The following is a 72,089-nucleotide window of genomic DNA, read 5'->3' as shown; positions in this document are numbered from 1 at the left end:
AGTGCAATTTTGTACTCAGTTGAGATCTTCTGTTATTTTTTTAGAGAATTTTAGATGATTAGACCTAAACCAGTAATCCCCAAATTGAGTGATTTTTCTTTTGCAACTCAATGGAAGCTGAATTTCTTGCTAACAGCATGCTAGTACACATAGAAGGTGAAATTGCAAGAGCCTACAGTTACAAAGATATAATTTCTGATTTTCAAGATTTAAAGAAAAGGAGAGTGGATTTTTGACAAGTGATAGTTCTATCTATATGTTACATGTATTTTGGGATGTGTGTATATATGTGATGGTCTTCATGAAAAAAATAGACCACACAGTCAACTGTATTTTGTTTAGTGTGGCCTGATTATATAAGTAGTAACTAGTAAGACTAATTTCTCCACTATCTATGTACTTATGGGTTTAATTGGCAAATTGCCCCCCCCATGCATTGTTTCTGGCTCCGCCACTGCATCAAGAGCATTGCATTTTGTGTAATGGACCTCTGGAGACAGGCTGCATCTATCTCTGCTATGCCCCTTTGCTAGAGCCATCTGGAGCCAGGTGTTAACCTGGGAAAACTTTGATGTGCAGCTGCCCCAACAAGATCCCATGTGCCTCGCCGATTGATGGGAGGAGGCGGCGACTAAGGTGCCAAAGCAACAATGCAGAACATTTAATGGAGTATTTATCTAAATTGTGTGGAACCTGTGGACGGAAACGAACAGGAGGATCTTTGAAAATGAGCACAAAACGTCAACACAAGTTGCCGCATTGGTCAAGGAAGATATTGTTCAAAGGCGTAGAGCTAGCCATGTGTATTGCGGGGTAAAACAAGCGTGTGAGTGGTGCCTGTTTGTGTTTGATCTTATGACCGTTGTTTTTGCCTGTTTGGCACTTTGGGTGCTTTTGTACATAAACCACTTTTCTTTCTTAATTGAGCGGCAGAGCTCCTGCCTTTAGTTTTTTAAAAAAGTGGGGTTCATTTCTTCCATACATAAAGAGGCTTGTTATTGCAGGAATCTGGTGGGCAATGTGATTCTGTTGCTGATCTAATTTTTCTGCCAGAGAAGTGTTTTACATCTAAATCGGCACCTCTAATAATGAAACTGGTTCATGGAGCCCTCAAGGTATGCCTGGTGCCACATTATCATTTTTTTATGTGTTCTACACATCTATCGTCAGTCTCACAGATGAGAACAACTACTGTTCTGTTCGTCATGTCATGTATTCTTACCATTAGTTGCATGTACTAGGCATTGTGTCATGCATTCACGATTGCATTTGAATGCACCGTTCCACTATTTAGTGTTCATGAGCTGTAAATTCCTATTGGATGGGGATCTGACGCACATCAGTTTTCTTGTTGAATAACCAGAGCAGGATGCATCTTTGTCATCAGCAATAGGCTAAGGAGTTTTGCTTTGCTGCTAGGGATGTCTTGCTCCTTTATAAGGCTATGGTGCCGGTTCAGGTTCGTGCATGTACAAAGTTCAAAGATAGTTTTAGGTTTCCACATTATACCATTGGTTGTACTTAAAGCAAATCACAGTGTATTCTAGTTTCAGTTCTATGTTTCAGGCACTATTATTTTTTCATAGTAACTGACCTTTGTCAAATATTTTTCTTCTGAAGTTAGAGAAGCAATTTGATAGCTTAAGTCAAGTGGCTGCTATTGTTCACAATGACTTCTACTATTTGTTCCAAGAAATTCTGGGGCTTGCATTTCAGGTGTGCATCCCCAACTTGTTGCTGCTTGTTATCAGTACTTTATTTTTGGGCTGACTTATCTCACAGGTCCTTGAATCTCTTAGCTTATTGTTCCTGTGTATCTGAATCTGTGATTTGCACATCTCTGTTAAGGGAACTTCAGTATTCCTAATTCAAGCTGCAGAGCATGATAATTTTATGGTCTTTTCAATGTTAATGCGCAGGTGCAAAATTTCATCAAAGCAATATTCGCTGACTCGCCTCTTAGGAAAGGAGTGCCTAGGATGGATCATTAGGACGCCAGCTTAGAATGCAGAAACAGCATACTTGTGTCTACGGGTCAATGTTTTTTCTTCCATATTCTTTTGTCCACCATATAGTGAAGTATTAATTGGTATGAGCTCAGTTTGCACTGAAGGAGACAGACTTGCAATCTCTGACTCCCCAGTTCAATACTCACCCCATTGCCTGGACCAGGACTGATCAGATAAGGCTAGCAAATGTGCATGTTAATATGTTATTAATTTCTCCATGGTCTTAAGGGACATTTCCAAAAGACCTTAAGCAAATGCAAGGAGGATGGCTTGACCTAAATATAGAAGGTGCATGGCCGCCGTTGTAAACAAAAAACTCGCCCAAGGTTATGAAGAAGATACTTGGCATGGAGAAGAAAATTGGCAAACAAAAACTTGAGTTGTATTTCAAGAATCTTGGAGTCATTTCAAAAATCTTGGAGACTCAAAAGCATCTCAAGTTTGACTAAATTTATATGGTAGGATAATAATATTTATAATATCAACTAAGTATCATTAGGTTCTTCATTAATTATATTTTCATACTATATCTATTTTATGCCACAAAACTTTATATTTTTTTCTATAATTTTGGTCAAACTTGAGATGCTTTGACTCTCCAAGATTCTTAGAATGACTTACAAGATTCTTAGAATGACTTACAATTTGGGATGAAGGGAGTATTTATCAACGCGAATGCTACTTTTCGATCGTGCACACTCTAGAGGTGCGACACACACACACACACCACATTTGCCTTCTCCAGATCGTCCGATCACACCCATATTCACCCACGCCCGTGCCCGTGCCAATGAAGAAGACGGTGGTGGCTTGGGTGCTCGCAGGGGCGGTAGGTTTCACTACAAGAAATCTGCCATAAACAAAGAATGTTTGCGATGACTGTTCATATGATGACAATTGTTGATGACCAAGCTGTGTTTCTGTTATAAACATCATCATCATATACATTGCATGGGCTTTGTGATAATTAAGTATGAACGTAAAACTCGAAGCTCGTTAGCTCGCTCGGCTCGTGGCTGGCTCGGCTCGTTATGATAACGAGCCGAGCCAAGCCGAGCCAAGATTTTAGCTCGTTAGCTATAACGAGCGGTGAGCCACTCGCGAGCCAAACGAGCTATAATTTTAGAGAAAAAGTCATCATAGCTTATATTAGTTTTGTATTACTTAATACCTTACACTTTACAAATGACTGATATGTTAGCTCATATGAATATTTTGTCAAACTTAAGGCTATTAGATATATTATTTTTGTATTATTAATATTATTAATCTTTAGATAAACACAAATATTATATTTTGAGTACTTTTTATACCTAGCTCGCGAGCTTAATGAACCAACTCGAGCTCCTAACGAGCCGAGCCGGTTTTTTGGCTCGTTAAGATAACGAGCTGAGCCGAGCTAGCTCGTTATCCTAACGAGCCAAAACAAACTGAGCCGAGCCGGCTCGTTATCCAGCCTTAGTGACAATAGATCTATAACATTGATCTTGATAAATTATAGAACTTTTATAATTTTTACTCAAACAAACTTCAATAAAGAAATGATAAAAACCAAAGATGTAATTATCGATGAGTTCTACCACTTTGTTTTTTATGACCTTTTTATTTGAAATCATTTACTCTCCCAAAATTATGTTTAAAATTCTCATACATTGAAATAAAAAATTTGAATTGTTCAAACAAATTCGGATATAAATGGACCAAAACAAAAGTTGTACATCTCAATGAGTTCTACAACTTTATTATTGTTGATTTTTCCGTTTGAAAAAACATACTATCCTAAAATTCTTTTCGAAGTTCTTATATTTTTAAATTATTTCGAATTATTCAAACAAAGACGGGTAGAGAAATGACCAAAACAAAAGTTATAGATATTGATTAGTTATACTATTTTATTGCTGATAACTTTTCATTTGATAAAATTTATTATCCCAAAATTCTGTTTGGAGTTCTCATATTTTGAAATTTGAATTTTGATTTATTCAAATAAAGTTTGATAGAGAAATGGCTAAAATAAAAGTTATAGATCTTGATGAGTTCTACAACTTTGTTGTTGACGACCTTTTCATTTGAAAGCGTTTACTATTTGGAGTTCTTATATTTTGAAGTTTAAATTTTAATTATTCAAACAATGTCGGATGAGGAAATGACCAAAATTAAAGTCGTGGAGCTCGATGGGGTCTACAAAGTTTTATTTGTGACATTTATTTTAAATTGCTGTTGCTCCTAAATCTAATATGAAGTTCTCGCATATTTAATTTTTTTAATTGTTGGGCTAAATTTTGGGCCTACTCCTATTCTTGGCCTATTCTAATTGTAGACCCACTGTAGTTTTTTCGTTGTCAATATTATGAATGTTCCAACATATTTGAATGAAAAATATGACCAAAACAAAATTTGTAGATGTCAATGAGTTCTAAATGCTTATAGTTAATGACTTTCCCATTTGAAATCAATTACTAATTCCAAAATTGAGCTTCAAATTCTCATAATTTGAAATTAAAAATTTTGTATTATTCAAATGAACTCGGATGAAAAATTTACCAATATTAAATTTATACATCTCGATGAGGTCTAAAAATTTTTAGTTTATGATTTTTCCATTTGAAACCATTTACTATCCCAAAATTTGGTTCGATGTTCTTAATCTTTAAATTCAAATTTGATTTGTTCAAACATAGTCGGTTGGAGAAATGACCAATACAAAAGTTACGGATATCAATGAGTCTACAACTTTGTAGTTGACAATAATGTTTTTTATTATCCGAATTTGATTTTAACTTCTCACTGAAATTCAAATTTTGAATTGTTCAAACAAAGTTAGATGGAGAAATGACCAATGGGTTCTACAACTTTTGTTTTGATGACTATTTATGTGAAATCATTTGCTACATGTTGTTCACAGATGGATAGATCTCACGTAGCTATGTGGCTAAGTGAGAGATATATCTATTTGCGGAGGATGCATAGTCCCACTTTATTAAAAAAGTGCTTCAAAATTTTATGCAGTGCTTACAGACCAAAAATATGTTGTTGTATAAATTTTAAAAATTTTCTGATGAAATTTACCTATTATTGTAATTATTTGTTGAATTGCTATAGAATAAATGTAATAGTATCCCAACTTGTTTATAAAAATCTATAAAGTTTCCTGACAACATGGATTTTGTGTATAATCATTGCATAAAAATTTCAAAAGATTTTGACAAAATTATACTATACATTGTTCAGAGATGGATACATGTCACACGTAGTTATGTGGCTAGACATGTTTCTTTTTGTGGAGGATGTATAGACTCACTTTGTTGAAATAAAGTTGGATGGAGAAATAACTAAAACAAGAGTTATAATGTCCTACAACTTTGTTGTGGATAAAACTTTTTCATTTAAAATAACTTACTACCACAAAATTATGTTTGAACTTCTCATATTTTGAAATTTAAATTTTGAATTGTTAAATAAAGTAGGATAGAAAAATGAATAGGACAAAAGTTATAGATCTTGATGAATTTTGCAACTTTGTTGTTGACGACCTCTTCATTTGAAATTATTTTCTATCCCAAAGTTCCGTTTGAAGTTGTCATATTTTGAAAGTTAGATTTTTGAATTGTTCAAAATGAACTCATATGTAGAATGGACCAAAACTAAACTTGTAGATCTTGATGAGGCCTTCAACTTTGTAGTTGATGACTTCTTCATTTGACAATTTATTATTTTTTGAAAGAAAGATTATGGTTTAATGACTTATTGTTGCAAATATTCATTGAATTACCATAAATTTGTGGTTACTTAAAAATGGCTTTAGTCAATAAACCATGACATTATTGTTCGAAATTTCTATACATGACCATTTGGCCAAAACCAAATTATACATGGTTATTATGATTCGCATTATAGTGAATTTATATTAATTTGTTGGAATTTGACATTGAATTATGCATTGCACAAGAGCAAAGCCACTAACGGGGCCTTGGGCCCATAAACTTGGGCTTATGTTGGGAATCTCCTTCCGCCATGTGGCAAACTTGGCCTGTTTTGGCTTTGGACGATTAGAGCCATTTGATCCATATTGACGGCTGAGATCACACAAGCTGAGGTTAAATACCCACCTAGCCGGTGCCCCCTTGAAACCCTAGTTATTTTTTCCTCCCCTTCTCCTTCCTGTCCGCAGCGGCTAGTGGTAGCACATAAGCCCCTGCACCAGGTGCCATCCATGACCTCGCGCTAGAGCATGCGTCTACGACACCCATCCCTCAGCAGCAGCCACAGTGCCGCAAGATGGTCGGCCTTGCTAGCAACCAAGGTACGCGCATGGGACCAGCGTGCATGTGGTGTGGACGACGAAGGTATGGCTAGATCTGGCATAGGGACGCATGGATCTAGCCAGGAGAAGGAGGTGTACAGAGGTCGAGGCTCACCAACCACTTGCTGCCCCATCCCTCTTCAATCCAAGGTGAGCCCTGACCTTAATCTGGCTTTAATGCATCGTGAGGATGCAGGCGACACACGAGGTGGCTAATGACAACACCATTAGAAGTAGCGCGAGTAGGGTGACCGCGTCGAGGACATCATCAGTGCCAAGGTGAGCATCCCCAAATGTAGTTGGCAGTTTGGCACATATATTGGACTTGAATGTGTAGGTATTTCCTTTTGCAGTAACAAATTCACCCTTGCGTACTGAGGCTTTGCACCGACAAAGAAGAAGACAGTGGTGGCTAGGGTTCAGCAGCGGTGATAGGTTCTTCATCTCTCTCTCTCTCTCTGACTCTCCCTCTCTTCTTCCCCAACTCCGGTAGCTTAATTAGAAGGGGCTTGGGGGAGCCAGGCCAACCGGACGGTGAGGATGAAGGGAGGGTGGCATTTGGATTCTGGTAGCATAGGAGGCAGTTGGGCTAGGTTGGATAGGGGGTGCCGATGGCCATGGCAGCTTTACGAGGGGAGGGGGATAAGGATGTCACCGCGAGTGGTCGGTAGTGGTAGGGCCAAGGACTAGGAGGAGGGTGGGGTCAAGGGGTAGGTCCAGGAGGTGGGCAACACAACCGGTGGCGAGGGAGTCGATGGCCGAGGGCGGCGGTCACGGAAGGTGGAGGCAAGGGTGAAGACGAGCTCGCCTCGGAGGAGGAAGGCGAGCGAGCGGAGTAGGGCTCGCTTGCACTTGCAAGCACCAGAGGTACACATTTATCAATATGTCTAGTCATCAATATTGGATTCAAGCCATACTTAATCTTGCACTTCTAGGCTTGTAAAAATCTTAATTGCAAACCAATTGTGCATATGCATTCCTAACTTTTGCCATGTTTATGCTTCGAGCAAATTAGAGTTATTTCATCTAGCAGGAATTTCTAGAATATTCCTTTCTTTCTCTCTTATTTTCATCCTTTTGACTTGTATATAACCATGGCATTCCAGTTTCCTAAAAAAGGAAAAAAAATATCTGCGACATAAGTTATATATATAAAATATATATATATATATATATATATATATATATATATATATATATATATATATATATATATATATATATATATATATATATATATATATATATATATATATATATATATATATATATATATATATATATATATATATATATGTTTTTAATCGGGTACAACTTTATATATTTGTATTTCTAGTGATGTACCAATCTGGCCACCACAGGTTGCTCCCAGCCTTGCAGACAAATAAAACTTGACTTAATGCATTTAGTTATGTTGCTAATGATGCAAAGAATAGCATGTAAATCCTTCATGCACATATTTAACAAGCCATGGACCAGCATGGGAATACTATGCAATGAGGAGGTTTTCAGTAGCATTTCTATCCATAATAAAATGATGAAATTTTTATTTTTTACCCTTTGTAAATAATATTTTGAAAACATTCTGGCCTAAAATTATCTTTAGATATGACCCGTTTGGCCACACTAGTCTACGTAGCGTGGAAAGACAACTGTAATACACCATATGCATTTTTTTAGACCTAACCCATACTCACTCAGGAACGAGGTGTGCTAGCTCTTTCTGCGCCAAAGGGTGTGTTGTGACAAATCCTGTTTGCCACACTAGAGGGACTGATGTGGCGGGCTGCTGCTAGTGTTTTCCAGATTGATTTTCTCCCATCTAAATTAGTTATTAGCAATAGAAAATAATTTTCCACAGAACTCAACACGTGCACAATATATAAAGTGCAATGTTCCAATTATTAATATAAATAAGGTCAAGTGTATCTTGAACTATCTAATTCCAAAGTAGGACATATGTGATTGGTACGAGGAGAGCACTGCTTGCTGTTCCATGTCTTGGCATAATAATTCAGTTTGCTTTTGTTCTTCACTCCAATTTAGCAAGTTAATGAGAATCAAATGTTTCTAGACTTTGGTAGCGTTGTGGCCAGATATGCAGGCTGGTGTTATACTTTAACTATAACTACATCATCAAATGTTATAAAATCAAAGTTATTCAAGTTTGAATTAGGGCTAAAAATATGGCTGACTTGGCTGAGTCAAGACCTCTCCTTGACCCATCCCCATTTCGTCATGCAAATCAAAATGACATTCAACACCATAGGGATAAAATTCTACTGATAAATTCATCTGATGATTTTCTACATCATATTCAAGTAGTGAATCAATTCTAATTACTAATAAAAAAATCACATGTTCGACATAGGAAGCTGAAAAGTTTGTTGCCTGGACAGCTGGGAGATTTAGTGGTAGTGCTGCCTGTCCACCATGCTTGCTTGAAGGCTCTTTTGAATGATCTTATATATGAAGTTGAAACTTTTGGTGATCCAATAGTTGATTCACAGGTATCAAAATCCAAATAGTCAAGAAAAAGGGACACTAATACTCTAGCAATAGAATTGATGAGTAATAAGCTAACTGCTAATAACGTGACTTGGCCATAGAGTTGGCTAGAAGGTATTAGAAGTGAGCATATCAATCTTTAATTCTCTTGCCAGAGTATCAGTGTCCCTTTTTCTTCACCGTAAAGATTTACTTCCTTTAAATCAATTCTTGGATCCACGAAAGTTGGAACTCTGGATATTGCGAAAAGAACTATGCAGAGGGAAAGGTGAACGTGAGGCAGGACTAACCACTACATCTCCCATTTTTCTTGGCTACTACCTTAGCAGCTCCCCATGTTGAAGTAGTTTAAATTGGAATAGATAGACATGTTTTCTTCATTAGTATTTAGACATGATTCACCATTCGAATATGACATGAAACACTAGCAGGTGATTTCATCTATGGTGGAGTGTGATTCCAGTAGTGTTCGATGTCATTTTGGTTTACATGAATTGGCTATGGTTTACTGACAAATTTTTAGTCACTCTACTTATAGATATTTTTTTGGCACAATTCAAATTGAAATTGAATAACTACAATTTTATAGTATTTAATTGTTTAAGTTAAAATGAAACCTGCATATCTAGCTCCACCCTTACTAAAGTTTTGAAATATTTGAGGTTCACTAAGTAAATAAATTTGAGTTAAGAAGAAACACAAATTGAATTATTTGCCAAGATTTTGCTACAAGTGCTATAGTTTTAGCAATAACATATGCCATACTTTGCAAGTGGATATTACTACAAATGTGCCCATGCTCCTGCACCCTTTGTAATTGGGAATATTTTGTGCCCATTTGCCCACACAGTAGCATCTCCTAATGGTTATTGCCTCATGTCTTCACTGTTCAGGTAAGTATATTGTTATTCCGATTTAATGTTGTGTTCTATTATTTTATATTTTTAGAAGATCTTTTTTTAGAGTTTGAGGGCAAATTGCCCCGGCCTTTCATCTACGACATAAGTTTTATATATATATATATATATATATAGGACTGCGCTAATGGGTACCCAGGGTACTGATTATTATTCAGTACCCGAGCACCCAGGCTAGCCCGACGCTTCCCACTGCCGCGCCAGCGCAATGACCGAGCTTTTTCAATTTTCTTACTGCAAATTTTTTTCCCCTCCATTTTTCTTACATTGAATTCCCAATTTTTTCCCCTAGTTGATTTGGGGTCGGTTTTTTCCTTTTTTCTGGGAGTAGCTGTCGGTTTTATTTGTCTGATGCTGTTTTTTCCTGTTTTTGTTGGGGTCGATTTTGTTTCCTTTTCTCTATGTCATGGAGTAGTGGTAGGTACATAGCTTGATTGTGTATTATTTACTTATAATTTTTTGGAAGGTAGATTTTATATTGAGATAGTTGAGGCAATAAAAAAAGTCTCCAACAACAAATGAATCATACAAAGCATATTTCAATCCATATAAATCTTTTTTCACCAAAAACATATCTTGTTCAAGTAAATGAACCGTGAAAGAATGCAATACTCTTTGCACTCTGAATACACATAGTTTTGTAGCTCTGTCTATGTTATTCCACAAGATCACAGTAGAAATTTATGACAGCTAAATAACCTTTCATTGGGATCATAAATATTGGAGTTCCAACAACTCACACCAAATTGTATTACTTTTTTATCTGAATGAAAGCAAAAAAAACTAATGCATCCCTTTCTTCTCACACCCCTCTCTAATGTGGGCCAATTGCTTCACCTGTCTAAAAGAGTGGAACAAAAGAAAACATTATAAATGAATGATTATAACAGAGTATGTGATGCATAGATGGAAAATAAGTATGGGGCCTTCAAGATGACATAAATGGGAAATAAGTTTGCAAAAATAATTCAGTAAGCCAAGAATACATTATAGATGCTCTAGAAAATGGTGAAAATAGATATAGTTACTGAATTAAGGTATTATACTTACATACTAATATAATAAACAGATCCACTGGAAGTCTGGAACCATGGTGAGTAACTTGCAAAATGCCAAAGTAAAACAAAAAAAGGCCAAGTATTATAAGGTGTCTAGGCGCACACGCAGCTCTTGCCTAGACGCCTAGCCCCCTTTGAAACCATGATTATTTGTAGAGGATCCACAAATAATTCCAAATCAATCTATTATAGCACATGTAATGGAGGATATCAGAATTCTAATAGTTTATTAGAGGTAGGCCATGGAGAGACCTATATATTTGTGGTAATCAATTGAAAGCATCCATCCACATAAGAAGGGTTCTTGTCTGTAAAAAGAAAAACATAAAATTAGATTGAAAGAGAAATTAGACTGCTAGATGCACTGATTTGTGCTTTCTTAAATAACTAGCAAAACATCAATGAATTAACATTTTTAATGGGAAAAGGGAAATGTGAAATCTAGCAAAGAAAAGCAACTAAAGCTGGGAGGCGACACCAATAGCCCATGGAATGAGCACTAGGATTTCCAAAACCAGATGTTACTGCATAATTATAATTTGAACTACAGCCAAATGTATTAAAAGACTAACCTAGCCATGAATTCCACATTATTTAGGATCACTTCTTTCGTTTAAGACAATGACGTGTGTGTTCAAGGAAAAAATAAACTGCAACTTGACGGAACTCATGCTGAAATATTTGTTGAATGCAAAAGCAAATGAATCATGCTCATTTTAGATCTACAACATATACACATTTCTATCTTTTCCCTTATCACCTCTCATTCACTCGCTCTCTCCATCGCATATCCCTCTCTTAGGCCTCCATCACTCTCTATGTTCCCCATCATTCCCTCCCGACAAACTTTAGAATAATATTTAGAATTTTCAAACAGGGATCCCAAAACCATTCAACATTCAAATATATGCCAAGCAAAGATGTCCAATGATATAATATACCATGGCAATAATAAAAAGAACTTCAATGTATAGCCATGTTAAGATGTCAATTTGTCAACCTTACAAAGCAAAGTCTTGGTCAATCTTACAACATTCTTAATTGCTCATATTGCATTAACATGGCATTGTTGTTCTAGGATGATGAAGTTTCATCTCCAAATGAATACATTTCCTATTCTACTCACAATCTTTACAAGCCTGACAAAGAAAGGATTCTATTTTCACATCAGATACATGGAGCAAAATTACAGACCTATAAGGCTAAATGCCAATGAACAATACTACTAGAATAAGAATGGTGAAAAAATAAGTTAGAATGATTATCCAACACTACATAGATAAATAACACCTACTGAACCCAAACTGGTTGGGTGAATTAAATGTCTTCATGCAAATCACATTATTAGAGCAGTGTTGCTTCATTTCATATTTGTTTGAAGCCTTTGCTGAAGCCGAACAAACAAACTAGCTCTGAATCTGAACTAATGAGGTAGGATTTTATTCACCTTTGAGGCTTGGAGGTGCACACCACACTTAATATATACCAACTAGGAAGGGCAGTTTGGAACTCGAGCTTCTGCTTCATGACCATCTGCTTCATCCCTGCTGTTGCGCGAACTACTCACAGCCCAAAAAATCAATAAAAAATATCATTGGATCAGTTATCGATACACTAATTGATTCCATTAACTTACTAGCACAGCTTGATTCAGGACATGTAAAGAACACTAGTACTAGAGCTAGCAGTGCTGGATGTTACATCTACTCATGGGCTCATGGCAGGGGAAATAAAAAACAAACAAGGAGTGAAGTAAAAAAAATAGGAAGGGAATTCAGAGGGGAAGGAACTGGTGGATCGGGAGAGGATGCAGTAAATAAATCAACATGAAGACAGATCAAGCCAAATTATCTCACTTTTCCGATCGTACTTGGCAGGAGTCAATGGGTCATCACGAACTCGTTGTCCGGTGGCTCCTCGCCGATGTTGGGTGCTTCGTACTCGTCAGCGTCAAGCAATTCATTGCGGCTGGTGTCGGGAGAGGGGAAGCCAAGCGGAGCAGGACCTCCAGATCCGAGAAGACTTGCGACTCCTAATGACCTAACGCAAATCAAGAGAGAGGTTAGGGTTTGGGTGAGTAGAAAAGGGGCCAAAGGAGAGGCGGGTGCTGGGAATTCACCTAGCGTGGCACAATGGCGGAGTTGCGGAAGTGGCTGGCGGCGGTCCTCGGATTGGCCGCTTGGGCCTCCAGCGCGGTAGCACCTAGTCAGCCATGGACTCCAGAGAAACAACACTGCATCGTCCGAGAGGATGGGGCGGACCGAAGGTAGGGCGCCGCGACGAGCACGGGGCGGCGAGGGCAGCAGTGAGGCGCGGCGCCGGCCGGTGCGGGGCAGCGCCGACAGTAGTGTGGGCGGAATGGGCATGAAAATTGGAACTGCAAGTAAATCGTGGGTGTGGGTGCGGGAAGCTTCGGAGCTGCTATGCCACTCGAGCTCTTGGGTGGGTGGGCTGGGCGTGTGAGCCGGAAGGCCCGAACGGCGGGGTAGATCTATTTGCCTGCCCATCAATAGAACGTTGGGTACTGAATAGTTATTTAGTACCCAGGGTACCATATAGAAATACTATATATATATATATATATATATATATATATATATATATATATGATTTTCTGCATCATATTCAAGTGGTGAATCAATTCTAATTACTAATAAAAAATCACAAGTCCAACATAGGAAGCTGCTAAGTTAGCTGCCGGGACACCTGGGAGATTTAGTGGTAGTGTTGCCTGTCCACCATGCTTGCTTAAAGGCTCTTCTGAATGATCTTATATATGAAGTTGAAACTTTTGGTGATCCAATAGTTGATTCACAGGTATCAAAATCCAAATAGTCAAGAAAAAGGGACACTAATACTCTAGCAATAGAATTGATGAGTAATATGCTAACTGCTAATAACGTGACTTGGCCATAGTGTTGGCTAGAAGGTATTAGAAGTGAGCATATCAATCTTTAATTCTCTTGCCAGAGTATCAGTGTCCCTTTTTCTTCACCGTAAAGATTTACTTCCTTTAAATCAATTCTTGGATCCACGAAAGTTAGAACTCTGGATATTGCGAAAAGAATTATGCAGAGGGAAAGGTGAACGTGAGGCAGGACTAACCACTACATCTCCCATTTTTCTTGGCTACTACCTTAGCAGCTCCCCATGTTGAAGTAGTTTAAATTGGAATAGATAGACATGTTTTCTTCATTAGTATTTAGACATGATTCACCATTCGAATATGACATGAAACACTAGCAGGTGATTTCATCTATGGTGGAGTGTGATTCCAGTAGTGTTCGATGTCATTTTGGTTTACATGAATTGGCTATGGTTTACTGACAAATTTTTAGTCACTCTACTTATAGATATTTTTTTGGCACAATTCAAATTGAAATTGAATAACTACAATTTTATAGTATTTAATTGTGTAAGTTAAAATGAAACCTGCATATCTAGCTCCACCCTTACTAAAGTTTTGAAATATTTGAGGTTCACTAAGTAAATAAATTTGAGTTAAGAAGAAACACAAATTGAATTATTTGCCAAGATTTTGCTACAAGTGCTATAGTTTTAGCAATAACATATGCCATACTTTGCAAGTGGATATTACTACAAATGTGCCCATGCTCCTGCACCCTTTGTAATTGGGAATATTTTGTGCCCATTTGCCCACACAGTAGCATCTCCTAATGGTTATTGCCTCATGTCTTCACTGTTCAGGTAAGTATATTGTTATTCCGATTTAATGTTGTGTTCTATTATTTTATATTTTTAGAAGATCTTTTTTTAGAGTTTGAGGGCAAATTGCCCCGGCCTTTCATCTACGACATAAGTTTGATATATATATATATATATATATATATATATATATATATATATATATATATATATATGATTTTCTGCATCATATTCAAGTGGTGAATCAATTCTAATTACTAATAAAAAATCACAAGTCCAACATAGGAAGCTGCTAAGTTAGCTGCCGGGACACCTGGGAGATTTAGTGGTAGTGTTGCCTGTCCACCATGCTTGCTTAAAGGCTCTTCTGAATGATTTTATATATGAAGTTGAAACTTTTGGTGATCCAATAGTTGATTCACAGGTATCAAAATCCAAATAGTCAAGAAAAAGGGACACTAATACTCTAGCAATAGAATTGATGAGTAATATGCTAACTGCTAATAACGTGACTTGGCCATAGTGTTGGCTAGAAGGTATTAGAAGTGAGCATATCAATCTTTAATTCTCTTGCCAGAGTATCAGTGTCCCTTTTTCTTCACCGTAAAGATTTACTTCCTTTAAATCAATTCTTGGATCCACGAAAGTTAGAACTCTGGATATTGCGAAAAGAATTATGCAGAGGGAAAGGTGAACGTGAGGCAGGACTAACCACTACATCTCCCATTTTTCTTGGCTACTACCTTAGCAGCTCCCCATGTTGAAGTAGTTTAAATTGGAAGAGATAGGCATGTTTTCTTCATTAGTATTTAGACAAGATTCACCATTCGAATATGACATGAAACACTAGCAGGTGAATTCATCTGTAGTGGAGTGTGATTCCAGTAGTGTTCGATGTCATTTTGGTTTACATGAATTGGCCATGGTTTACTGACAAATTTTTAGTCACTCTACTTTTAGATATTTTTTGGCACAATTCAAATTGAAATTGAATAACTACAATTTTACAGTATTTAATTGTGTAAGTAAAAATGAAACCTGCATATCAAGCTCCAGCCTTACTAAAGTTTTGAATATTTGAGGTTTACTAAGTAGATAAATTTGAGTTAAGAAGAAACACAAATTGAATTATTTGCCAAGATTTTGCTACAAGTGCTATAGTTGTAGCAATAACATATGCCATACTTTGCAAGTGGATATTACTACAAACGTGCCCATGCTCCAGCATCCTTTGTAATGGGGAATATTTTGTGCCCATTTGCCCAGACAGTAGCATCTCCTAATGGTTATTGCCTCATGTCTTCACTGTTCAGGTACGTATATCATTATTCTGATTTATTGTTGTCTTCTATTATTTTATATTTTTAGAAGATCTTTTTTAGAGTTCAAGGGAAAATTTCCCCGGGCTTTCATCTACGACATATGTTATATATATACGCATATGTTTTTAGTCGGGTACAACTTTATATATATATATATATATATATATATGCATTTCTAGTGATGTACCAATCTGGCCACCACTGGTTGCTCCCAGCCTTGCAGACAAATAAAACTTGACTTAATGCATTTAGTTGTGTTGCTAATGATACAAAGAACAGCATGTAAATCCTTCATGCACATATTTAACAAGCGATGGGCTAGCATGGGAATACCATGAAAAATGAGGAGGATCGCTTGCTATTTAATACCTCTTGTAGCATTTCTATCCATTATGGCATGAAGAAAGTTTTATTTTTAACCCTTTGTAAATAATATTTTGAAAACATTCTGGCCTAAAATTATCTTTAGATATGACCCGTTTGGCCACACTAGTCTATGTACCGTGGAAAGACAACTGTAATGCACCATATGCATTTTTTAGATCTAATCCATACTCAGTCAGGAATGAGGTGGGCTAGCTTGCTCTTTCTGCTCCAAAGGGTGTGTTGTGACAACTCTTGTTTTTCACACTAGAGGGATTGATGTGGCGGGCTGCTGCTAGTGTTTTCCAGATGCATTTTCTCCCATCTAAATTAATTATTAGCAATAGAAAAAAATTCCACAGAACTTGACACGTGCACACTATATAAAGTGCAATGTTCAAATTATTAATATAAATAAGGTCAAGTGTATCTTGAATCATCTAATTCCAAAGTAGGACATATGTTATTGGTACGAGGAGGGCACTGCTTGCAGTTCCATGTCTTGACATAATAATTCAGTTTGCTTTTGTTCTTCACTCCAATTTAGCAAGTTAATGAGAACCAAACGTTTCTAGACCTTGGTAGCATTGTGGCTAGATATGCAGGCTGGTGTTATACTTTAACTATAACTACATCATTAAATGTTATAAAATCAAAGTTATTCAAGTTTGAATTAGGGCTAAAAATATGGCTGACTTGGCTGAGTCAAGACCTCTTATTGACCCATCCCTATTTCATGCAAATTAAAATGAGGCGGAATATTCAGGATATCATTAGGACTATTAGCTTGGAAGGGGGGCTATCAGGTCGCTAGCTTTTGGTCGCTTTTAAAATTTCCTGTGGTGAGTCTGTAACTTATATAGTTTCTAGGGGGTGGTGTGTGGGTTGGGTCTCTTTGACCTGTGTAACTTTCTATCTTAATGAAATAACACACAGTTCTCTTGCGTTGTTCGAAAATAATGACATTAAACACCATAGGGAGGACATTCTACTGATAAATTCATCTGATGATTTTCTACATCATATTCAAGTGGTGAATCAATTCTAATTACTAATAAAAATCACAAGTCCGACATAGGAAGCTGCTAAGTTAGCTGCCGGGACACCTGGGAGATTTAGTGGTAGTGTTGCCTGTCCACCATGCTTGCTTAAAGGCTCTTTTGAATGATCTTATATATGAAGTTGAAACTTTTGGTGATCCAATAGTTGATTCACAGGTATCAAAATCCAAATAGTCAAGAAAAAGGGACACTAATACTCTAGCAATAGAATTGATGAGTAATAAGCTTACTGCTAATAAGATGACTTGGCCATAGTGTTGGCTAGAAGGTATTAGAAGTGAGCATATCAATCTTTAATTCTCTTGCCAGAGTATCAGTGTCCCTTTTTCTTCACCGTATAGATTTACTTTCTTTAAATCAATTCTTGGGTCCATGAAAGTTGGAACTCTGGATATTGCAAAAAGAACTATGCAGAGGGAAAGGTGAACGTGAGGCAAGACTAACCACTACATCTCCCATTTTTCTTGGCTACTACCTTAGCAGCTCCCCATGTTGAAGTAGTTTAAATTGGAATAGGTAGACATGTTTTCTTCATTAGTATTTAGACAAGATTCACCATTCGAATATGACATGAAACACTAGCAGGTGAATTCATCTGTGGTGGATTGTGATTCCAGTAGTGTTCGATGTCGTTTTGGTTTACATGAATTGACTATGGTTTACTGACAAATTTTTAGTCACTCTACTTATAGATATTTTTTGGCACAATTCAAATTGAAATTGAATAACTACAATTTTACAGTATTTAATTGTGTAAGTTAAAATGAAACCTGCATATCAAGCTCCAGCCTTACTAAAGTTTTGAAATATTTGAGGTTCACTAAGTAAATAAATTTGAGTTAAGAAGAAACACAAATTGAATTATTTGCCAAGATTGTGCTATAAGTGCTATAGTTTTAGCAATAACATATGCCATACTTTGCAAGTGGATATTACTACAAATGTGCCCATGCTCCTGCACCCTTTGTAATGGGGAATATTTTGTGCCCATTTGCCCAGACAGTAGCATCTCCTAATGGTTATTGCCTCATGTCCTCCTGTTCAGGTATGTATGTTGTTACATCGATTCATTGTTGTGTTCTATTATTTTAGTTTTTTATAAAATCTTTTTTAGATTTCGAGGGTAAATCACTCCGTCCTTTCAAATATCATCAAAATACCAAGAGTTATTACAGCACAGTGTTTAAGCCAAAGTTGCATTGTCCACCAGGACTGAAAGAACCGAAACTACCAGGAGACTAAACAGTACCTGACAGCCAACAACATGCTTCCGGGAACACCACCAAGATTACTCAATAGAGATATTCAGCAAGCTCCACCAGGGTGTCTTCTCCGTCTTTGGACCAGCTTCAAACTCTCCAGCCAAAGTGTTAACAAGTGATCAGGTGGTCTCTCCAGATTCTCGCAGAAATATTTTGGATTCAGATTCTCTATGGAAATGTTTCTCTGGCGATTAAGAATCGCTTTGCAGAATCATTTGGCTACCTGGCTAGATTCTTTGAAACTAGAACTATAATTAGGGGAAACTAGGATCTGGTTGTTTATTTTTGCTAGTACAAAAATGAGAATTGGTTCCAACCGTTTCTCCTTGAGAATTTGAAACCTCTCGTACTCTTTGGCTGGTATTCTGTTGAGCAACTGAAATATTTCATGGTGCCATGCACTTAGATGTTCCTCATTAAGTCACACTAACACCACAAATGCAGACTTTTTAATCGCCATATCGAACATCTTGTAGTCATAGAGTTGCTCCATGACATTCAACTTTCTACCAGCACTAGAATCCCCTAACTTGGCCTCTAGTGCTTCCCACATATCTTTGACTGTACACAGGCGCCATATGTAAACATCAATAATATTGTTAGCCAGCATGCTTATTATTGTACACGTTATTAGATATCAGACCACGTGAACCTCAACTGAGGTATGTAGTCCAACAAGTCGATTAGTGGTGCTTTGTACCATCAACATGTAAAATGGAACATCATTCATGGAGATTGGATGGCTTTTAGCCCTCAGAGACTTAGGATCTATATTGGTTCGGGGCAATGTTCCTTATGTATATATAATTAGGATTCGATCGTCTTCTTGAGCACCAAGGGCTCAATGTTTGTACTAGGTGGTGTTGAAAATCTTCAATTTGCTTGACCGAGTAAAGCTGCCACCCTTGGCTGACACTTAACCAATCATTCCCTAGTAACACCACCTGTGGTAACTATTCTAGTAACCCTTCATCCAGGATCATGTCACATAATCACACATATAGCTCACACAAGTTTATTTAACAGACAATGTAGCCAACTCCAAAAAAAACTCTTTACAACACATGTCTAGAGGGGTACATTATTCACAAATTAAGGGTTCAACATCAAACCACAATAGCCTACAACAACAGTATAGCAACTGTGATGGTCCTGCTTGGAGGGGCTAGATTGAGGGGCAGCTAAGGTAGGGAGATCGACGGTGTGAGGGCTAGATGGCAGTGGAAAAGAGCCGTGCTAGCTACTGTGGTGGACGAGGGGTGGCTTAGGGCAGTGAGGGCGCATGGGCAAGGGGAGGGTGGTAAAGAGAGAAAGACAGGGAGAGGGGGGAGGAAGGGTTTAAAGATATTCTTGCTTGGATTGAAATAGTTACTATGCCCCTATGTTTAGAGTCCCTATAGGACTAGCACAACAATAAAACTATGGAAGGAGTCCTTATAGATTTGGACTTCCTTTCCTAAAGCAAAAACTCTATCCTATTTTCTAAAAAATCACAAATCCTTTTCCTAAACAATTATCTACTTATTTGTCCTATTTTATTCTAAACCTTTATTCCTAATCCATATAGAATGCGGAGGTGGTGGTGGTCCGCCCGCTGGACTTCCACCAGCCCGCTAGGGCTAATGTGGGGGTCCGAATCGGACGTGTGACATCTCCCCCCTTCTCCACTCGGCACGTCCTTGTGCTAAATCATCATCTAGTTGTCGATGCTAGGAGATGGTGGATGTGTTCTGGGACCTGTTCAATATGAGTAGAGGGCCTTGCAAAACTCCCATGGATAGCAGATTGCCGTGGTCATGGTCGTGGCGAATCCAAAACAATATTGGAGGTTGCCGATGTAGCTGTAGAACTAGTAGTCATGAGTTCCTATGGCCGTCGTAGGGAAGAGCTGCTGCTGTGCTCGTACAGGGGTCAACCTTGGGATGCTAGCATCAAGGTCAAAGTGATGCATGCCCTGTGGAGGTTGCTCCAAACCCCATATCTGATTGCCTAAGCTTGGGAGGATGTAGCTGGGCACTCAATGACAGATGGTAGAAGGTACATGCATAGGACGTGTTTGTTAGGAGCATCTTGACAAACATGAAGTCAACACCATTGATGTTGATGATGACATTGTCATTGTCATTGGCGATCATGCATTGGCAGCCCATGTTGTCGAAGAAGGTGACCCTTGCTGATAGCAGGGTGCCCCTAGGCCAAGGGCGAGTGAGCAATATGTGCATTGGTGTAGTATGGAAACCAAATGCTAGATAGTTGAGGTTGTTGACGCGACCACCAATGAGTAGTGCTTCTATGAGGGATAGAAGTAGTGGTGATGTTGCTGGTGTGTAGAGGTGCCCATTGAAGAGGATGAAGCCGATGTCATTGACCATGCTCAGGCCTCTGTCTTGTTGATGGTGTTGTTTGCGATGTCGCGCCACTCCGGTTCATGCAAGGTTGCTTGACAGAGGGCATCGAAGACTTCTGCCCACATGCTGATGTGGCTGAGGCAGTTGGGTCATCGAGGCCTCGTCTCTTGGCTCAGGAGGCAACCGGTGAGTGGCGGTGGTGACTGTGACTGTGGCCGCTGGGTGGTCGGTCCGGGTGACGTCATGGCCAATGGCAATGCTGGTGCAGGGAGGGCGAGGGGCTGCTCTAGAGCTCGGCAGTCAAGGATGCTGGAGAAAGTGACCAAGTGAGTGCCCCGCTGAAATTGCATCTCCATGGATGCAAAATTCCAAAGGGTGTTGCCACTGTCGATGAGCCATGGTGTGCCCAAGATGATGTTGATATTGTCACCGATCCTGAGGAGGAAGGCGTCTATGTGGAACGTCTCGCTGTTGATCCACAGCGGGACGTTGAAGCAGGCTCCTCGGCAGGAAAGCTTCGTGCCGCTGTCAACGAGCACCGTGGTGGCAATGCGGTGCTCTGCTAGACCCATGAGGCGGACGGTGCTTGAGTTGATGAAGTTGTGGGTGGCGCCCCATGTCAACAAGGATGCGGACACCTTGCCCAAGGATGGCTAGCTCCGGCCAGTAGCATGGTGCATCCTCCATGTGCCCCTGAGTTCAGGGCACATGTTAGCATCATCAGCCTGCCGTCGGTGTCAATGGTTCCATTCCGGGCGGCTGTGTCCATGCCGATCAAATCACCCTTGAATAACTTGAGTTGGTCCTTAATGGCATAAAGAAAACTTTATTTTTTAACCCATTGCAAATAATATTTTAAAATATTCTACACTAAAATATTTCAGATCTAACCCATTTGGCTGCTAGTCCATGTGGCGTGGTAAGAAAGCGGTGCTGCTCCACAAGCATTGGCGTGTCAAATTTGCCATGCTGGTGAGGCACGGTGACGTGGTGGTTCCTGACTTCCTGCTGCACCAAAGGGCGTAGTGTGAGAACTCATGTTTATTACAATAGAGATATTGGTGGATGCATTTTTGTCCATCTAAATAAGTTAGTAACCGAACAGAAATTTCCATGACATGTGCAATATTCAAAGTATAACGTTCTGTTTATTGATATACATAAGGCCAAGTGCTATATATTTTGAAATATCTAATTCCGAAGTACAGAAAGTGTTATTGGTGTGACAAGAGCACTCGCAGTTCCAAGTCTTGGGATAATAATTCGGTTTGCTCTTGTTCTTCACTCCAATTTAGCAAGTTAGAGAATCAAATGTTTCTAGACTTCGATAGCATTGTGGCTTCATATCAGCGGTGTTATACTTTAACTATAATTACATCATAAATTGTTATAAAATCAAAGTTATTCCAGTTTCAACTAGGGCAAAAAAAAACATGGCGGACTTGTGCGAGTCAGGATTTTTCATTGACCCATGCCCTTTTCATGCAAAACAAAATGACATTCAACACCATCAGGATGACATTCCATTGATAAATTCACCTGATGATTTTTCTACATCATATTCAAATGGTGAATCAATTCTAACTACTAATGAAAAACTCACATTTCTGACATAGGAAGCTGATATGTTAGTTGCCAAGACAATTGGGAGATGTAGTGATAGTTTCTGCCTGAGGTTCACCATTCTCTCTTGAAGGTTCTTTTTACTGATCTTATATATGGAGTTGAAACTTTTGATGATACAATAGTTGATTCAAAGGTATCAGCATCCAGATAGTAAGAAAAAGGGACAGTAATACTCTAACAATAGAAGTAGAGATTAATAAGCTAACCGCTAATAACTTGACTTGGCTAAAGTGTTGGCTAGAGGGTATTAGAAGTGAGCGTATCAATCATTAATTAGTTCTCTTGTTAGAGTATCAATGTCCCTTTTTCTTCACCATATGGATTTTAGTTTCTTTAATAACTAGAAGAATACCCCGCGCGTTGCTGCGGGGATTCCAGATAATTTAAAAAAATTAGACTATTTATACTTATAGTTATATGGATGAAACTATCTTAAATTAATTTTGATGAATAGTTTGGCTGGCCAACTAAATGCATGTTAGTAGATGAAGAGATAACTATCATAATTATATGTGCTAGTTGGCTATAATTGCAAGTTCTAGTGCATTGTTGATGTGGATAGCTTGCATGTTGAGAGAATTCTCTAGTGGGGTTTAGCTTTATAAGAGTATAAGATTCTTGGATCCACAAAGATTGCATCTCTAGATACAAGATTAATGAAAAGAACTTTCAAGAGGAAAAGGTGGACCTTATGTAGGACTAAACCACTACATCTCCGAAGTGTCTAGGCTGCTACCTAAGCAGCTTCCTGTGTTGAAGTAGTTTAAACTGGAATATACAGATGCAATTTCTTCATTTGTATTTAGACAGAATTCATCATTCGAATTATATTCAAAAAACAATTCACCATTCGAATATGTCATGGAAACACTAGCAGGTGAATTCATGTGTGGTGTTTGATTCTGGATGTCATTTTGATTCACATGAATTTGCTATGGGCTACTGAGAAATTTTGAGTCACTCAACTTACACAGAATAACTTCAATTTTACTATAGTTATTTATGTAAGTTAAAACAGAATATCATGCTGCAGCCCTATCAGAATTTTGAAATGTTTGAGGCTCACTAGCTAAAATAAATTTGAGTTAACTAGGAACCCAAATTGAATCATTTTCCAAGATTTGGGAACTGCAAGTGCTCTCACTGTAGCAATAACACATGCCCTACTTTGCAAGTTGAGATTACTACAAACATGCCCGTGCACCTCCCTTTGTAATGGGCCATCAGAATCTAAACCTCTGCTTGCCTGGAACTAAGTCAAAGTTCGATGCTCAGGTCTGTATATTCTAACATCATACCTGGCTTTCGGGTGTTTCACCCTGTTCTAGCACATGATTTTTTCGAGCATATGATGAAGATCCAACGGCTTGCACCCTTCTTCTACCTCCGGTCGCACCCAGCTCCGCCCTGCTGACGGACGAGCGCACCACCGCCGCCGCTCACCCAGCCGCCAGCACGCAACCTGTCTCTCCTCCGGTTACTCCTTAGCATAGATCACAAATCATAAATCACAGATCACAAGAAACAATTTTTTTCTATGGAAGGACAAGGGCAAAGGTTGGGGTTGAGGCTCGCCGGAACCCTAACCAGGAGAAGAAGACCTACCTCGCCAGATCCACCATGGACGGAGCTAGATCCGCCATGGCTAGGGCCAGATCCGCCATGGCCGGCGAGCTCACACGCAGGTGGGGGCACGAGCGCGGGTGGGGATCGTGGTGGAGGTCGCCGGGGAGGAGCTTGTCCAGCGTCGGGGGAGAGAGAGAGAGAGAGAGAGAGAGAGAGAGAGAGAGAGATAGGCTCGGACGCCGGCAAGAGCTCGCCGGGCAGGCACCGCGTCGGGGAGGGCGCATCGGGAGGCCGAGTGGGCGAGAGGAGTCCGTTCGCTTCCTTTTAGAATTGGAAGTTGGGTATGGCCCTACATGTCAGAGAAACACTCAAATTCATGTGTTTATAGTTGCTAAAACACCCATGTGGTGTTTAGCATTTCTGTTTTAGAAGATATTTCTACATGGTGCCATAGGGCTAACAAATTCTTTCTGATGATTCTTTTGAGAAACTCAAATGTTTCATGGTGCCATGCATTTAGATGTTCCTCGTTAAGTCTCATTGACACCATATATTCAGAGTTTCTGTTCTGTTTCAATTTGCAGTCCTCACACTGACTAGTTAGTCGACGACTAGGATTTGTTTCCGGGTAAGAGATTCCAAGATGAAGTCCTTCACAAGTTCTCTTCTTCAGTACATCACCAATCATCGTGTCTGGATGGCTCCTTCATGCTTGTGGTTTTCTGAAGATACCACTTTCGATTGACTGAAGAGTCAGTTGCTATGGCTCTTCACTGTTGTATGGGTGGCTACCCTGCTGGATTTCATGTTTCCTACCTGCAAGATCGACATTTCCGCTTTTCTCTTGCCTCGGAGCATATAGGTTTGTTGGTTCATGCTCTTAAGAGGATTACCACTAATCACTTCGACATCTACTTCCACATGTGGCATGATAGAGGTGAAAACTGGGAACTAGAGCAGAAAAAATGGGAAAAAGAAGAGAAGGATACTTGGTCAGCAGTGATCAACCATAAAAACAAACACAAGATATCTGCCAAGAGGCTTTCTTTTCATAAAAAGCTTATTCAAGATTCTCCGGTTCATAAATCTCGCCCCACCAGCTTGCTTTGGTAATCAAGATTGGTGCTATTTTTTGCCCTCTTCCAAGGGATGCTTGCAACGTTTTTAGGAAATCTTCGGTTTCTTCAGATTGTGAAAGAGGATTTAGTTCTCTCGCTAATCAAGTGCATGATGCTGCTAGTATTACTCATGGGATTCATGGTGATGCTCCTGTTGAATATGTCTGCTCTTCAACAACTAGGCTGACTGAGGTCCCAATCCAGGATGTTTTTCAAAATCTCAAAAGAGAGATCTCCATGTTAGCATCAATCTTTACCATGCTGCCAATACCCAGACGTCAACAAGGTTTAATGCTGGGCCTCCTCCCCGGGGTGAAGACTTCAGTTTTTTTTCCAAATCATGCAACCTGCCTTTGTTTCAGATGCTTAAGTCTGACTCATTTTGTTAAAGATTGCCTGGGGAGACTTGCTGTATTTACTGCTTCAATTGCGGTCATCAGGCTCATTACTGTTAGAGTAAATAGGAATAGTACCACATTGTGTATCCACATAAGGTGTTAGTCCTATGTACCCTATATAATCAGCCCATGAGGCCCAATGCAATATATCAAATATTCCACCAATTATATTCTCATTCATGGTATCATTCGCGCCCGATCCTATTGATCCGGCCGCCATCGTCGTCGTCGCACAGCAGATCGAGATCTCCCCTACGTCATCGTCAGGTTGTTACCGCCGCCTCGTCCCCGGGCTCACCGCCGGCTGTCGCCATCAACACCTGATCTTCATCGCATGGAGGCAGATGGATCTCGCCCCGTCCCGTGCCGCCGTGGTGGCTGCCAGGGCCAGCCACATGCCTCGACCCTGCGCCGCCATAGAGGCAGCCAGATCTGGTGTGTCGCTGTTGTCAGGTGGATCTGCCCATCTCCACCTCATTGATCTGCGTTGGCGCCTTCGACCCCGCGTGTTTGTGACCCGCCGTGCGCCTTGCGCCGCCCGATCGGGACGGACCGCCACCGTCGTGTCATCTTGTTGGGTACACCCGATCTATTGCTGTTGTATCTTTTTGGTTTGCCCGATCACTGATCGGGATTGAGTCGCCCACCGCCGGACTACCTTGCGCATTCTACTCCGGCATCGGCACCGACTTCATCGACACCGTCTCCGAGTATTACGTGCACTTTCTCCGAGCAACAGGGTTGCTATTATGTCACCTCATCGGACCACACACCGCTGTCCGTGTGTACGCTTCGCCATTGCATCTCCATCGCCGTCATCTGTGTATCAACGACTGTGCTGCGCAACCGCTGCTGCACCATCCATCTGCACAAAGTCTTCGTCCTGCTAATTGGGTCTTCATCATCAAGCTGCCATTACCCGCGTCGTCGCTGAGACCTGCTCGCCGACGCGTCTTCTCCTGTATTGCTTCTTCTTCGTCCAGCACAACCACACGGTTGGGGCCCTCTCTCTCGTACGCTTGGTATTGGCAACACCGACACGTTGCTGGATCAGGCAAATCCAGCCGCGCCTCGGTGCTCAGGTGGCTTGACTGCATCGACTTCGGCATCGACCCTCCCGTTCCTTACCCCGTCTGTCTCGATTGCGTTGTCACCCTTCTTCTACGACGGTCCTCATTGCATCGACTTTGGCATCGCCCCCTCCCACGACGACTGCCTCAATGCGTCTTTGTCATTACCATAGCGCCCCTTGTGTGCTTGCAGCTCCATCGACACGCAACCCAACCATAACTACATCGACCTCAGCCATCTTCAGCATGGCTTCTTCGACCATGACTACTGCGCCCTTATGCTCGGCTACCTCGACATCGGCACAAAGGGCTACCGCCTTGCATGAGGACTCATCGGCTTCTTCTCCAACAACAGCGTACACGGCGCATCGACTGTTATGACTGCGGGGGGATGTTACTTATTAGCTTCTTCTCCAGTCTTACCGTCTGTAGCGCTCCCGCTGTGACTGCAGGGGGATGTTAGAGTAAATAATAATAGTACCACATTGTGTATCCACATAAGGTGTTAGTCCTATATACCCTATATAATCAGCCCATGAGACCCAATGCAATATATCAAATATTCCACCAATTATATTCTCCTTCAGTTACTATGCCAAGAGAAGATTAGACCTCAAGCGCAAATGGGACATTAAGCCTAGCAAACACCCCTAGGGTGAAGAGTATGGTGGAGATGGGAGAACAAATTATATTCAATGGTCCCTTTGGCCCAATGCACCTAATGATGTTGTGCCTTCTATACTTGGCTCCAAATGATTCGACTCCACTTATTCTCTCTAGTACCCAAGAGGTTATGGAAGAGGATCAAGATTTGGTTGCAATGGTTGATGCTGCTTCATCCCCGGCTGCCTCTGCCCTTCACCTGCTTGGGCAGGGCAATGGAAAGGAAATCCCTATGACAAGCAGCCTGATCAGCAAGAAAACTTAGTGGTTCAACAGACTGGAATCCAGCAAGCTGATCAACAGCAGGTCACTGCCCTGACTTTCACAACAGAAAGCAACATCAACTGGCTGCCAAAAATCAGAAGGACAATGAGCAGAGGGAAGCCATTTCAAAATTTCTTGCTGATGAACTAAGGCAACTAATTATCAACCAAAGCAATGATGTCTTCTCCAAGATAATGGGAGGCCACGACATTCTAAACTTCCTAATTCACATTTGAAGGACCAAAAACGGCGACTAGAGAGGGGTGAAATGGAGCCTCAAAATTTATTTTGAAATATTCGGCCACTGTCCTAAAATCATTCCCAAGCACAAATGAATTATCAAATCTAAAATAAACAAGCCAACTGGTGACGGGAATATCTAGATTGACTACTTGCAACGAGAGAAAACCAACCCAACAGACAGAACAAGAATTGGTGCCAGTAAGAAAGAAATCAGCAATGAGCTATATTATTGGAAGCACAAACAAATCATTTGCACATGACTGAAATTAAATAGATGACCATGCAATGATTACTTCCTGTAGCTGAAAGTGACAATACAAGAGAAGGAAAACCAATTCAGAAACAAGCAAAGCACTTGCCGCTGCTGCTCTTCGTGCTGCAAGTGCACAGGTTCTGGAAGAGCACCGATTGAGCACAGGTACGGCGCTGGTAGCGCTGCTGGCCCCTAGCGCTGAAGTCCTCCCACGACGAGCAAGAACGAGAAAGCAAACAGGATAAGCGCACGAACAGGAACGGGGCGAACTGCCAATTAAAATCCTTTACTCACTGGTGGAGACCGGTGTCAAGTCCGGTGGCTTAGATTTAAGCCTGGTGCTCCACGAAACGCAACCAGAAAGCAGGCGCCTGAATCAAATCCCAACTACAGCCAACTCACTTGGAGCGAAAACTAGAGAATCTCCACCAAATCAAAACAACTTGGCCTTAGATCTCGCACAGGTGATCTCCATGATGTTGGTGAGCTATTCATAAAGAATCATGACTCGAACCTAACTCAAACTTTGTGAATTTTAGATCACAACCAAGAACTAAAAGGGCAAAAATGGTGAACGAAAATCACAGAATAAAATGAGGAGACCCAGCCTTTCCCAACCCAAAAAATCACAGAAAATACACCATGAATATTTTTAGTTAATGTGACCTCTCTCATGAACAAAGGAAGCTAACCCTAGGTGGAGAAGGGGAATGAAGGAGTGGGAAAGAGGTGAAGGAAATGAGGGCTCCCTCATCCTTTTTAGGGCAGTCCCAATGGAGGTTTCTAGTTGTAGATTCCAAGAGAGAAAAAGAGCAATTAATGTCTTATAGAAACTTCTTCTCCCAACCCATGGTTTCTATAAGATATTTAATATAAAAGATAAATTAAATGCAACACAAAAGACGATTAGATCAGGTGTGGCAATCAGCCATGTAGTCATCAACGGCTTCATCACATGACATGAAACAAGACAATATTTGAATAATTTAGAAAGACGACAATAAACAAAGACAATACTTTTGCAGTCCAGCATAAACATATATCTGGAACCATATACTACTAATCTAGACACCCTGTCCTGGACGCCCTGCCTGGAACCATAAACAATGACAAAAGAAAATGTCCACTACTCCGTTCTAGTCTGCAGAAGCAATCAGGTGCACTGGGTATTCGACAAGCCACCATTGCGAGAGGCGGCGGCGGGAGCTACGCGGCCGCGGCCTGGCCAAGAGCGCGCGGCCGGAGCTGTGTGGCCGCAGCCTGGCGGGAGCGAGCAAGGGAGCGCGGGAGCAGCAAGAATAGCGCGGAAGACGGAGGGAAGCGGAGCAGGGCGGGACCGAGCGAGCGAGCGCGGAGCAGGCGGCGGCGGCGGCATACGAGATCCCCTTTACTACTCGACACCGGTGGTTTCTTCCCAACGGAGAATGGGCCGCTTCTATCCGCCTCGTTGCGAGGGTAGAGGTGGTTTCTTGGAGTAGAAACGATTTCTTCGTTTTACTCTCTCTTTCTTCATTAACTCCTGTGCCACATCATCAAAATGCTGAGTTGTCAACATAATTAATAGGGATAGAAACTACATTTAATTTCCCATTGGGACTGCCCTTATGAGAGATATTACATATTTTCATTTATCCCTAGATATTTTAGAGCGAACTAGCTAGTTATAGGAGCATTCTAGTCTAACTCGACATACTGTTCATCCGACGGCCACCGCGCCCTTCATGAGATAACATCGTCTCGACGTGAACCACTTGATGCTGCCACGTGCCGTCCGTTCCACCTCGGAACCTCCGCCCGGGTTTTGAGGCCCAAACCTGCACTAATGATGGCGGCGGGGTGGTTTCGGGTCGGATATCCGCGGGTTTTGATTCTAGCGGGTTCGAGTTTGGGGATGATTTTTCACCCACAGTTTTCAGGTTTGGGGCCCGAAACCTGTCGGGTTCAGTTTCGGGTTTGGTTTTCCACCCATGGATATCCAAAATAAATCATTAAAATTAAATTTTATATTTTATAATATGATAATATTAACTTGTTTACTTAGATTATTAAATTTATTTAAAGCTAACACATGAAAATATTTATTTTTTATTGCCTCTTGTTTATACATGTAAATATGTGTATATATATCATGAATATGTTTATAGAAAGTCCTTATTGTTATTATTATGTTGCCATAGAAAGCGGGTTTCGGGTATCCGCGGTTTGGTTTTGGGGATGGGTTATCACCCGAATCGGTGTTCGGTACGGTTTTGGGTTTCGATTTTGGGTTCGGGTGTATAGAGACTTCACCCCATCCAAATCCGCCCCGTTGCCATCTTTACCCGTCAATGATGGTTTTGAGGCCCAAACCACCAAACCGGCCGTGAGTAGCGTACTCCATACGCATCCTCTGCCACTCAACACGTGTCACTGTCGTCCTCGACTGGCCGGCCTGCCAAGTCTTCCTGAGCCTCGCTTGACTCGCACGTCTGGCGTCTTGACTTGGTCAACACGGTCACTCCCATGTACATTTGCGCTTGTCGATATCCCAGATGTCAGCCACCGCGACTGGTAACCCGGCCTCCTGGTCCCTCGGTCCAAGCCTCGCGTCTGTCCTTCACCGCTCCGGGTCCATCGGTACGGCACGTCTCTACTTGACCTTCTCCTTGCCATCGACCACCACCTCCAAGCTCCACACCTACACACCATAAGCCAAGAGATATGTTGCACAACCCAACTCACGCAAAGGTTAGTTAACACACTTAACCTAGGTCGTGGATTATGTTGACAATCACTCATCACAAATCGAACCACAAGGAAACATATCAACCTTCACAGAACCACAAGGGCACATATCAACCTTGTGTTCACAACATCCCTCAGCATTCTGTCAATGTCCCTGATCAGAGTGATGCTTCATTAGTTACCCCTACTACGAGCACTCAACTGATGCTACAAAACTCTGATGATGCTCAGATTCACCCAAATCTACCAGCTCCTACAACACATTCTCTCGATAAACATGCTCAAATCACTTTACTACAGAAGAAGGTTCAAAACCAAGAGTGATACCCACGATAAGCAAACGGTTGAGATGACAAACCCAGAGATTGCTGCCAATATATTTGGAAATAGTCAAGAGGAATTTGAGAAGATGACTATTAGTGTGGAACCTCCTTCACAACATGAGGAAAACACCTTCCCTACTTCCTCTCAAGAATATATACTACCTCACTCACTAACTCACTCGATTGACATTACCGATATGGACATGGGCAAAGATAATGTGGCAAGGAGAAGGAAATGTTGCACTCCTGTCTCCCCCCAGATGCTCAGAAGAAGCTCAAGGTACATTGAAAACCTTAATGGGTGTAAACCTATTGTGATTTCCTGAAAAAAGACAACAAAAAAAACCAAGGGTAATAAGATCAAACCACAAATTGATCCCTTGGGAAACGTTCTTCTCCCTTCCATCTGTCACACCAATGAAATCACTAGGCTCTCTATTATTGATAATATAACAGTGTTGGAGGGCTGAAATCCAATAATGTTTACATGGATACACCCCCAGCAGCAATAGAACCAACAGAACCTGGAACATTTTAAAGTGGAACATTAGAGGGGTAAACTTGAAGACAAATGTAATGCCATCAAGGAAAAATTGAAGTGACTGCGCCTTCCTCTGCATCCAGGAAACCGAAAAGGGAGCATTTTGATCACCCCTGTATCGAAAAGCTAGCTCGAAAACAATTTGCTTTGTCCCCCTCTGAGGGTGCCTCTGGAGGTATACTAATTAGTTGGAATGGCTCTATCTTCTCTGGTCAAGTTGTTCAAATAAACAAATTCAATGTAGCAGTGCGCCTTACCTCATCTCATAATGGGCAAACCTGAACTCTCTCTCTTCTATCTATGGTCCCTACTGATAGAGACACTTTTGTTCAATGGCTCAATAATATACAGCTTAATGTAGAGGAAAACTGGATGTTGGCTGGTGATTTCAACTTCTATATATCTACATCTGATAGAAACAGAGATGGGGGTAATATGAATGGCATAATGATTTTCAATGAAATTATCAGCAATCTGGGTTTAATGGAGATCCCTCTCAAAGGAAGGAATTTTACTTGGAGTAACATACAAAGTGTCCCCCTTCTTGAACAAATTGATTGGGTTTTTACACCTCTAAAGGCTCCTTTGGCAGCGTGGGATCCCAGAGGGTTCCCGGTAATTTTCCGGGGCGAGAACCCCATGCGGAAATTGGCCACGGGCCACATTACGGCGCCGTTTGGAAGCCTATGCAGAGGGGGAGGGCAGCCCCGACCCACGTGTTTTCCCCGGGGCGCCGCCCCACGTCTCGAGATGCCGTGCACGGTTCCTCGTGGGTCGCTGTCTATCGTTTGATACGAGGAGGCGCTGCGCCACTGCCGACCATCATCTTCGATGCAAGGAGGCACTGCACCGCCCCAGTATTCTACTACCAAACAGCTGCAGTGAATTTCTCCCATGCGAGGATATCCACCACGGGAATGAAAGATCCAAAAAAAATCCACGTCGGGGGATATATTCCCTGGGCTAAATTGCCCCAGCTGCCAAAGTAGGCCTAATTGGGCTTGTGATTTCCCAAACACCCTCCTCCTTCCTGTGGCCAAACCCACTTCTGACCATATCCCTTGTAAGATTCAGATTGACACCTCTATTCCCAAAGCATAAATTTTCAAATTTGAAAATTTTTGGGTTTAACATCAAGGCTTCTATGACTTAGTAAAATCTGTTTTGAGCACCAACATCTCAGCTACTAATAGTGCAACCAGAATCACTGCCAAATTTAAACTGCTAAGAGCTGCTTTAAAAAAGTGGAGTAAAAGTCTCTCTAATCTCAAGTGTGGTAAAATATTGTAACTCCACCCTGGAAGTCTTGGATTCACTGGAAGAACAAAGGCCTCTGTTTGTTCATGAATATAACTTCTGGGAAATCCCGAAGAATGACATACTCATGCTTCTCAAATATCAAAAGGAATACTGGAAAATCTCAATTGCAAATCAGTTGTGCATATGCATCCAAACATTTGCCATGTTTATGTTTGGAGCAAAATAGAGTTATTTCATCTAGTTGGAATTTCTACAATATTCTTGTCTTTCACTCTTATTTTCATCCTTCTTACTTGTACATAACCTGTCTTTTTTTAACAAAAAGTCTGTATACATATATAACCGGGGCAATCCTATTTCTTTGAAAAAATATTCAACATAAATTCATATATTTATTTCTCACGATTTACTTATCTGGCCACAACAGTATGCTCCCAGCCTTGCAGACAAATAAAATTCAAATGCATTGGCCTTCTTGATTTAATGCATTTAGTTGTGTTGCTAATCATGCAAAGAACAGCCCATAAATCCTTCATGATGTGTTTATATTAACAACAAACACATTAAGTGTGTGTGGACAAGGTCCATTAGCCAAAACATGTGTTTCACTAAAATAGTTTGAATTTTCTGATTGAAGACTTCATATTTTGCACTGATAGAATTGACACCACTCTTGATTGCAGCATTTTACTGAATTGGTGTTTGTCAAATGCATATGGTTCTTGCAATTATCACGCAGGCAAACTTTATCGTAAAGAGACTATCCGCAAGAGTAAAATCCTGAGCGTTAGATTTCCCATGCTGGACAATCACCTACAATTATCAAAAGTCATACCAAAACCATAAGTCTGTGCAACCCACAATTGTAAAAAGACCCACCAAAAATGTAAGTGTGTGCCCCTTAACACCAAGAATTATAAAAAGAACCCAACAATTGTATAACCTTCACTTGGGCTCCTCTAGACACAACAGATGCCTCCTCGCAATATCAGATGGGGGCTTCTTCATGATGCACAAAACATAAGAATCAGCATGTATTTATCATTGATTTGGCAAATATTTTATAGTGAAATTGTATGGCAAAAGATATTTTCTGGCGTGCGGGTGTTTAACGCACTGCATGCCCACTCTCTCACTTGCCAGGCAGGGGAGGGGCGTGACAAAGAAGATGAGGGAGGGGCATGAGGAAGAAGGCTGTCATCCGGCTCACCTAAAGTCTCCAAAAAAGAAAAGGGCCATGTTTGTGCATTAGAAGTGTAAAAAAGGAAAGGCCTGCTCACGTGTTTTTCAAACCCACATGCAACTCCTTCATCTGTGGGATAATACCAAGGCTATTAGCCTGTGTTGGAAAATTAGCAAGGTTAATGTCCTTCGTGCCTACATGGGCTGAATTTTTTTCTGACACCAATGGTGAAACATATTCTTATGGTGAAACACATTGTATGCTACATGGCCAGCACCATTGACCATGACGTTAAATAGAAGCTGAAAAAGGAGTTCGATGCCCGAAGATAGAAGAGAATGACAGGTGTGCTTTTCTTCGTCATCCAGAGCCATCCCACCATTTTTGTGACAAGCTGAATATATTGCAATGGCCATGATAATGTGAAAGGCATTTAGCTAGGGTGGCTACTTGGTGATGACCTTCTTGACAGTGTGCACTGTGTTCTAGTGCTTAAGGTGAACAATCAGTTAGCCATTATAGCTCTATCAGCGATATGACCAAAGAAAGCACATCAACTTGAAGTTCTACTACGCTTAGAGCATAGTTCTTTATTTCTTTTTGAAATACTAGAAATGGTTAGGATGATAAGGAGAGCTTGTCGAAGTACAATATTATCAACGCACTACTGAATTGGATATTGAGATTGTGATGTGTATCGCTGGTTCATCATGAAAATGAGTTAGGATGTTGGATTTCCATCTGGTTAATTTGCACCCTCCAATTAACATTTTGGTCCTCGATAGGGTCTACAAAATAGTTTTTTGATAGCATCTTTTATTTGTTATAGCAGGATATATAAATATAGCAAAATCATACTTTTATGAAACAAAACCTAAAGACAAATCTACTAGTATGTATCAGTATCACATTCTTCTTCTTTTTGAACGAACTAGCTTCACATTCAGCAAACCAAGATTGGAATGTTTGATTTATGTAACAAAAAAATACCGCATCTTTTTGCACGTTCCTTATCACAAAGGCTCATGTCATGATTCAAGTGTAACTAGCAGTAAAAGAGTTCTCAGCATAATAGGCCTGTCCTCTATAGCTGACGTCCACAACCATTACCGATCACATCGTCAACCATGTCTACATCATCTTCCAAGATGAACAGCCCTACTGAAAGCTCAAGTTTGGTTTTGGTAATTAATGACACTAAGTTGCTAATGCCTTGTGTTTAAGTGATTTGAGTTAGGCATAGCAACACGTGTGATAAAGGTGCAAAGTGGCATAGAAAGGTGGCCACATGATTACAAAGAGATGAAGCATGGAGTAGAGATCATGGTGATAGACAAGGAGTAAAGTGATCAAGGCAAAGGTATAAACATAGGGTTTTGCTTTTGCTGGTCTAAGTTGAGTAGAGAAGTGATTGGCCGGATTTAGGATAGATAGCCGACTATCAAGAGGGGAAATCATGGTCATCTCTCGAATCAAGTGCTACTAGGTCCATATCTTGAGCATATGCATTATGATCTAGTAAAGTGCTAACCTAACTCCTTTGGGAAAATGTTTGTGAAATGCTAACACACATGCACAATGGTGGTGGTCACTTGGTGGTGTTAGCACATTTGCAAAGGAGGTGGAGTTTGAAGGATAGAGAGGGGTTTGGGTTCCTCTCTCCCTCCCGCCGAGCTTGCTTGGCGGGATTTGGTGCTTTTTAGAAAATGCAATGCATATTTTCTATTGCACCGGTGGAAATCTTGGGGAAGTCGTGAGAGTGTTTCTCAACACTCATCGGACACTGGTGTTGGCAGCATCAGACGCTGCACCTGCGCGTCCAGTGTGTTGTCAGTCTCTGGCGCAAGTGAGCAGTGCGCATCGGACGCTCAACGTCGGACGCAGGGCGATAACTGTTCACGCGTTCGGTGAAGCCTAACGTCAGTTGTACGCAAGCGAGTTTTTCTGACAGGGAGCATCGGATGCTAGGGAGCGTTCGGTGTAAGTACATCGAACGTGTCCGGTGACCCCACGCGAAAAACACCCTCTCTGCGTATGGGTCCGGTGTGCACCGGACACGTCTGGTGGGTACTTAACCGCGTCTGGTGGTTTGAAAGTGACCATTAGAGATTGACGCCAAGATTCAATTAGGGGACACGTGGCTGTCTTCAAGAGCACCGGACGCAAGGTTCGAGCGTCCGATGGCTCCCTACTGTGCGTCTGGTGCCCCCGAATTTTGTCCAGTGAAAGAGCCAACGGCTCTATTTGTTGAGAGGGCTTATAAATAGAAGGTGGCCGGCCTTGGGGGTTTAACTCTTGCACCTTTGAACACTTGAGACATACTTTGAGCTAGAGAACACTCCCGCCACTCATCTCCTTGCTTAATTGCCGATCCTAGTGAGATTGAGTGAGATTCAAGTGCATTGCTTAGTGAGTTTCATCTAGTGGCACTTGATCCTTGAGTTTGCTGTGGATTTTTTGTTACTCTTGGGTGTTTCCCGACGCCCTAGATGGCTTGGAGCAGCGGAGGTGTTGAGCTCGTAATTGGAGATTGTTTCGAGCCTCACCAAGTGATTTGTGAGGGGTTCTTGAGCCTTCCTCGTGGGAGATCGCAATTGGCTACTCTAGTGGATTGCTTGTGGCTTGGAGGATCCCCATCTTGTGAGTGGATGTGCGGCACCCGCTGAGGGTTTGGCTTTAGATTGCCAATTAGCTCGTGATCCATCAAGTGGGTGTATCACCACAATGAGGACTACCTTGTCGGGAAGCAAGTGAACCTCGATAAAAAATCTTGTGTCATCTTTTGTCGAGGATTCTCTATCGTGATTGTGATTGTGAGTGATTGGTTGGATATATCTCTACTCTACAATGTTGGTATAACAATCACTCTCCACTCCTTTACTTACTTGCACATCTTACTAGTTGTTTAGCTTGTGTAGCTTAGTCTTCTTAGTTTGGATTGTTGCTAGCCATTAGTTGTAGTTTGGTGTTGTGACTTAGTGTTTAGCCTTCTTGCTAGACTTGTATAGGTGGCTTGCGTAGCTTAGTTGTGCTAATGCTTGAATAGCTTCACCTTTTGTTTTACTAACCAACTTGTCTACTTGAGATTGTAGAAAATTTAAATAGACTATTCACACCCCCTCTAGCTATTTGGACCTTTCAACTGTCAATGAGAACGTCACCGCATCACAGACCCTGAAGGTCATGGCGCCCAAGGAAGCAAATAATAACAAGGGAAGGAACAACCTGTCTCAGGAGAAGAAGGTCTGCCATCAGGTGAGATGTGAGTGTTAGACTTCCCTTGCTGGTTAGTCGCCCACAATTATAAAAATTCATACCAAAACCATAAGTGTGTGCCACCCACAATTGTAAAAAGACCGACCAAAAATGTAAGTGTGTGCCCCTTAACACCAACAATTATAAAAAGAACTCGATAATGGTGTATCCTTCACATAGGCTCCTATAGGCACAAAAGATTAGTGTCCTCTCAACATGAGATATTGTTCGTGATACACAAAACATAAGAATCAATATGCATTTATCATTGATTTGGCAAATGTTTTCTAGTGAAATTATATGGCAAAAGCTACTTTCTGGCGTGCGGGTGTTCAATACACCACACCCCACTCTCTCACCCACCAGGTAGGGGAGGGGCATGAGGAAGAAGACGAGGGAGGGGCACGTGGAAGAAGGTTGTCATCCGGCTCACCTAAAGTGTCCAAAAAGTAAAGGGTCATGCCGTGCATTAGAAGTGTCTAAAAAGAAAAGGCTTGCTCACGTGTTTGTAAGACCCACATGCAACTCCTTCAGCAATGGTTTACAAAAGTGACATTTGTGAGTACTACCAAGGCTATTAGTCTGTGTTGGAATATTAGCAAGGTTACTGTCCTTCGTGCCTACATGGGGTGAATTTTTTTCTAAGACCAACGGTGATAGTTGCGCATGTTGGTTGTTCCCTTAAGTGAGGATTATATTCTTGTGGAGAAACATATTGTATTCTACATGGCCAGCACCATTGACCATGACATTTAATAGAAGCTGAACAAGGAGTCCAATGCTCGAAGATAGAAGAGAACAACAAGAGTGCTTTTCTTCCTCATCTAGAGCCATCACACCATTTTTGTGCCAAGCTAAATATGTTGCAATGGTGACGATAATGTGAAAGGGATTTAGCTAGGGTGGCTACTTGGTGAGGACCTTCTTGACTATGTGTGCCGTGTTCCAGTGCTTAAGGTGAACAATCAATCAGCCATAGCTATGTCAGCGACATGACCGGAGCAAGCACATCAACTTGAAGTTCTACTGCGCTTAGAGCATAATTCTTTATTTTCTTTTGAAATACTAGTAATGCTTAGGATGATAAGGTGAGCTTGTCAAAGTATAATATTATTATCAATGCACTACTGAATTGGATATTGAGATTGTGATCTGTATAGTTAGTTCATCATCAAAATGAGTTAGGATGTTGGATTAGAGCTCATTCATTTCCATCTCTAATTGATAATAGTTTGCACCCTCCAATTAACATTTTGGTCCTTGATAGGGTCTACAAAATATGTTTTTTGATAGCATCTTTTATTTCTTATAGAAGGATATATAATTATAGCAAAATCATACTTTTATGAAACAAAACCTAAAGACAAATCTACTCTCAGTATCACATTGTTTTTCTTTTTTGAACGAACTGGCTTCAGATTCAACAAACAAAGATTGAAATGTTTGATTTATATAACAAAAAATACTACATCCTTTTACACATTCCTTATCACAAAGTTTCATGTCATGATTCAAGCATAACAAGCCTTAGAAGAGTTTCTAGCGTAATAAGCCTATCCTCAACAGCTGACGCCCACAACCATTGCCGATCACACAGTCGACCATGTATGTGTCATCTTCCAAGCTGAACAGCGCATCAAGGAGAATGACGCTGCACCACAGACCTTGAAGGTCTTGGCGCCCAAGGAAGCAAATAATAACAAAGGGAAGGGATGACCAATCAACAAAGAAGGTTTGCCATCATATCATCATTAGATTTCCCATGCCGGTTAGTCACCCACAACTATAAAAAGTCATACCAAAATCATAAGTGTGTGCCACCCACAATTATAAAAAGGCCCACCAAAATTGTAAGTGCGTGCCCCATAAAACCCACAATTATAAAAAGAACCCAACAACAGTATAACCTTTGCATGGGCTCCTTTAGATGCAATAGATGAGCCTCCTCTCAACATCAGATAAGGCCTTCTTCATGATGCACAAAATATAAGAATCATTATGCATTTATCACTGATTTGGCAAATATTTTCTAGTAAAATTATATGGCAAAAACTATATATTTTTCTAGCGTACGGATGTTTAATGCACCGCATGCCCACTCTCTTGCCTGCCAAACAAGAAAGGGTTATGAGGAAGAAGACAAGGGAGGGGCACGAGCAAGAAGGCTTCCGTGCGTCTCGCCTAAAGTGTCCAAAAAGTAAAAGTGGCATGTTGTGTGTTACAAGTATCCAAAAAGTAAAGGTCTGCTCATGCATTTGTCAGATCCACATTCAACTCCTTCGGCAAAGGTTTACAAAAGTGACATCCATGGGATACTGCCAAGGCTATTCGCCAGTGTTGGAAGATTAGCAAGGTTAGTGTCGAACGTGCCGACGTGGGCTGAATTTTTTCTAAGACAGACGGTGATAGCTGCCCTTGTTGGTCATTCCCTTAATAGCTACAACGTGCGCAGATCATTTTCTCATGGTGAAACACAATGTATGCTACATGGCTAGCACCATTGACCATGACATTAATAGAAACTGAACAAGGAGTCTGAAGCCTCAAGATAGAAGAGAACAACCAAAGTACTTGTCTTCCTCATCTAGAGCCGTCCCACCATTTTTGTGCCAAGTTGAATATTCTGCAATGGTGACCATAATGTGTAAAGGCATTTAGCTAGAGCGGCTACTTGGTGAGTACCTCTTTGAAAGTGTGCACCGTGTTCTAGTGCTTAAGGTGAACAATGCCATTGCTCTATGAGCGACATGACTAGAGCAAGCACATTGACTTGAAGTTCTATTGTGCTCAAAGCATATTTCTTTATTTTTCTTTTGAAGTATTACTAATGGTTAGGATGATAAGGTGGGCTTGCCGAAGCACAATATTATCATCAATGCACTACTGAATTGGATATTGAAATTGTGATTGTATTGCTGGTTCATCATGAAAACGAGTTAAGATGTTGGATTAAAGCTCATTCATTTCCATCTCTAATTAATAATGATATGCACCCTCCAATTAACATTTTGGTCCTCGATAGGGTCTCCAAAGTATGTTTGTTGATAGTATCTTTTACATTTGTTATAGCAGCATATATAAATGTAACAAAATCATACTTTTATGAAACAAAATCTGAAGACAAATCAACTTGTATGTATCCATATCACATTGTTTTTCTTTTTGAATGAAATAGCTTCACATTCAGCAAAAAAGATTGGAATGTTTGATTTATATAACAAAGAAAATACCGCTACACGTTCCTTATCACAAAGGTTCATGTCATATTCAAGAATAACTAGCAGCAGCTGACGCCCACAGCCATCACCGATCACACCATCGACCATGTCTGCATCATCTTCCAAGCTGAACAGCCAAACTGTCAAGGAAAACATCGCCACACCGCAAACCCTGAAGTTCATGGCACTCAAGGAAGCAAATAATAACAAGGGAAGGGATGACCTGTCCTAGGAGAAGAAGAAGGCCTGCCATTAGGTGAGTTAGATTTTTCATGGCGGTCAGTCACCAACAATTATAAAAGTCATACCAAAACCATAAGTGTGTGCAACCCACAATTGTAAAAAGATCCACCAAAATGTAAGTGTGTGCCCCACAACACCCACAATTATAAAAAGAACCCAACAACAGTGTTACCTTCACATGGCGAGGAGGGTGGCGTCGAGGAGGTGTGCATTTCACGCGCTAAACACACACATAGCCGTGTGTTAGCCACATCCAAATTATATTATCTATATGTCCAGTCACCAGTATATAGATTCAAGCCATACTTAGTCTAGACCTTTTAGGATTGAAAAAAGATCTCAGTTGCAAATCAGTTGTGCATATGCATCCTAACTTTTTCCATGTTTATGCTTTGAGCAAAATAGAGTTATTTCATCTAGCTGGAATTTCTGCAATATTATTGTCATTCTCCTTTATTTTCATTCATTTTACTTATATATAACCAGTCTTTTTTAACAAAATGTTTGTATACATATATAACCAAGGCAATCCTGTTTCTTAAAAAAAGAAAAATATCTTCAACATGAATTTATATATGAATTTCTATAAAACTTCAAATGCATTGCAGTGCAAGGTAGGCCTCATTGCCCTGCATAGTGCACCAAATAAAACCCTGCTTCCATGCCCACCTATCATGGTTTCCTCTCCCATTCACAACTCGGTCACTCATTGCCATTCTCTCACCCTGGTTGTAGTTATCAGTGCCTCGCCCTAGTTGTAGTCAACCTATAGGAGAGGGATCACCTATGGCCCAATGACAACTAGGGACCAAGAAAGGATGAATAATCCAAGGTGTCCAAGCCTGATGGAGCAGAGCAAGCAACCAAACAAGCCCGTGTTATCAATAGTAGCCTAGACCAATGGGGCAGCAAGGCTTCACACTATCGATTTTGTGATGGACGTCATCCATAGTCCATGGACAGAAGGGTCACTCTTGAATAGCAATGAACCCATGCAAAAAAATGGAAAGGTGACTTTTGAATAGCAATGAGTGTGTACCAACCACAATTTTAAAACACCCACCAAAGCCTCAAGCGTTGACATATAACGAGACCTCGCATAACTGAATACCCCTAACATTAGCTATCTCTCATTTATCCCTTTTTCACTCTCCTCCCACACAGTTGACATAGTGGAGGTGGCAGCTTCCTTCCAAGGGCAAGGCAAATTAGATGTGGTGCCCATTGATCCCCATTGGTGGTGACAGCTCCCTTCCCCACATCAGCAACATTGGCATCTTGTTGCCTGCACCTGCTAGCAACGTCCCCTCTCCTGCACAAGGCCAAGGCGGCCGTTCCCCTACACCAAGCAGAGGTTATTACTACCATCCCCACATCAGCGAAGAAAACACCCCACACCTGGTGGTGACTTCCCCTCTCCTACACATGGTGGCGGCATCCCTTCCTCAATAACTAGACAACAGCAATAGCGCACAACATCGCCTTCCCTGTATTTGGTGGTGACATGCCCTCTCTACACATAGCGGTGATATCCCTTCACCTACACCCAACAATGGTGTTCCCTTCAGATGGGCTCCTCTAGGCACAACATATGAGCTTCCTCTCAACATCAGATGGGGGCTTCTTTGTGACACACAGAAGATAAGAATCATTATGCATTTATCATTGATTTGGCAAATATTTTCTAGTAAAACTATATTTATCAATATGTCTAGTCATCAATATATGGATTCAAGTCATACTTAGTCTAGCCCTTTTAGGTTTGAAAAAAATCTCAATTGCAAATCAGTTGTGCATATGCATCCTAACTTTTACCATGTTTATGCTTCGAGGAAAATAGAGTTATTTCATCTAGATGGAATTTCTACAATATTCTTGTCTTTCTCTCTTATTTTCATCCTTTTTATGTGTATATAACCTGCCCTTTTAACAAATGTCTGTATGCATATATAACCAGGGCAATCATGTTTCTTAAAAAAAAGAAAAAATATCTTCAACCTATAAATTTATATATGCATTTATAGTGATTTACCAATCTGGCCACCACGGGATGACCCCAGCCTTGCGGACAAATAAAACTTCAAATGCATTGCCCTACTTGACTTGATGCATTTAGTTGTGTTGCTAATCATGTAAAGAACAGCCTGTAAATTCTTCATGCACATATTTAATGACTAAGAGTTTATATTAACACCAAACACATGACGTGTGTGTGTGTTTCAGTGCGTGTGTGTGCGCGCGTGGGTGGGTGTGCGTGTGTGTGTGTGTGTGTGTGTGTGTGTGTGTGTGTGTGTGTGTGTGTGTGTGTGTGTGTGTGTGTGTGTGTGTGTGTGTGTGTGTGTGTGTGTGTGTGTGTGTGTGTTTCAGTGTGTGTGCGCGCACGCTGTGTGTGTGTGGTGGACATGGTCCATTGGCCAAAACATGTGCTTCGCTAAAATGGTTTGAATTTTCATATTGATTTGTAGTTTGCACTGAAAGAATTGGCACTGCTTTTGATCACAATTCTTATCGATATGGTGTTTGTCAAATGCATATGGTTCTTGCAGTCATCAAGCAAGCAAACTTTATGCATGAGTCCAATATATATAGGGTGTGTTTGGTTCCCTAGACTCTCATGGCCAGACTCCCATAATACAACCTTGGATTGTTTGGTTTCCTATAAGGTCCTGCTAGCTAGGCTCCCACAAGCCCACAAGGGGGTGTTAGCTAGGCTTCCTAGAAGGGGGGCTTGTTTCTAAAGAGCTAGGCTTGACTTGGCCACACGGGGCGGGCCTCATTGCCCTACACAGTGCATCGAATTGAACCCCGCTTTTTGTGTCCACCTGTTAGGGTTATCTCTCCCATTCACAACTCGGTCACTCAGTCGCCGTTCTCTCGCTCTCGTCTACTTGCTCTCTCCTTGTGTTGTCTTAGCCACTAGAAGGAAGCCCATCGGAGAAGCCCATCGTCCCTCCCTAAGTGCTCGTCGGTGAGATGCTATGGTCCACAACAGAGGACGTGGCCTATAACTCTTTCTATTTGCTCCTCCTCGTAGGGAAAATTGTTATTTTTGTTCAAATCCAGCTGTTTTCTTGCCTTTTTCTAGTGGTGATTATGACTAGATTCGATGAGGAATGCATACTTCCATTACTCGCATTCATTATGTGTTCTTGTCCGCCATAAGTACTTGATTTTATTGTTGAGGGCCTGTTTGTAACGAAGGAACGCAAAACAGAGGAATGATAAAAAATGCGGGAACAAGGTAGAGTGAAAAGTAAAAAACTACAGGATTCTAAAACGTAGGAATTAATATTTTGAGCTGTTTGGATCGTAGGAATATGGTTGAATCATCACATGTCCCTAAATAACAAATCAGTTACAAACATTCCTACATTGAGGTGATTTAGAAGTTTACTGGTTGTATGCCAATAGGCCAGATTATATTCTTATATTTAATTCAATCAGGTATACTGACATTTTATTGTATTACGTTCTTATATTCTTGTGTGCTCCCTGGTCGTTGCCTCTCTCTTCCTCGTCCTCTCTTCATCCTCGCCACACGAGTTCAAGGCTCATTCTCTCTCCGTCCTCCGAGCATGACTTCAAGGAAAGGCTGCAGACTCCATCCTCGTTTGTCCGCTTCCGTCGTCCCGGTGCCCGCGCGCGGAAGCCACGCCCGACCTCCTCATCTCCCCTGTGGCCCTGCCTTGCAGGCGCAGACACCCAGCTGCTGACCCCTCCATAACCGCTGACTAATTTCCTGTTTAGTTCATGGAAGAGACAACAACGGGAGCGAGCTAGACCAGTGGGTGAGCATCAGAGGGCTGGAGGAAAGATTTCCCTTAGGTCATGGTGGATGTTTTATTTCCTATGTTTTGCACATCAATCATTCCCTTTCCTTTGGAAAGGATTTTGGCTTTCCTTCATTCCAAACGCATCCACAGGATTCTTTTTCTCTGGAAAGTATTCCTCCAAAATTCCTATGAAAAACCTTTGATCCAAACAGGCCCTGAATCCATTGGAATGGTCCATGATGTTTGTGGATCCAGGCGACGCATCTTGAATGTCACAGCCGTTTGTATTCCTAATTAAAGTTTATTCATACTTATGCACTAGCTTCCCATGGCCCCATCATATAGTCCAACGAAGCAGCGAAGCTTCACACTATTGACCTTGTGATGGACGTCATCCCTGGTAAATGGATGGAAGGGTGAATTTTGGATAGCAATGAATCCACACAAAAAATGGAATGGTGACTTTTGAATATCAATGTGTACCACCCATAATTTTAAACCCACCAAAACCTCAAGTGTGTGCCATATAATGACACCAAATACCCCTAACCCTAGCTATCTCTCATTTCTCCCCTTTTCACTCTCCTCCCACCCAAATCACATAATGGCGATGGTGGCGCATCTTCCCTCCTAGGGCATGCCAACCTATAGGAGAGGGATCTTCTTTGGCCCAATGCCAACCACTCAGGTGTCCAAGCCCGCCAAACAAGCTGTTGACGGTTCTTAAGTATCAATTTTAATTATCAAATAAACAAGAGAAAGGACCAATATGCAACCAACACCTAGAATTAGGGTTTGATCTGACAGAATTCCACGAGTTTTGTTGTTTATCTATTTCTGCAGGGGGTTATCAGGAAATAAGGAAGAAAGGCCCACATGTCAGGATTACATAGAGATATCAACGCACCGCGCAATTTTCTACCATCTAGAAGACTCCAGAAGCCACGGGAAGAAAGCAGAGGCCGAAAGGGGCCAGGCCCAGGGCGCCCGCCCTGAGGACCTGGGCGCCCGCCCCCCTCTGGATGCCAATTAGGACTCTCTTCGCACACGATGTTCCACCGACCTAAAGGATCAAGGATAACGTAGTACCACATCGCCTACCGACCCAAAAATGCATAGAGGAGGAGGACTATATAAGGAGACCCCCCTGGCCCCTAGAGGAGACAAGAAGTTATCATAGAGTTGAGGGATGCCCTCGAAGGAAAACCTCTTCTCTAAATAAAAATTCTTTTTTAGGCTTAGCAACCAATGTAAGTAGAAATAGATCTTCTAGTTTCTACTAGATTGAGAGAGATAGAGTGGAGGTGTAGATTGGAGGAAGCCCGGCCTATCGGTGTCTACTCCGAGCTTGTACCTGCGGGATCAAGTTCTCCTAACCCGAGGCTTGCTCCTAGGATTCTTCAGTATTTTGACTTCTAAATTCTAGTAAGTTTTTGTTTTATTGTTCTTTTGGTTTATGAGTTTACTTTAATCTCTTCGTGTAGAGTTTAGAGTAATCATTACTGGCGTAAACGTGGTGTTTAGGCTGGGGTACTCATAGATATTCCCTGACTAGCTAGACCGTGGTAGTAGTGAGGAACGTGACAATTCCGAGTTACCTTTGCAGACCATATCTCGTTAGCAGGAAGGATAGGGTTTATAGGTGCGGGTTGAACATCCTTTGTGGTGTCTAGATTCCGTGAGCCTCCCCAATAGAACAGTAGATCATCCTTACCAAGGTTAGAAGGAGACTACGGCTGCAGTCTTCTCTATTTATCACTCACATCGAGAAACATTCTTTGTTGCCTAAAGGGTTAGTAGTAATAGACCGGGTTAGTCAGATGCACTCTTTCTCCTAGTGGTAAAAAAATAAATACGATACTCTGGATAACCTCCCGGGTGAAGTGCTCACCGATATCCGTGCGCTTGCGGATCAATTTCTTATTGCGTTCCCAAATATCAACACAAGCCAGTGTTGCTAATAGCAGGCCAAACAACCAAACACACTCATAATCTATAATGGTGCACACCTTTGCTTCCCATGGCTCCATCATATAGTCTAATGGAGCAACGAGGCTTCACACTATTGACCTTGTGATAGACATCATCCCTAGTCCATGGATGGAAGGGTGAATTTTGCACAGTAATGAATCCACACAAAAAAAATGGAATGGTGACTTTTGAATATCAATGAGTGTGTACCAGCCACAGTTGTAAACCTACTAAAACCTCAAGTGTATGCCATATAACGACACCAAACACCCCTAACTAAACGCACTCTAAATCTTTATCCACTCACAACACAAAGTCAAGCAATAAGGAAGCATTACATCACATCAATAAAAACCCATCAAGTTAATTCGGAATAATTTGAAAATTCACATTTTCCTATAAATAAATTTGCACTGACTCAAACTATACTTGGTAAATTTCTATCCAAATATCAAAATATTTATTTTCATTAATGTTTTCTATGCACAGCCCAAAATCAAAAATTTTGGGGTGTGACATCTTGATGTAGATAGCATCTCCTGGAGATCAATGAGGTTCTATAAAATCGAATATTCTACCCCATGAACTTTCAAAACCGGTCAAATAACCTGCTAGAGTGGTTTTAGAGGGTAGTTTTGTCTTTCTATTTTTTATTTATTTTCGTTGAATCTTTAAAAATCATAATAAATCACAGAAAAAACATAAAATAAAACATTTCAATTTTGTTGGACTCTTGATGAACATAGTGAATATATAATATGATATACTTTAGTACAAAGTTTTTGTTGTAGCTTTCAATCTATGTTTTCCTATAATTAATTCGAATAATTGATATATGTAGTTCCTATGGTCCAATTGTGGTAAAATTGTATGGTGGGCCCATTATTGCATGCTTGAATTGTGGTAAAAATTTCATACTCATTGGATCACGTATAACTTAGTTATAAATAAAGCATATATTTAACAAAAATAAAGCTAAATAAATCTATAACTAAGTTATAGGTGATTCAATGGGTACGAAACTTTTACCATAGTTCAAGCATTCAATAATGAGCCTACCATAAAAATTTTACCACAATTGAACCATAGGATCTACATATATGAATTATTCTTATTAATTATAGAAAAACATAGATTTAAAGCTACAACAAAAACTTTATACTAAAGTATACCATATTATATATTCATTGTGTAGATTTACTCATCAAGAGTCCAACAAAATTGAATTTTTTTATTTTATGATTTTTCTGTGATTTATTATGATTTTCCAAAAATTCAGTGAAAATAAATAAAAAAAAGATAAAACCACCCTCTAAAACCACTCTAGGGGTTATTTGACCGGTTGAAAGTTCAAGGTAGAATATCTGATTTTATAGTTTGAGAGATGAAGTATATTTAGTGTGGAGTTATGTAGACTTTTTTTTCTATCTTTCTTTGCACTGAGATCACTGGATCTTGCTCATTCACAAGGGAAATTTCAAGAGTCAAGAAGGAGGCCGACCACATTATTGTTTGTTGTATTATTTCTCGGGCCAACAGTTTTGTTTTCCGATGATTTTGATCCAATCCGGGAGTAAATTTAGTGGACTAACCATTCACCTAAACTCCTAAAGAATATTTTGGAGTGTCGACCATAAAAAAAATATGGGCATGTAATTTACAATGTTTTTGCCCCTGATACCATGTTTCCAAACTGGGCCTAACAGAGAAATCCCGCCCGGTCTTGATGAGATAATTTTTCTTTGGGGTGGGGGGGGGGGCGTAAGGAGGAAATTGAAACTTGAGTACTTCTTTTGCAATTCAAAAAAAAAACTACTCTCTCCTTGCAATGTACGATGGATTTTTTTTAGCACTGGCAATCTACGACGAATTGGGCCGGACTTTTTCATTGCGGAAGGAAACAATCTGAATGGGCCGGCCCACCCAGCAGCGGCACAGCCCAACTCTCTCGCAGCCAATCCCTCCACTCCGCCGCCCGCACCCAATCCCCTTGCCGCCACTCGCCAGCAGCGCGGCCACGCCCTCCCCTCCGCCGCTCCTCTTCCTCTGCGCCCCGGTCATCGCCCACACCCGCTTCCGGCGGCCACGCCCTCCGCTTCTCCGTACTTGCTGCTCGCCCCGCCCACCACCCCGTATTCTCCGCCAGCGATTCTAACCTCTGCGCGGCACGCGGCACACTCGCCGACGATGGCTCTAACCCTCCTCCGAGGGATGAGGACGCCAGTCTCCTCCGGCTCAAACCCCGGCCTCTTCTTCGCCGTTCTACGTCCTCGGCTGTCCCGCTTCACGGCTCGGGCGGAGAGTGCGCAGGCCACGGAGCCCAAAGCGGCGCCCCCGCCCAGGTCGATTCAGCTGGCGACCAAGGAGGCGGCGGAGCAGAAGACACAGGGCTTCGAAGCCGTCATCGGGATCGAGACCCACGTCCAGCTCTCCACCGTCACCAAGGCGTTCTGCTCCTGCCCGTACAGCTACGGCGCCCAGCCCAACAGCACCGTCTGCCCCACCTGCATGGGCCACCCGGGGACGCTGCCGGTTCTCAACGAGAAGGTGGTCGAGTGCGCCGTGAAGCTGGGGCTCGCACTCAACTGCGAGATCTCGATGACGTCCAAGTTTGATCGCAAGCAGTATTTCTACCCGGACCTCCCCAAGGGGTACCAGATTTCGCAGTTTGACATCCCCATTGCCAAGAAGGGTCATGTCGATTTGGACCTTCCGGTGGAGTTTGGTGGTGGGCATAGGAAGTTTGGGATCACCAGGGTTCACATGGAAGAAGATGCAGGCAAGCTGCTTCATTCTGAATCCAGCAGTTACTCTCAGGTTTTCCTTGTCTCTGACTAATAATTGCTTTATTTCTGTTAGAAATTTGTACTACTGCAAGATTCCGTGATATTCTGTTCGGCTTGTCTTATTCGCCTGGCATAACAGCTCTGGAATCACAAAATCAGTTTTGATATTTACCACAGTGCATTAGAAAACTTATAGATTAGTGAATAGAATCGTAGAAAAATATTAAAGATTGGATATCAAGGACCTGAAGGGGCATTTGGATCTTAGGCCAGGGGAATTCTAGCTTTGCTGTGAAAGGATTGGAGATTTGTAGGACATGAAAAGACATGAATTTTGGGGCAATCTAATCCGCAACCACCAGCAAAAGCTTGCTCTGTGAAGAGAGTCAAGTTGGTTTGCCACCAAAGTAAAGTAGTGCTACAGTGGAAAAACAAATTTGGGCAACTGCTATTCATAATATGGCCAAACAATAATCCTTGCTTTTGCTGGTTTTACTACAGATGGGCTAGCTAGCCTCAGCAGTCCCATCTTCCTGATGAGAGTAACTATTTGAAAAATTGAATCCTCTGGCTATAAATGCATGTGATAGGCTACCACAAGAAATTATGTTTTGTGTAAGTATGATATATGGAACGCAATACAATGATACAGATAATAAACCATAAGCACTGCTCTAAATTGACAGGGAAAGTCCAGAGGGAATGAAAAGAATTACACAGCGTCTCATCACTTAAAGTACAGCAACTTCAGTTATTGATCAGTGGTTGCTACTTTGGCTGGCTAGGTCGACCTAAACAGGGCTGGTGTACCTTTGCTTGAAATTGTCTCAGAGCCAGACATGAGAACAGGGATAGAGGCTGCTGAGTATGGTGCTGAGCTGCAAAGGATCGTTAGGTACCTGGGAGTGAGTAATGGTAACATGCAAGAAGGTTCCCTTCGTTGTGATGTGAATGTTTCTATTCGACCAGTTGGGCAATCAGAATTTGGCACAAAGGTGATCCTCATATCTTTAGGACTTCCCTAACTGATTGTTATTCTTTGTTTTTGTGTTGGCAACTTTTGCTCTCAGTGTTATGATTTGATGATTCATCGGCTAACCAACTTATACAGGCCAAACAATTAATTTTTGTTCTCAGTGAGGGCTAAATTATCCTAAAAATGCTTTAAATGATGCCTTGAATTTTCAACCTGTGTGAGGGCTGGGGGGAAAATCATGGTGTATGCTTGTTATATTTGATAGTATACATAATTGCAGTTGCTAATGTAGCTATTTGGTAGAATCCATGTAGCTAAATTGCTAGTTATACCCAGAAACATGCATAACTGCAGTTCAATGGTTTCTTGCCTGCTTAGTTATTTATGCCACATTATTTAATGGAAAATAAGTTAAATCATGTTCAATTGCTCATCCACCATTATTTTCTAGAAATGGCATCACACTCTTCTTCCAATTCCTTCAGGTGGAAATAAAGAATATGAACTCATTTTCTGCGATAAATAGGGCAATCGATTATGAGATCTCCCGGCAGATTCTGCTCCATAAAGAAGGCCAGGCTGATCAAATTGTACAAGAAACCCGCCTGTGGGATGAATCTTCTCAGGTTGTTGTCCCCAACTCTAACCCTCTTTTGTGCTGGCTTTTACTACCAAGTACTAATTATTTTCTCTGTCTATATCATCAGAAAACTTTTACAATGAGAAAAAAGGAGGGACTTGCCGACTATAGATATTTTCCAGAACCCGATCTTCCTGAAGTAGTTCTCACTAGTGACTATATTAATGAAATCAGCAAGTCAATGCCGGAACTTCCAGAAGCAAAGCGTAGGCGTTATGAAAATATGGGACTCAGCATGCAAGATGTTCTGTTCCTTGCTAATGATGATAATGTAAGATTCCATATTTTGTGTTGGTGTAGACTCACAGGCATGCGTGTCCACAGATTATTTAGAAGTTCCCCATTCATGGTCTTATCTTTAACTGGCTATGCAACTGTAAAATTCCTTTTCATCTGGCTTGGTAATGGTTCACATATTTGCCAGGGGGGGCTTCTCTCTATTGCTCACAATAATTTCAGTAATCTGATGGGTCTATATCATCCCAGATTGGTCATTTCTATGATTCTACTCTTGAGCATGGTGCTGACGCAAAGCTGGCTGCCAACTGGATCATGGGTGACATTGCTGCTTATCTCAAAGATGAAAAGGTCTCCATTGATGAAATTAAATTAACACCTCTAGAGCTTTCTGAACTGATAGCATCCATTAAGAATGGAACAATAAGTGGGAAGATCGGCAAGGAGGTAGCATTCCTAAACTGGGCTTTCCCTCTTGTTTCTGTGTTTTAGCTCTATGTTTTGGCATAGTCTGGGTCTACACATTTCTAGACTTTGCACCCTCATGGATGATAATGCCTCTCTAAATCTGTCCTTGCAGATACTGGCCGAGCTCATTGCCAAAGGTGGAACAGTTAAGGGTGTGATAGAAGAGAAAGATTTGGTTCAGGTAACCGTGCTCACATTTGTTACTATTTGGAACCATAGTAGTTCAAGCATCTAAAAAAACATTGTGATCCCTGCCACTAGTGTGAAGTGTTCCACAAATACACTTAACGTCCTGCGGCATTGCCAATGCATGTTTTTTTCCTTTGGGTATTCCTGTTAACGCAGATGCTCATCTTATACTTTCATGAGTGCTTGAGGCATTGTTGTGCTCTCAGTCAATGCAATTTCATCATTATTTAAACTTCTGGTTGGGTTGTCTGAAATGCAAAAGAAGTTTATTACTTGAATTGACAGATAGCAGATCCAGCAGCAATCGAGGCAATGGTGGATAAAGTAATTGCTGATAATCCAAAGCAACTTGAGCAGTACCGTGCTGGAAAAACTAAGCTACAAGGATTTTTTGCTGGCCAGGTTTGTCAATTGAACACCAACACTGTTTGTCCCTGCAGTTACGAGGTCTTATGGGTGATCATATTTGTCGTTTCTAGGTGATGAAAGCATCGAAGGGCAAGGCCAACCCAGTTTTGTTGAATAAAATCCTTGGAGAGAAGTTGAATGCCAATTAGTTATTTTTGCCATCATACTGAAAATCTCAAGGAGTGCACGAAGAATGCAACTGCAAACGAAGTCCCTGAACCAGCAACCGTTGAGTTGAGAATGTGATTAATGTGAATGATGTAGAAGTTTTGTTCACAATACGGATATCATTGTACTTAGGTGATACATTGAAATGGCATGTTGATTATAATTTATGCAGTAGCTTACCCCAATCATGTGTACAATTTCCACGTATTTTGTACTACTGCGTTGACAGTCTGCATTGCTGTTTTTTTTTCTCTGCAACATACAATATTTACTACAATTTTCGTTGAACCAAAAAGATATTGAACAGCAGCATGACCTGACCTATAAGATATTATACTAGCAGCTGACCGCACCATAAGACAACAAAAAACCTGCGGACCAGAGTGGGTACTGCACAAGATAAATCAGAGGAATGCTCAAATACTGGGTTGAATAAAAGCAAAATACTTAAAATAGCCGATCCCTGCTCAAATATACGGTGTTAAATATGACAAAACGCTTAGACAGTCGATCATGTAAACAAAAAGCAACTACCAAGCAATTATTGGAAAAACAGAAGTTACACAGTACTACATAATAACCGCACAACAGACAATCACAGCTAAGCTGCGGGCAACTATTTCAAACTATATTTACATTTTACAACACCAGAACAGTCCTGTTAGTGCATACAATGAGAATGGCCCTGACTAGTCCTCATTGTCGTAGTCCTCGTCTTCATCGACCTGCACTGTCAGATGCCCAAAACCAGACGGACCGACACCGATGCTTCCAATGGCATCTGGCATAGGCCAATCTGACTGATGATTGGTGTTCGCTTCTTCCACCTTAGAACTTGTAGCTTGTGCAGGGGCTGTTGGCGGAGCCTCTACTGGAGGTTGCGTGCTTTGAGGCATGATCTCGTTGCCATTGTTGATCTCTTGAACTGTTTCCTCTCCTGGTAAGGGTTCACCTTGTTCAGCAAACATGCTGCTCTCATCTTCAAATTGCACATAACCAACTTCCTTTCTCTTGGTTGGTGGCCGACCTCGCCCTCTGCCTCGACCCCTCCCACGTCCTCTGGGGCTGATGTTTGCATTTCTTATGACCTGAAAAAACCAGATGTTCTATTATCAAATATCCATTTATATAACGTTATCAATCAGTTAAAATGTGATGGCTGGTGTACACACCATTTTACTAGATCTTGATTCATCATTCTCTGGGTCACTGCCATTTGACTTTCTGAAAAGTGAATTTCAAACACTGTTAGGTACTTGATACAATTGAATCATAAAATGCTGATTACAACAGCTGAACTTACCTTCTTCTAGGTAATCCTCTTTCATCTCCACAGGAATCAGCGCCACCAAGATCTGGTACCTTGTTGACAACTTCAGTTAGGAAATCAAAAGAACTGTACCTCTTCACACATTGCTTCCTGAACATCAGATGTCAGAAGATAGATATATGAATTTTAATATTAACGGCTCGAAATTGATATTCCATGCAAACAATACTAAGACACATGCATTGAAACTATCAGCTAGCAATTTAACAAGAAAAATATTTGGTCCATCAAAATTAACATCAATACAACAACTCACATTTAAATATGAAACTTAACTCCAAATAAATTATACAAGCTCATATGCTAGATCTACATGAGCAGGATGGGATAACTATCTGCCCAGTTTCAGTTTGAAGATATATAACCTCTACAGATCTCTTATTTAGAAATGTTCATGAGCTCAAATTCCAGAAACCACACTAAAGTCGCTTACTGGAAAGAAAAATACCAACTTCCAAATTGGTTACCAAAACCAACCTGCTTCCATATTTAAATTCAGATCTTAGGGGCTGTTCGGTTGGCTCCTGGCCGAAGCTGCCTGGCTCAGGCAGCACTCCCAGGCTTCCAATAACAGGCGCCTAGGACTGGGATCACTGCCTGGCCAGTGAGCTGTCTGGCAGGCATCGAACCAAAATGCCCAGAAGATTATTTTGAAGTTGAGACTTCTGCCGAAAGCGATCTGTTCATCACTTCCTCCAGAGGTGATGCAAAAACATTTAATGAGTCTAGCTCGAGTGCCTTATTTACTTATATAGTACAAATTAGCTGGCCATAGCCAGGGACCGACCAGTTCTGAATCCCACCTACAGATATTATGAATGTTAACTTAGATAAAATCTAACCTTTTAACTAGTGAACCTTATACCAAGGAATCTACAACCAAAAGCCATATGCAGTGGAATGGAATATGCAGTAGTTATATGAGGCATATGAATTCTGTTTCTGGACAACTTGTCTTGATATCATAAGCAACACAAACAAGATGAATTCTGGATAAGATCCTATTTGGGACAGTGAGGGGGGCGATCCTAGCTCCTCTGTCACCCCAAAAAACTTTAACAAAATTCATGTTGAAAAATGATGGACATATAAACATCACAGCTGATATTGTACACCAAAGTTCAAACATAGCAATTGCAAATTGGAAGCATCCAGATTACCCTCATTAGACATGCTAAATAAAGTCAATACATAATGATTTATCAGTGTATTTAATTAGACTAGTAGCTGAAATTCATCAAAGAGATCCATTTGTTTTAAAAGATACATTACATCACCTCATAATTTTTATATTTTATAAAAAAAACAAAATGTCATGTGAAATTGAACTCACAGGTGGAAGGAATTCAGTGTCTTTGCTCCACTTTGAAGAGTAATTTCATAAGTCCGGTCAATTAAATCTTGTAAAAACAATTCAAGAGCCCTCGCTGCATGCAAATGGAAACTCAAAATGTCAGAAATTACATTTATGTATGCTTCATCATGGTTACATTACATGTAATAGTAGCAGGATATAGAGAACCGTGAATGAAAGTAATGATGCCCACAAAGCAAATTTGAAAATGTTGACCAAACAAACTTCTAAGAATTTACAAGGTCAATCTCTCTTTTGTATCATTAGTGTGGACTTGAAACCAGTAAACCAGTTTGCAAAGAGATGAATGGATGTCAAATGATGTGATAAAGATGATCCCTTTTTGCTTGTTTTATTCAAGTCGAAATACTAGATAATTGTGGGAAAACACAGATATGTACATAATGAATACAAAAGCACAATGATTCTTGCAGAACTTACAGACTAAAACAGGCACCGCTAGTGCAATCTTTCCGACATCCTCATCTGCTTGCATAATCTTTTTGATTCGAGCCTATTACAATAGAGAACATAGTTAGGGGACAACTTCATGCCATTACAACTTATATATTTGAAAAAAAAAAAATCATCTAGGAAAGATATCCCAACATAAGTACAGGAACCAAATACATAATTCCAAAACATTGGGTAATCAGTACCAATGTTTTCAGGTCGTCCGATTAATCGCGATTAATCGTCCTGGTCGGTCAGGAGTGCTCGATTAGGAGGTCCGACCCGACCAGGTCGACCAGAAACCTGGTCATCCGATTAGTCGTCCACTTATCGTGATTAATCGTCCGATTAGGACATGGACGACCAGGTTTTGTGCTCTGTTTTTGGGCTTTTTAGACTGGGCAGATATGTGGGGGGTATGGAGATGCTGTTGGTTGTCCCAGTTCTCCAGAAATAGTTAAGGAAATGTTGGTTTACATCAAAAAGAGTTCAAGGACTGTTCTAGAGGCGCCAGCACAAGTTGAAGTTGAAGAGGAATATTGGTTTACACTAATGCAGTCTTGATGCTTCCTTTATTGTGTATAATATAGCGTATATATAGAGGTATATATATAGGTCGACCAGCTGATATGCCTGGACGACCAGGGTCGATTAATCGACCTGGTCGCTGATTAATCGCGATTAATCGCCTGGTCGGTCCCAGGTCGACCAGGATCGACCAGCCGACCAGAAAACATTGATCAGTACAGACATCAAAGAAGCTGTTTCACGAAAAAAAAGGGTAAATGCGACGATCCAGGAATTATCTTTTCAGTTAAATAAAAACAAAATATGCACCTGCAGTGCAAACCATACAGGTGTGTGTAGCTTGGAACTTCAACTCACGTTGGTTCCATGACAACAGAATAATATGAGGTTTTGAAGAGTCAAAACCATCCTGAAGGCATACAATAAATGCTTCAGCGCTACACTAGCAGGTTATAATCTCAAGAAAGAAATGCTGGCATGTTCAGCAGACCTTGGAACAATCAAGCATGGTGGCAGAACTAGAGGGGAGCACACCTGAGCAGCTGAGCCTACAGCACTGCAGCATAAGACTAGGCCGTGCCCAACAATAGTTCCCTCACCAAACACATTTAGACCAACATAACAATCGAAGTTACTGTCGTTTGAAACTCTACTCCTGCCAAACCATAATAAAACCCCATGATAAAGGCTGCACACGAATTTGACTGCATAATCACTCCTGCATCAGATCACATGTTGAGTATCCCCACTCCCCAGCAATATATGGGACCCACAATACATGCTCACATGATCTGGAGATCTTGCAACCAAACCACAGGCAGACAGCAGGATCTAGCTCATCCCTTGCATCTTCTCCTTGTTGGATTGTTTCTCAGGATAGCCACGCGATTGAGGATAACAAGCGGCGCGTGGAGATCACATCAGGCTGTCCCGTTCACACGGACTAACCACTCACCAAACGTCAACACTCAACAGCACTGATCTCGTCAGCTGCGAGCGCCCAACAAATCTCTCCATCCGCTCAACACAGCACGAGCGCAGAAGCCCGATTAGAAATTCTCGACGTCCTTTGCTGAACACTGGGGATCCGACTATCCGAGATATAGACCCCGAAAAAGTAATAAGAAAAAAATGAAAAAAAAAAAACGAAAAAAAAAACAAAACGAATTACTTCCCCGCGCGCGCGCGAGAGAGAGAGAGAGAGAGAGAGAGAGAGCACAGCAGCCGATCTGAGCCGGAGCCCGCCTCCACCCCACGGCGGCTTCCCTTCCCCCACGCAGAACCCAGCCAAATCCCCGCCCACGGAAGTCAACGGCGTCGGGCGTCGACCGGGATCCCGCCCGCAAGAGCGAAGATCTGCACCGCGCGCGGCGACCCAGATCAGATCACGCGCGCGTGCGGGCGGGCAGGCGGGCGGGCAGGCGCGGCGGGATCAGAGGGAGAGACGATACGAACGAGCAGGACGGGTGAGGGGAGCAACGACGTACCGCGGGGAACCGGGTGCCGAGCTTCTTCCTCATCTTCGCCTCCGCCTCCGCCTCCGCCTCCTCGCCGCCTCGACGGACGATGTCGTAGTCTACGGAGGAGTACTCCTTTTTTTTTGTGTGTGCTTTTTCTTTTTTTTTTTTTCTTTTGGTGATGAAGGCTTGGGTTCCTTTTCTCGTTTGGCGTTGCCGGCTTGTCCACTTGTTCCAGCACCACCAAAGTTGAACGCACGCAGGACAGGAGGCAGGCAGCAAGCAGGGCAGCAGCAGCACCGCGACGTGACGGCGTCATCCGCCCCCGTGAGGCGCCCGTGCTCCCACCGCGTCACATACTCACATCACGTTACGGCGGCCGAACTGGGGCCGGGCTCTACACGGGCTTTCTCGGCCTGAAATGGCTGAAAAACGGCCTGTACTATATGGGTTTTCTTAGGAGAGGATCGGTATTCTCGGCCCTCATCAAGAAAACAAAGAAACGAAGAAGAGCATTTTACACGTATGGCCTTAGAAAAAAAGCCAAGTCTATTAGCGGTCTCTAAACTAGTTTGGATGTGTTATTTCAGTCCTTAAACTCGCAAAACGACCGTTTAAATATCTAAATTTATTTAGTTGTGTCATTTTGGTCTCTAAACTTAAAAATCTCTCATATAGGTCCTCAAACTTGTTCAATTGTGTCATCTCGGTCACTAAATTAGTTTTTAAGTCTCATCTAGGTCAAAACAGGATGAATCTAAAAACTCTATGTTGAAAAATAACTCACAACTTTTTCATATGAACTTAAATAAAGATAAACTTTATATCAAAATTGTAAGCAGCAACGCGATCTACAACTTTGCAGTTGAAAAGTTTTTAAATTAAAATAGTTTAGGGTCCCAAAATATGTTTTATCAGTTTATAGATTTTAAAATTTAAAATTCAAAATTAAATTTTTTAACACTAAACGACTTCAAATAAAGAAAAATTCAACTAAAAAGTTGTATTGTGTTGAGGACTATAACTTTGGTATAAAGTTTGTCTTCATTCGAGTTCGTATGAAAAACTTATGAAATATTTTTTGATATAGAGTTTTTAGATCACTTTGTTTTGACCTGGATGAGATTCAAAACAAAGTTTAGGAACCGAGATGACATAGGTGAACAAATTTGAGGACCTAAACGGGTGATTTCTAAGTTTAGGGACCGGGATGACATAACTAAACAAGTTTAGGGACCGAGATGACACAGACGAACAAGTTCGAGGACCTAAACGATTGATTTGTAAATTTAGAGAGTGGGATGACATGATAGTACAAGTTTAGGGACCAGTGGTGCACTTTACTCTTATAAAATACCTCTTTTTTGTGTTGCCTCTTTTTTTAACTTATCTGTATGGTCTTAAAACAAAATTTCTTTCCTTCTATGGTCTTTCGTCCATTTTTGATACTTGACGGTGTTAAGTCAAGGATAAAATGACCATTTTATCTCTAACAGAAAAAACACAGATAATTTATTTATTTATTTTGCTTTTAAAGCAAAATATTATTTTTTAAAAACTATTATTTTTGTTTTGAAAAATAGATTATTTTGCTTTATAGTAAAATAATTTATTTTTTCAAAACAAAATACTATTTTTTTAAAAAACTTTATTTTACCCTTCACTTAACACCGTCAAATGTCAAAAATGGACAGAAGGTCATAGAATGAAGAAAAATTCGTTTTGAGGCCATACATGTAAGTTTAAAAAAGATGTCATAAAAGAAAGAAGTATTTTTTTGAAGGTCATATAGGTAAAAAGCTCAATGAAGAATACCAATCTAAAAACGATCGTGCTAGCGCCCGGACATCCGATGGGGATGAAATCCATCAGACGCCCTCCCGCCGGCCTACACGCGAATGCTTCGTGAGCACACCTCGTCCCCCATGCGCGGACCACGTCATCGCCCTCGCTGATTCCTCCATCCCCTCTTCCAAGGGCAGCAAGTTCGCCATCGACTTGACCACCGTGCAGGCGCTCCGTTGGGGCAGCACATGCTGGGTGCAACCCGAGAGGCAGTGGTGACCTGAGCAACCAGACCTTGGGGAACTACCATGGCTTCATCATGTTCGCTACGGGTCTAGGGCGAGGGCCAGTGTAGCAAGCTGACAGTCGAGGTCCGTGTAGCGCACAAAATCGACAATTGCAACATCAAAAACACATGTTGCAACATCTGAAAAAGATGGAATATTTGCAACAGGAAACTATGTTGCAACATCTCAAATCCACAGTTGCAACATAAAAAACACATTGCAACATTTTAGATCAACTATTGCAACATCTAGGAAACACATGTTGCAACATCTCAAATTGACAGTTGCAACATAGAGAAGTGATTGACCGAATTTAGGATAGATAGCTGACTATGAAGAAGGGAAATCACGTTCATCTCTTGAATCAAGTACTACTAGATCAATATCTTAAACATATGCATTAGAATCTAGTAGAGAGGTAACTTAACCCTTGAAAATATTTGTCAAATCTTGCTAACACACATGCACAAGGTAAAACTCTTGGTAGTTAGCTTGCTTGAGCAAGGGTTAGAGAGAGAGCAAAGTCACGCAAGTGTTTCTTGTTGAGAAACACTCGTCGGACGCTGGGTCAGACAACGTTAGACGCTGAGCCGCATCCGACGAGCACACCGCAGAGAGGCGCAAGTTCAACCGCGTGTCGGAGCGTCCGACACTCTAGCATTGCTGTAGCAGTATGGTTTCTTCTGTGAACACGTCAGACGCCGAGGGTGCGTCTGATGTCCCTTCGTTAAACGCGTCCGACGGCCCTATGAGTTTGCAGACCTCTCTGAGTAGTGTCTGGTGTGTGGATGTTGCGTCCGACACATAGCATCTACGCGTTCGACACTAGGAGTTTCCGAAGCGTTAACGTTCTAGTGACCACTAGCGTTTAATAGTTCACGTTTAAAGAGAGACACATGTTAGCTATCTAACTAGCATGAGAAGTGAGCATCGAACGCTCAAGCGCGTCCAACGGGGCACCATTAGTGCGTCTGATGCCCTCGTAGAGAGCCTTAATGGCTAGCCCCCGTGTGGACTTTTATAAATAGAAGGTGGCCGGCTTTGGGGGCTTTTCTCTTGCACGTTTGAATACTTGAGACATACTTTGAGCTAGAGAACACTCCCTCCACTCATCTCCTTACTTGATTGCTAATCCTAGTGAGATTGAGTGAGATTCAAGTGCATTGTATTGAGAGTTACATCTAGTGTCACTTGATCTTTGAGTTTGATGCAGATTTTTTTGTTACTCTTGGGTGTTTCCTGACACCCTAGATGGCGTGGAGTAGCGGAGGTGTTGAGATCATGATTGGAGATTATTTTGAGCCTCACCAAGTGATTTGTGAGGTGTTCTTGAGCCTTTCTATGGGAGATCGTAATTGGCTACTCTAGTAAATTGCTCGTGGCTTGGAGGATCCCCATCTTGTGAGTGGATGTGAGGCATCCGCTGAGGGTTTGTGTTTGGATTTCTAATTAGCTCATGATCCATCAAGTGGGTGCATCGCCACAACAAGGACTAACTTGCCGAAAAGCAAGTGAACCTCGATAAAAAATCTTATGTCATCTCTTGCTGAGGATTCTCTCTTGTGATTGTGACTATGAGTGATTGATTGGATATATCTCTATTCTACAACGTCGGTATAACAATCACTCTCCACTCCTTTACTTGCATACCTTGCTAGTTGTTTAACTTGTGTAGCTTAGTCTTCTTGTTTAGGAGTGTAGCTAGTCCTTAGTTGTAGTTTGTTGTTGTGGCTTAGTGTGTTAGCTTTCTTTCTAGACTTGTGTAGGTGGCTTGCATAGCTTATTTATGTTAGTGCTAGAATAGTTTTGCCATTTGTTTTACTAACCAACTTGTCAAGTTGAGTTTATAGAAAATTTAAATAGGTTATTCACCCCCTAACCATTTGGACCTTCAGTTGGGGGCCGACGGGGGTGCAGGTCAAGCCACCACCATGGATGTGATGAAGGATGGGTCTGAAAGTCCTAGTTTGGTTTTGGATAATTGATGAAACCCTAGTACTAACCTCTATACTAAGTGTGTGTAGACTTAATGAGGTTGGTACATGCCAAGTGATGGAGCAAGTGATGGTCATAGTGATGATGGTGATGACCACAAGATGATCAAGTGCTCAACTTGGAAAAGAAGAAAGAGAAAAACAAAGCCCTATGGAGATCAAGACAAAGGTATTGCTTAGGGTTTTGGTTTTTGTGATAAAGACACCATAGAGGGTGTGATCACATTTAGGATAGATAGCCGTACTATAAAGAGGGGAATTCTTTGGCTAAGCGGTTATCAAGTGCCACTAGGTGTCATTGTTCATATGCATGCATTTAGAACCTAGTGAGCTAACTTAACTCCTTCGAAGAAAATGATTGTGAAAATGCTAACACACTTGCACATCGTGGTGCACACTTGGTGGTGTTGGCACACTTTGAGAAGGAGGTGGAGGTTGAAGGGTAGAGAGGGGTTTGGGTTCCTCGGTGGGATTCGGCGCTGAAAGGATCAAGATGCCCAAGAGGGGGGGGTCAATTGGGCTTCTCTAAAAATTTAAGCAACCTATAAGCTCCAATTCAACCCCTTGTGCCTAGTGTGACTAGAGAGCTACCGGATAAAAGTTTTGCAACCTAGTAAATGCTAGAAAGTAAAGGAGTAGTGGAAGAAAGTGCTCGGCGATGTTTTGCCGAGGTATCGGAGAGTCGCCACTCTCCACTAGTCCTCGTTGGAGCACCCGTGCAAGGGTCTTGCTCCCCCTTGGTCCGCGAAAGGACCAAGTGCTCTCTACGGGCTGATTCTTCGACACTCCGTCGCGGTGAATCGCCCAAAACCGCTCACAAGCTTGACACGAGCCACCCATAAGAACTCCGGGCGGTCTTCGTGCCTCCAATCACCACCGAACCATCTAGGTGATGGTGATCACCAAGAGTAACAAGCAAAGAACTCTCATTTGACCCAAACAAGGCACTAGAGAGTGGTGGATGCACACTTCACTCTTGGAATTCAACTAGAGAAGGATTCTCTCAAGAAATCACTCAAATCTCAATCCTCTCTAGGCTCTTGCTACTCTCTTGCTCCACAACAAGTTTCTCTGATGTTCAAATGGGCAAGAGACCTCTCATGGACGAGGTGGAGGAGTATAAATACACCCCACGAAATCCAAAGGTCAACCAACCGTTTTCCACTAAAAATGGGGTCACCGGACGCTGTTGATGTTGCACCGGACGCTCTGCACCGAGCGTCCGGTGACGCTTCAACGGCTAACTGTACGTCACCGAACGCTACTTCCTAGCGTCCGGTGGCAACGTTCGGTGCTCCGGGGAGTTTTACAAACTCCCTGAGTTTAAGACCGGACGCTACCGGATGCGTCCGGTGCTCGGTGCAGGTTTACGACATTCCTGGGTATGGGACCGGACGCTGCCCGGTGAGTCCGGTGCCAGCGTCCGGTGCCTAACCCTAAGCACCTAAACTCTCCAACGGCTAAGGACCTCACCGGACGCACTCACAGAGCGTCTGGTGCCTACTTAGGCACCCTAACTTCGTCGAAACGTGATCGTTCCAAAACAAAGTTGGTTCCTCTCGATCTAAGGACTATCTCTGAGCTGCCTAGTGCTAGATTTACCAAGTGTGCACCACACCTAAACCTAAAGCCTTGCCTAAGTCAAGCTACTAGATCAAAGCCCCTCTTAATAGTACGGTCAAAGGAAAACAAAGTCCTAAACTACTCTAAGTGCCCTTCTTCACCATATGGCATGTAGACCTAGTCTAGTCTTGACGATGTCCATCCATCCTTTGAAAACCGAAACGATTTCCACTATTAAGTAGGCATGTACGTCCCTGTTCATCAAGTACCTATTACCATGACCTCACTAATGACTTTGCCTCTACAAAACACACGTTAGTCATAGTAATCAACATTGTCATTAATCACCGAAATCATTAGGGGCCTAGGTGCTCTTTCAATCTCCCCCTTTTTGGTGATTGATGACAATAACCTCGAGTATGAAAGGAAATGAGGTTTTCAAATAACTTGGTTTCTATAAGCATGATACAATAAGAGCAAAGGGATTAGGCATGCTTATATCAACCAAGTCTACCATCCTGCATCCAAATATGTGAGAGGTGTACAACAGGATATAAACACATAAGGCTCATAGTACGTCGGAGTAAAACGCGGAAGCAAAAGTAATATGAGCCAAACACATGACATAAAGATATCAAAAATAAGCATAAAGTCATGTCTCACAACCAAAGTGTATCTCACAAGCATAAGAGTATCTCACACAAATGCAATGCATAAACGTAAACATGATGCATGGTGGAGTAGCACACAAAAGTATATCAAAAGAACAAAAACCCTCTCTAGCTCTAGTTGCTCCCCCTAACTCTCATACTCTCAACTCTCTCCCCCTTTGGCATCAAGCGCCAAAAACCTAAGACGAAGGAGGTGGAGGCGGAGCAGTGGATTCCCTCGGCACGGCCTGAAAACATGTTGCATCGTCTGATCCATCGGCCGTCGAGTCGGAGGAGGTGGAGTGACCCTCTGAAGCTGCACGTGCTGGCGAAGCGGTCTGGGTCGGCTCTGCGGGCTCTGAAGCTGTCACAGGTTGTGTGGGCTGCTCAAGTCCTACTAACGAAGCTGGCACGGACTCGGTCGCTGTAGCTGACGTCTCTGGCACAGGAGCAAGCTGCTCAGACGAAGCTACTGACGACGACAGGCGCTCGGTGGTGGTAACTGGGACCGTAAAAGCTGCAGGAGCCTACAGAGGTGGAGGCGTAGGGTCACCAGTCAGAGCACTATACGAGAAACTGATGTGCTGGCCTGCCGACGAGTCCAACACGAGCTGTGACGCTGTCGCTGACTGCGGTGTGAATCCAGAGCGAAGAGGCGTGAACTGAGGCACCTGCTCAAAGCCAGACGAGATAGCACCCTGAGAAACCTGGTGCTGTGGCATCGAGAATGGCTGACTCTGAGCAGGGAGCTGAAGTGGTTGCTGAGACTGACTCGGAGGCGCTGGAGTAGGAGGCCTGACTGACGAGGTGCCTGGGAGCTGTACCTGTGGAAGCTGAATCCCTGAGGCGGCCATAAGAGCGGCCATCATCGCCATCTGCTATGCCTGGAAAGCCAGGAACGGTCTCTAGATCTCGTCATGTCTCGCCTGTATAGCTGCATTGATAGCAGCCTGATCCCTGTCCCTCCTCGCCTGCTCCTCAGCTGCTCTGCGCTGATCTGCCCTCATCCCCTCTAGAATAGCTAGTAGTGCGAGATCCGTAGCACTCGACGAACCTCCTGCCTCGTGGTCGTGCGGCCTCGAAGGAAGGTCTGGCACTGGAAGACGATAATCATCATCTGAGCTGTCTGAAGCGAAGTCAAACTCCTCCTCGGCATCCGCATCTGCAAACGCCCCAATGGCGATATCCTGCTCCTCCTCAGTCTCTGGAACTGCTCCTGAACTGCGAGTGCCCCTAGGAGAGGGTGGTGGCACCTGGCCACGTGGTGCTGGAGGAGGTGGTGGAGCTCTAAGGTCGTAGTGTGCCCTCAGCATCTGTCGGGGTCGTAGTGGGGAAACACGGTGTCTGAGTCTGACAGCTCCCTCTATAGGTGAGCTGGAAGTGGTACTGGCCTAGCACGAAGGATGAGCATGGTGATCCAGTGTGCGTACGGCAACTGACGCCGACCCCTAAAGCTCTCTGAAATAGTATCCTCAATCTCTGAGACTATCAAATCCCACAAGTCAAAAGGAGTCTTCGAGATGAGGTGGGCTACCAACCACTGTTGGATCCTGGTGAAGCCGTCTCTGTAACCTGTCCTGGGAAAGAGCGTCTTCCTCAACACAAAGTCAAGGATCCTGGCTGGGCGAGTCAAGTCTCCCACTGTCCTGCTAGAGCCCTCTCCAAAAGGCTGACGGAAACAGGGAGCCACAAAGTTAACCGGTGGTAGAGCACCACCGTGAGGACGTCGAGGGGGCTCGAAGTTCCCGTAGCACAGCTGGTGGATCCTGGTGGAATAGGCTCTCAAACCAAGGACCTCTCTGGCACTCTGAGCTATCACCCTGTAGTCAGTGCCTGCCAATGTGTAGTGGATGTAGCTATGATCTGGGGAAACCCATACTGAGGCATAGAACTCTCTGACCCACTCCTCATAGTAAGTACCAGGCAAGGCGAGCAACTCTAGGAGACCGGTCAGGTAGGTGAAGTACTGCCTGATGTCTGCACCGACCACGTTCCCGAGTATCTCAAGGTCGAGCACCCTGTGCTCTCTGAACTGAGCCTGTGAGCGAACCAGAGCCTCGTACAAATCCTCATGAACCACTGTATAGAACCTGGCACTAGCTCTCGGATCCCTGGCAGCTGGAAACCAAGTAGGAAACGGAACGAACCGCAGCTCCTGGATCTCACGAGCGGAAACCTGGGTGTAATCCTTGTGTATCCTCACTGGTGCTTGACGTGGAGCTGGAGTAGAGTGAGCAGCGGAGGTAGACTGACCCTGTGTACCAGTCCTAGGGATGGCCTGAGTACGAGCGCGAGTCGACCTCCTGAGGGGCTGCTCCTGCTGCTGTGCCTCTGTTGGTCCTGGGCCTCTGTCTCTGTATCCGTGTCTGGGTCCTCCTAAGCTGGGTCTCTAACTGCAATCCTGACACGCTGACCTCCTAGCATGATGGTGTCAGGAGGGGATCCATGGAGTGCCTCAGCCTCTAGAACTGCACGTCTCTGCCGTGGCGTGAGATCGGCCCCAATCCTCAGGGCACCTGAGCGTCCACCCCTCTCAGCTTTCTCAGCAGCTACTGCTACTGCCTCTGCCACCTCAGCCTCTTTATCACTGGCCTTCCTCTTCTTGGTGGCCAGCTTCTTGCCTTTTCCCTTCTCTGCTGCTGACAGGCGACGGGGAGGATCACCTCCACCATCACCTCCTGGAGAACCCCCTGAGCTGGTTGCCGGACCACTGACATTCTTGCAACGTGCCATTGCAAAAAACTATCCCTGAACAACTGCTGACAACTGAGCCAAAAGAGATCAACGCACTGCAAGAGATGGAATAGATAGGATATGTATAAGCAAACATAATAGCTAGAGGTGAGAAAACCCTATAGATCGTAAGACTAGATAAAGAACGGGCGCGAACGGCTTACGATCCGATGACGAGATGTGTTCCGGATGAAAGATTTCGATCGGAATCCACTAGAGAACGCTGGTCAACTCCTCAAGGTGCTAGAATGGGTAAACGAAAGGGAACATTGTCAAAAACAACATTCAATTCCGTTTAGGCATTAAACCAAACACCCTAAGGGCAGGGATCAAGAGACTCACCCTCAACCTTTGAACCAAATGCGACAAGAAAGCTCCTGCGCATGGAGAGGAAGGAGAAGAGCCCCTTGGAGCAGATCTACGCAGGGGAGGAGAGGATCACCGGAGAAAACTTGAGGAAACACGACGGTGGCGGCTCGGCGACTACCTCTAGGGCACGGCTGCGGGCGGTCTGTTCGCGAGAGGAAGAAAACCGTCTGCACGAAAACCCCCTGGGTGCGGGTTAAAAGGGCTCGCTGCGGGGTCACCGGACGCTCCTTATGTGGCACCGGACGCGTCCAGTGACCACCGGACTAAAACTCAGGGACAGTTGCAAATCGCGCAACCACCGGACGATGGCCACCGGACGCTGGCTTTAGCGTCCGGTGCCCTAGGGCACGCGTGGTTGAGCACCGGACGCACCTCACCGGACGCTATAGGGACACTGTTCCTGCGTCCGGTGAGTGCTGTCCAGCAGACTCACCACACCGGACGCACCGAGACAGCGTCCGGTGCATCGTCCGGTGCACCTCTAGGTCCTTTTTCAACTTTGAACTTCGCCCAACTTTCACCCAACCAAGTTCCAACTTCAAGAAGATCCAAGTAAACATCAAGTGGAACTGGTATGAGCGTCTTCTCTCAAATACTCAAATTTTCACAAATATTTAGCCTTAGGCATAGTACTTTTTATGAAACTAGTCAAGAGAAATCACCAAGGAGCATCGTATGGCCATAACGCTAGGGGTTTAAATCATAATGAGCTTTGAATGCTCCCCCTATCTATGGACGAACACAACGGATGTTCAAAGAATAACCAAAAAGAAATGGTCAACTAACAAGCATGCACATGATATGAGGTGAAATGCAATACTTGAAAGTAAACTAATGCTTGTCAAGTTTGATCCAAGGTTAAGCTTTTTCACACACTCAAGGGGGTTATCTTAACCATGTTAGACAAGCCCTACACACAATTCTTTTTGTATTTTAGTTTTGGTATAAATGATATGCAAAACAAAAACTATTTACAACGTCAACACACAACTTCATTTTTTAGTGAAGTTAGAGAGATCAAGCACATTAAGTTCATTTCTCAACATACAAAACCTAGCCTCATCTAGGGGTTTTGTGAAGATATCCGCCAACTGATTTTCCATTCCCACATTCTCTAGAGATATGTCACCTTTAGCAACATGATCCCTAAGGAAGTGGTAGCGGATGTCAATATGTCTTGTGCTTGTGCCACCGCTTGCTCATGAGTGACTTGGGTGTCTTCATGAGCATCTCTCACATCCTTGTCTTCATCTTGTGGTACATGTGAGGTGGATGGTGGCTCAATGACTTGCACATCATCATCTTCTTTTGGCTTGATGTCTCCCACCGGCATGTTCTTCATGGCATCCCTCAATGGTTCACCACCTACATCATCAAGATTATCACTTGCTCCTTGGGAGCCATTAGTTTCATCAAATTCAACATCAAATGTTTCTTCAACCATGTTTGTGGCATGGTTAAAGACCCTATATGCCTTGGACTTTAATGAATAGCCAACCAAGTAGCCAATGACACATCTTCTTTGGAACTTGCCCAAGTGTTGGCCCTTCTTGTAGATGTAACATTTGCACCCAAACACTCTAAAGAATGAGACATCGGGCTTCTTCCCATTGAGCAACTCATATGGTGTCTTCTCTAGGAACTTGTGAGGAAAGAGCCGGTTTGATGCATAGCATGCGGTGTTGATTGCCTCAGCCCACATCTTCTCCGAAGTGTTGTACTCATCTAGCATTGTTCTTGCCAAGGTGATCAATGTCCGGTTCTTTCTTTCTACAACCCCATTTTGTTGTGGTGTGTATGTTGAGGAGAACTCATGTTTGATTCCCACTTCATCACAATACTCTTCAATGTTGGTGTTGTCAAACTCTTTGCCATTATCACTTCTAATTTTCTTGATCTTGACATCAAATTGGTTTTGGGCATTCTTAGCAAACTTCTTGAAAATTGATGCAACTTCGGTCTTGTCTTGCAAGAAGAATGTCCAAGTGTACCGGGAGTAATCATCAACTATGACCAAGCAATATTTATTGCCTCCAAGACTAGCATAGGTGGTTGGTCCAAATAGATCCATGTGAAGTAGCTCAAGCACTCTTGAAGTAGAGAGATAGGCCTTGGTTGGATGAGTGTTTGCAACTTGCTTGCCAGCTTGACATGCACTACAAAGCTTGTCCTTTTCAAAGGTCACATCCTTCAAGCCTCTAATCAATTCTTTCTTCATCAACTTCTTGAGTGTGCCCATTCTAACATGTGCTAACCTTCTATGCCACAACCAACCAAGTGAGGTCTTGGTGAATAAGCAAGTCTTGACATCAACTTCATCGGATGAGAAATCAACTACATATAAGTTGTTGTGTCGGAAGCCTTTGAATACCATTTAATTGTCATCCTCCTTGGTCACAATTACTTCCTTCTTCTTGAATAAGCATTCAAAACCAAGATCACAAAGTTGTCCAACCGAGAGCAAGTTGAAACTCAATGATTACACATAGAGCACATTGGTGATGGAGTTGTCATTTGATATAGCAACCTTTCCTAGTCCCTTGACCTTGCCTTTTGAATTATCACCAAATATGATCTTCTCTTGGTTGTCAACATTTTCATCAAGAGAGGTGAACATCCGGGGATCTCCGGTCATATGTTGAGTGCAACCACTATCAATTACCCAATGTGATCCACCGGTCTTGTAGTTCACCTACACACAAGAGATCAAGATTGAGATTTAGGGACCAATATTTGCTTAGGGCCCTTGACCTTCTCAACTAGTTGCTTTGGCACCCAAATCTTCTTTAGCCTTTGCTTGTTTGGCGGCCCCACGAAGCTAACCTTGACCTTGCCACTCTTGTCTTTCCTTACAATGTAGTGAGCATTGAAGGCAAATGGTCTAGCATGCTTGAGCAAGGGTTGTGGTAGTGGTGCCTCACACTCATGAGCAAAGTGTCCTTCTTGACCACACTCAAAGCATCTCTTTGGCTTTGGCTTGCTTGGTTGATCATGAGTGGCTAGTGACTTGATGAGCTTTGTTTGATGAGCCTTGTAGCCAATCCCACTCTTGTCCATCTTCATGACGGTTCATGAAAAGCTCACTTTGAAGGTCCTTCCCTTTTGTGAACTTTGCTAACCCCTTGGTTAGATGTTCCTTCTGTTTCTTGAGCTTGCTATTCTCTTGAGTTAGCTTCTTGATGATTGGGTCATTGTTGCTAGCTAACTCATCCAAGATGAATGTCTCATCTTCTTCTTGCTTGTCACACATTAAACCAAGCTTGAGATATTGATTTTCTTCCTTGAGCAACTTGTTTTCATATGCAAGCTTCTTGTCTTGATCAAGTGACTCAATCACAATGGTCTTGTGCTTGGCTTGCTCTTGCAACTCTTTCTTGAGCATGACAACTTCTTCCTTGAGCTTGATAGTGTCCTCATAGCTCTCGGCCACTACCACTTTCTTGCCCTTGCAATCAACACATTTGCTTGTGCTCTGCACAAGTAAGTCATCACAAGATGTGGCTACATCAAGCTTAGCAACGTGGTTAGTAGCAACATGTGTTTCAATTGCAAGTTCATAAGCTATCTCAAGGTTGTCATAGTTTGCTTTTAGAGTTGTTAGCTCTTCTTTCATTGCTCTATATTTAGTGATAAGCTCATCATGAACACTCTCAAGTTTATCATGTTTTTCTTTGTGCTCTTTTAGAGAGAGTTTGAGCTCCTTGAGCTTAGTGGTCATGATTTCATTTTGGTCTCTAAGCTCATCACTAGATTTAAGCTTTGCTAGAAGTGTTTCATTTTCAAGTTCAAGCTTTTCATTTTCACTTCTAGATTTTCTTATGACTTTTGTGTATTTGTTTCGCAATTGTACAAGTTCATCATAAGAAGGTGATTCATATTCACTATCACTCTCACTACTCTCATCCTCACTTTGTACCTTCCGGTCACCCTTAGCCATGAGACATAGGTGTGTAGAGGATGTAGATGGTGGTGAAGATGATGGTGATGAAGCATCGATGGCAATGGCGGAAACCTTCTCATCATCACTCTCATTGCCGGAGGAGTCACCACTTGAGCTCTCAATGTCGGTGAGCCAATCACCAACAATGTAAGCCTTGCCATTCTTCTTCTTGTGGTGCTCCTTCTTCTTGCCACCTTTTTTCTTGTATGGCTTCTTTTCATTCTTCTCATCATCACTTGAATCATCTTGCTCTTTGTTCTTCTTCTTGTACTTGTCCTTCTTGGGCTTTGAACATTGATGAGCAAGATGACCAAGTTCACCACAATTGTAGCAATCCATCTCGGAGATGGGCTTTCTCTTGCTACTTGTGAAGAACTTCTTCTTCTTGGAGTCAAAGTTGACTCCATTCTTGTTGAGCTTCTTCAACATCTTGGTGGTCCTTCTCACCAAGAGGGCAATGGATGCATCATCAACACTTGAAGTTGATGACTCAACTTCAATCTTCTTGGCTTTGCCCTTGTGAGAAGCTTTGAGGGCCAAGTCCTTCTTCTCCTTCTTGGCCGATGAGGAGCCATCTTGGGGGTTCATGTGCATATACATCTCATGAGCTTTGATCTTCCCCAATATGGCCGTTGGTGTAGCGGTAGAGAGATCGCCTTGATGAAGCACGGTTACTATGTGCCCATATTTCTCAATGGGAAGCACACATAGTATCTTCCTTGCGACATCCGCCGCACTCATTTGAGTGAGCCCAAGTCCATTAAGCTCCTCTACAATCACATTCAAGCGAGAATACATTTCATTAGCATTTTCTTTGGGAAGCATTTCAAATGTATTAAGCTTGTTCATCACAAGGTGATAGCGTTTCTCGCGTTCACTCTTTGATCCCTCATGGAGCGCACAAAGTTCCTTCCATAGAGCATGGGCGGTTTTGTGGCTCCGAACACGGTTGAACACCTCTTTGCAAAGGCCTCTAAAGATGTGGTTTTTGGCCTTCGCATTCCACTTTTTGTTCTCTTGTTCTTGTGGAGTAAGAACGGCGTCTTTAGCCGGAGGGGTAAACCCTTCGGTCGCGGCTTTTAGGCACTTTGAGTCACATGCCTCAAGGTATGACTCCATCCGTATTTTCCAATACGGGAAGTCATCCCCATCGAACATGGGTGGCGGTCCATCCCCGTTAGACATCTTTCTCTAGGCGGTGAAGCCTAAATAACGAGCACTAGGCTCTGATACCAATTGAAAGGATCAAGATGCCCAAGAGGAGG

The 72,089-nt window shown here is 42.2% G+C and overlaps 2 protein-coding genes and 1 long non-coding RNA gene across 4 annotated transcripts; 1 reads left to right on the top strand and 2 right to left on the bottom strand.

The window, feature by feature from the left end:
- Positions 10,264 to 13,233, bottom strand: LOC110435423. Of its 2 annotated transcripts, XR_002453083.1 has the most exons (4): positions 12,915 to 13,233; positions 12,652 to 12,835; positions 12,243 to 12,354; positions 10,323 to 11,103 (listed from the first exon to the last, which is right to left on the bottom strand). It is a non-coding gene; the product is annotated as an uncharacterized LOC110435423 (long non-coding RNA). The 2 variants fall into 2 exon arrangements; XR_002453082.1 differs by having other exon boundaries at positions 10,264 to 12,354; positions 12,915 to 13,231.
- LOC8057007 (glutamyl-tRNA(Gln) amidotransferase subunit B, chloroplastic/mitochondrial) lies at positions 48,491 to 52,658 on the top strand. Its single transcript, XM_002450856.2, has 8 exons — positions 48,491 to 49,326; positions 50,081 to 50,290; positions 50,757 to 50,897; positions 50,979 to 51,182; positions 51,398 to 51,595; positions 51,729 to 51,797; positions 52,091 to 52,207; positions 52,285 to 52,658. Exons 1-8 carry the CDS (start codon positions 48,697 to 48,699, stop codon positions 52,360 to 52,362), a joined length of 1,647 nt encoding a protein of 548 aa, XP_002450901.1. The 5' UTR covers positions 48,491 to 48,696; the 3' UTR covers positions 52,363 to 52,658.
- Positions 52,810 to 57,820, bottom strand: LOC8057006 (dr1-associated corepressor). Its single transcript, XM_002449602.2, has 6 exons — positions 57,534 to 57,820; positions 55,507 to 55,579; positions 55,045 to 55,138; positions 53,685 to 53,801; positions 53,554 to 53,605; positions 52,810 to 53,469 (listed from the first exon to the last, which is right to left on the bottom strand). Exons 1-6 carry the CDS (start codon positions 57,564 to 57,566, stop codon positions 53,071 to 53,073), a joined length of 768 nt encoding a protein of 255 aa, XP_002449647.1. The 5' UTR covers positions 57,567 to 57,820; the 3' UTR covers positions 52,810 to 53,070.

The sequence above is a fragment of the Sorghum bicolor genome, chromosome 5, assembly GCF_000003195.3.
Source record: "Sorghum bicolor cultivar BTx623 chromosome 5, Sorghum_bicolor_NCBIv3, whole genome shotgun sequence".
Classification (NCBI taxonomy): domain Eukaryota; kingdom Viridiplantae; phylum Streptophyta; class Magnoliopsida; order Poales; family Poaceae; genus Sorghum; species Sorghum bicolor.
This window is presented reverse-complemented; position numbering and strand designations above follow the sequence as displayed.

Excerpts from the sequence above, each read along its gene's own strand:
- LOC8057007 (XM_002450856.2), top strand. The coding sequence starts at position 48,697 with ATGGCTCTAACCCTCCTCCGAGGGATGAGGACGCCAGTCTCCTCCGGC. Across the intron at positions 50,291-50,756 it reads AATCAGAATTTGGCACAAAG|GTGGAAATAAAGAATATGAA; the intron begins GTGATCCTCATA and ends CAATTCCTTCAG. Across the intron at positions 51,596-51,728 it reads GTGGGAAGATCGGCAAGGAG|ATACTGGCCGAGCTCATTGC; the intron begins GTAGCATTCCTA and ends CTGTCCTTGCAG.
- LOC8057006 (XM_002449602.2), bottom strand. The coding sequence starts at position 57,566 with ATGAGGAAGAAGCTCGGCACCCGGTTCCCCGCG. Across the intron at positions 55,580-57,533 it reads TCGGCACCCGGTTCCCCGCG|GCTCGAATCAAAAAGATTAT; the intron begins GTACGTCGTTGC and ends CTATTGTAATAG. Across the intron at positions 53,606-53,684 it reads AGAGGATTACCTAGAAGAAG|AAAGTCAAATGGCAGTGACC; the intron begins GTAAGTTCAGCT and ends TTCACTTTTCAG.